The 72,089-nt window shown below is 37.5% G+C and overlaps 3 protein-coding genes and 2 pseudogenes across 4 annotated transcripts; 2 read left to right on the forward strand and 3 right to left on the reverse strand.

Moving 5' to 3' along the window:
• Positions 1-8,572: 8,572 nt before the first annotated feature.
• Positions 8,573-20,051, forward strand: LOC143623019 (kinesin-like protein KIN-7O). Its single transcript, XM_077094027.1, has 35 exons — positions 8,573-8,767; positions 9,783-9,872; positions 11,041-11,159; positions 11,320-11,433; positions 11,523-11,604; positions 11,809-11,876; positions 11,954-12,028; positions 12,127-12,272; positions 12,347-12,449; positions 12,603-12,683; positions 12,773-12,841; positions 12,936-12,995; positions 13,085-13,246; positions 13,431-13,487; positions 13,601-13,837; positions 13,902-13,967; positions 14,043-14,150; positions 14,238-14,399; positions 14,515-14,691; positions 15,043-15,114; positions 15,326-15,391; positions 15,609-15,731; positions 15,821-15,934; positions 16,492-16,578; positions 16,652-16,855; positions 16,939-17,063; positions 17,136-17,187; positions 17,990-18,196; positions 18,285-18,374; positions 18,454-18,594; positions 18,659-18,835; positions 18,901-19,065; positions 19,171-19,290; positions 19,522-19,593; positions 19,680-20,051. Exons 1-35 carry the CDS (start codon positions 8,644-8,646, stop codon positions 19,902-19,904), a joined length of 4,140 nt encoding a protein of 1,379 aa, XP_076950142.1. The 5' UTR covers positions 8,573-8,643; the 3' UTR covers positions 19,905-20,051.
• Positions 20,052-22,127: 2,076 nt separating this feature from the next.
• LOC143623898 (uncharacterized) lies at positions 22,128-25,682 on the reverse strand. The gene is made up of 6 exons (XM_077094701.1): positions 25,354-25,682; positions 23,545-23,782; positions 23,343-23,453; positions 23,103-23,185; positions 22,385-22,442; positions 22,128-22,304 (listed from the first exon to the last, which is right to left on the reverse strand). Exons 1-6 carry the CDS (start codon positions 25,639-25,641, stop codon positions 22,225-22,227), a joined length of 858 nt encoding a protein of 285 aa, XP_076950816.1. The 5' UTR covers positions 25,642-25,682; the 3' UTR covers positions 22,128-22,224.
• Positions 25,683-35,051: 9,369 nt separating this feature from the next.
• Positions 35,052-36,615, reverse strand: LOC143623026 (protein FAR1-RELATED SEQUENCE 5-like). Its single transcript, XM_077094036.1, has 4 exons — positions 36,077-36,615; positions 35,741-35,999; positions 35,411-35,562; positions 35,052-35,232 (listed from the first exon to the last, which is right to left on the reverse strand). The coding sequence occupies exons 1-4, from the start codon at positions 36,613-36,615 to the stop codon at positions 35,052-35,054; spliced, it is 1,131 nt and encodes a 376-aa protein (XP_076950151.1).
• A 3,525-nt stretch (positions 36,616-40,140) lies between these two features.
• Positions 40,141-42,135, forward strand: LOC143623908 (protein HAIKU1-like; annotated as a pseudogene). The gene is made up of 2 exons (XR_013151992.1): positions 40,141-41,668; positions 41,755-42,135. The product of XR_013151992.1 is annotated as a protein HAIKU1-like (transcript).
• Positions 41,751-43,388, reverse strand: LOC143623034 (mitochondrial carnitine/acylcarnitine carrier-like protein pseudogene; annotated as a pseudogene).
• Between the last annotated feature and the right edge of the window lie 28,701 nt (positions 43,389-72,089).

Genomic DNA, 72,089 nt, shown 5'->3' on the forward strand with positions numbered 1-72,089 from the left:
CATTACCAAACCCTTATGTAATTTATTGCTTAAGGATGCCCCGTTTGACTTTAATGATGAATGTGCTAAGGCCTTTGACATTCTGAAATTAAATTAGTTGAAGCCCCGATCTTGCAGTCACTCGATTGGAGTTTACCTTTTGAAATAATGTGTGATGCGAGTGATTATGCAGTTGGGGCTGTTTTGGGTCAACGGGTTGACAAGAAACCCGTTGCTATATACTATGCAAGTAAAACTCTCTCGGATGCTCAGTTGAATTATACCACAACCGAGAAGGAGTTACTAGCAGTAGTATATGCTCTAGATAAATTCCGGTCTTATATTTGGGGTAGTAAAGTCATTATATATTCTGACCATTCCGCTGTCAGGTACCTCATGGACAAAAAGGATGCAAAACCGAGGCTTATCAGATGGGTTTTATTGTTACAGGAATTTGATTTAGAGATCTGGGACAAGAAAGGAAGTGAAAATGTTGTTGCAGATCACTTGTCCCGGATTATTGTGGAAGATGGAAACTTGGACGGGCCCATTAACGAGTCTTTCCCGGATGAGCATATTTTGTCAATTTCTCAAAATCCTTGGTTTTCTCATATTATTAATTTTAAAGTTTCAGGTGACTTACCAGAGAATTAGCCATGAAGAAAGAAGAAACAGTTGATTTCACAGGCCAAACAGTATATTTGGGATGACCCAGACCTGTTCAAGATTTGTGTCGATCAGATGATTAGACGATGCATACCCGACGAGGATGTTAGATCGGTGTTGGAACACGCACATTCGTCTGCATGTGGTGGTCACTTCAGTGGCCAGAAAACCGCTCGAAAAGTTTTAACGAGTGGTTTCTTTTGGCCATCCTTGTTTAAGGATGCTCACGAGTTTGCGACAAGTGGTAAATGGCTATAAACTGAAGCCATATTTGGAGATGAAGGACATACACGAGCTGGATGAGGAATCGTTCACCGGTTTATGAAGATAACTGAGTTCGAAGCATTGTCGAGCTGTAGACTCTAAATTCAGTGCTTACGGGAGGCAACCCGGGGCCTGTAAGTGTCTTTCCAGTTTGTTTTATTTTTATTGAGTCTTGTACTTAGTGTCGTCTCGAGTTTTGTGCAGTAAACGCCAAGTGTGGGGAAGCTCGTTGAAGAGTCGGAAAATAGAGAAGTTTGGTAAGCATTGTTTAAGCACACGTCATTCCAGGTATGTTAAGGTATTTTGAGTTGTGCACAGGTCCAGGGTGATGTCGGGATGCCAAAAAAAAGTTTCATTTTAAAAAAAAAGAAAAAAAAATGTAACCCTACTTGCTCTAACCCATCGTGGTACGCGATGGGATTCTTATTGCATCCATCGCGTATCGCGATGGGATGTAACCCTAATTGCCCACCAATTGGGTGCCGGTACGCGCCCACCCCTATTCAACCCATAGCGTATCGCGATGGGTCTCGGAGCCCCGCATGACCTGATTGTTTATAAACTTCTCGTCTTCTTCTTCTTTCTTTCCTTCTTTCTTCTTCTTCTCTGATCTCTCTCTCCCATCTTCTCCTCTTCTTTCTTTCTTCTTCTCCGCCGAACCCAACAACCCACAGTCACACCCACCACCACCATCTCCACTTGTCTTCCTCGTCCCGCCGTCCACCATCCTCTCACAGTCACCACTCCCCACCACGCCATCATCCCCGTCTCCCTCCTTCACCATACCTACCATCACCACCACTATTGCCCTAACCCTCCATCGCCGTCCACTGTCGCTATCACCACACAACCTGCCACCACCATCCAACCACCACCGACGCTCCACTGCCACCCCACCGACCAAAGACAACCCACGACCACCACTGTCATTATTAATCGATTCACTCTCGTTCGTCGACTTTGAGGTATGTTATTAAAATATTGTTTTTTTATTTCGTTGATGGTCGATTTGCGGGATTATCGGGGTTTATTGGGGTCGTTGTGGCTGTCGGGTTATTATCGGGTCGATGTATGTTTGATTTTCGGGATATTGGGTATGCCGGTTTTGTTGGGTTTATTGGGTGTGTCGAGATGTTGGTTTTTGTTGAATGCGGATTTTATGGCGAAACGGATTGTAAAAGTTCAAAACTTAAAAATCATTATTTTATAAAAGAATTAATGACAGTGACGGATTGATATGAAATGTTTATTTTTGAACTTCACTTATTAATATTCTATTCATAAAAACCCGATTTGTCATATCTTCTTTGTTACCGACAGTTTCGTTGTTTTGTTGCACGTTTTTCGAGACAGTCTGTCAAGTGTTAGTTGCTTATTTTGTCATGTCAGTGTGTCACCTTGTGTGTTAACTAGTAGAGTCAGTTAGTTTGTTTTGTTCGGTTTTATTTATTTTTATTTTTAATATTTTATTAATATTTTCATATTATTTTATTATGTGGGACGACCGCGACCGAAATGCTATACGGTTGTTGCCACATCGCCTGTTGACATATCTAACTTGCTTGATTGATTTTGCAGATATGGCAGATGCACCAGTGTCTTCACAACGCAAGAGACAGAGGACTGACCCTCGTGTCATTCGTTACGATAGCGATGAGGTGCAGATTGTCACTAGCATCGAGCCAGCGGATATTATGGGAGATGGACGTATACCTCATCAGGTTCTCCGATTCTACTTTACATCAGATGAGTATACGAGATTTCAGCGGTTTCGGCAGATGCAGCTACTTCACCACCGTTCGTTTGACTGGACATTGTTGCGCCAGTTGCATATTGACGTCTAGGTACAGACACTATTGACACGTCCGTGGGTAGATGTGCTCGCGTGTGATTCGATTCCATATGTCGAACTCACACGTGAGTTTTACTCGACCTTTGACTTTACGCCCACAGACTTTAGTGAGCCACGCGCGGTATCATTCTCACTGGGATGGCAGCTGTACGAGATGTCCGTCCCAGATTTCGCTGTGGCTACTGGATTTTATACGGCCGAGGAGGTTCAGACGCCCGCCTTTCTACAGAGTGTCCGTGGTTACACGACACATCAGCAGGCGTCCCGTGAGCACTGGCTCACAGAGACCCAGCTCGGCCAGTATTGGGCAGAGATCGCCGACGGGGCCCACTCCAGTGCTGTTGTGGAGTCGTCTATTAGGGACCCCGTCCATCGCTATATTCACAGGATCATTGCATGTACTCTCGTTGGCCGACATTCGGGCCACGAGAAGTGCAACAACTTAGATCTATCGTGCTTATATTCTATCCTTGGCCAGCGACCGGCCAACGTAGCGATGATCCTGCTCACGTCATTCGCTCGGGGTAGCAGACTTCAGGGATCCTCGGCACGCTTACCATTAGGGCCTTATATTACGAGGATCGTCGAGCGACTTGGGGTATTTGAGCGTTATCCGGTCGGATATTTTACGGTCGAACAAGTTATGGGTGTGTTCGGACTACTGGAGGCCCGTCGGGCCGGGATCGTTGAGGAGCATGATCCACTAGCTTTAGTCCCGGTTCGACAGGGTCCACAGGCACCACCACCAGAGGGATCGGAGGCTGCAGTTTCTCTACAGAGAGGTCTTCCGACACGTCAGCAGCGTGGCCCGACTCCACATATCATGCTACCTCAGCAGCAGCATCCACTCCGAGAGGCACCGGCATCTTCCTCACGCCAGCCGCATCAGCCCGTCACATTGGCTATGATATATCAGCGGCAGTCGGAGATCCTGGAGGAGCAGAGGGCACAGCGGGGTCCGGTATGATGAGTATTTTCGTTTGTTGTTTGCTGCTTCACAGGTACCACTCTCACAGTCATTGATCGTTACAGTGGAGCAGCCAGTGGATCCGCAGGACGAGATAGCTGAGGATCCACCAGCACAGTAGCTTTTTGGTTACCCTTTTCACTTTATTTTGTTTTTATTAGTATCATGGTCTGTATTATTTTATATTATATTTTGGGGATTCATGTTTGGGTATCTGGTTGGGCGTTATGTTTATATATCTTTTGATTGCTGCTGTGTTTGATTTATTTGTATATTTTGTTGTAATAGAACTTTGTGGGTGTGGTTCACTATAAACCCTCACAAGACCCCACTCGTCCTCCCGGGCTACCGGGGGGTTTACAGGGCTTGTTGCATACGCTAAATGCAATCGTGATTCATACGAAAGTGAGTTAGGTCTTTTAACGTTTTTAACTAATTTAACAGAATTTATTATGAAACGACTTAATTTGGCTCGGTAATTGTTTTAATAAAATTAACAAATATTCATTTTCATAACTCTTAAAAGAACTATGTCTTACACTTGTGAGAAGCTTGCTTCTACACATCTCGAGATTTTGCAGGTTCGATTGTTAGTTTGGTAATTGAATGAGACGAGAGTATACGAGTGTTTATGAGAGTTCACGAGCCGGCTGGTCCTTCTCCAGTCCCGTTGATATCAGGTGATTTCAGTTTCATAATTTAATTTTATTTTTATTACTTTTAACGTTGAAAGTGTAATTGTATAATTGTTAGTAGAACCGCCACATGTGAGCCCCGAAATTTTAAAATTGCTTAATAGTCAAAAAGTCAATTTCAAACCCGTCTCTCAAATGTTCATTAATCGTTTATCATTTTTAACTTTGAGAACAATGTTAAGTGTTCTTACATTGAGGACAATGAAAACCTCAAGTGTGGGGATGGGGGAAATTTGAAAAATTTTAGCCCGATAGTACCTCGAAGAGTGTTCAGAAACCAAAGTTGTTAACTGTTAATTATTGCCATTAATGCTAAATCATAGGTTTCTGGTCATGGTTGGTTTTTCGGCTTCTCATTAGTCTTACTCACAAATGTTTTTATAACGAGAAGTTGAAAATGGGGTCGTTTAGGTGGGGATAACGAGTCATGGGGACAGGTACACATGTTTATATCGTCAACCCTGTTCCTCCGGTACGTGTGTGAGCTGACCCAAATATATATAATACACATATAATATATAGTACACACATGTCATTTGAGTGCTTTCACTGATGTTCATGGATTACGGGATCGTAGTTGGAAAATGCAAAAGTGATAGAGGCAAATTAGGTTAAGCCTCGTCTGGATGAGCGAGAGTGTGGGTATTGGGGGGTTGGGCCTCATACATTATACATATGAGCGTGGGTAATGTGAGGGGCGGGGGTTTGGGCCCCTTAGAAAACATTTCTTGGACTTATTTTTCGTTTGTTTAACCCCGACATTATGTTACGAGACGATCCAGCTTACTAGGTTTATTTGTAATTGTATTTGTATTTGTTTTTGTTTTTGTATATATTCCATTATTAAGCATCACATTATTATGCTTAAAAAAATTGAGGAATAAGCCAAAAATATGTCTGTTTATATTCAGTTATGTATTCAGTAGTTCATTGAGTTCGTCTATATATAAAAAAATTGTGAAATCAGTATGTATTTAGTTGTTTATTTAGAGATATATGTTCAGTCAGTCAGTTGTATGGTAGTTTCGTTTATTTAGATGTTTTATAATAAGCCGGGTCGAATCGTTTGAGCTACTTAAATTCCTTTCCATACCCTTACACCTGGCCCCGTTACAACCCTTTTAAGACCTCTTGATTTGCATTTGTGTCAAAGCAGCTTTATGTATGAAAACTTGCTTATGAGTGATATTGAGAGCAGAGTGATACCGGCACATATTTTGCTAGTCCATATATTAAACCGAGATGAGAGATGTTATATTACGAGTGGTATGAGCATGTGTGCCTTAACCGGAAACAAAGTACACTTGTCTGGGCGGCTCTATTGTTTTATTATAGCACTTAACCTTATTTGTGGGATGTCAATCTATAAAAAGTGTCAGTCTGGGAAACTGGGTATGACCTTAAACCTTACTAGTATTAATGGCGATAATTTACATACCTATGACGGAGGTCGATGTTTGCTTTAGAGTTTTGCTTGAGGGCAAGCAAAAGATAAGTGTGGGGATGTGATGGTCGGTTAATTTGTATATGTTTTAGTTCGTTTATTGTTTAGTTTTTACTGTTTATTCTAGAACTATCGATACTTCATACGTGTATTATTGGATTTCAGGTCACAGGCGTTAAAGTACTCAGTATGGACCTGTTGTGACACGGAATGAAGACCCGAGATGTCCAGCACGCAAAACGATGAAATAATTGAAGTTTGCTGTAACAGGGTCTCATCGCGATACGCGATGGAATTGCTGAAGGACCCATCGCGTACCGCGATGGGTGGTAATTTAATGTTTGACTTTGGTCAATCGCGATACGCGATTGACCAAGAAGACCCCGTCGCGGTACGCGACGGGTGGTGCACACGGGAAAATTAGGTTATAGTCATATTTTTCATTCTCAAGAACCCTAACTCCGTTTTTACGAACCAAAGGCGATTCCAGCAGCTCCAAGAGGCGATTTCTACCATCATAGCTTGTGCCAAGACCCTCCGCATGATTCATATCACCCGTATCGAAGATTTGATGATGTCTAGGCTCGACTAATCTCCTAGAATCGCACCCAGGATGTATAGTTTGTAACATTTTATAGTTTTTCTCATGTGTTTAAGAACACTTGTGTATTATTATTGATGATTGATATATGATTATTGATGTTTAGTATGTCAGTGTGTTCGGTCGGTTTAGGTTTACGTTGGTCTGAACGATCTGTTACCAGTTGCTAGATAATTAGTCATATAACTGTTTGGTTAGATTGAATACGATAAAACATACAATTGCCCTTAATTGAGTCACACTGGCAAGGACTATTTGATAACCAGTGCCGTGTGTAAAGTAATTGTTGATGTCTAAGGTTTTGTCTGATTGATCAGTTTTCAGTTAATCATTAATAATTAATCTGTTAGGTTGCATGAGATACTGTTGGTTGCTTACTTGAATTCCCGGGTGTGATTTGCTTTGTTAACTTCTTACAACTCGTTTATTTGTTCGTTGCTTAGTTCTCTACATTTACTAAAATTGCTTGTGTGATCAGCACTAAAAATCAGTCACTTCATAATTAGAAATCTGTTACACGAATACATTGACCACACACTCCTTGTGATACGATACCCTATTTGCTCTAACTATTTAGAATAATTAGGTTTTCGATTGACTCAAACGACGGTCATCACACACACATATAATTAATAATGTAATTAGTAATAGAAAGATAAGTGTCATAACACATTAACAACAAACAAACAATACTATTTATTGTACGAAAATGATCTATTTAATAGAAAACATACAAAGAATAAACATCTTTAATTTCAAATAAGTATTTTTAAAAGTTAATTCAACTTTCAAGAAATAACTTATGAAAAATACTTGTTAATCAGCTCTAAATGAAATACATCACTTTCAAATCTGCAAAATTCAGAACAAGAAAAACATATATAATTTCAATAAGCAAAACTAAAACATGGTTTAAGTATTAAATTTTGTTTTTTTATAAAATCAAACATTGTCGAGTGGTTTTCCACCAAAACTAGTCAGGTGTGGGGTTTTTTGAATCTATTTCAAATTGTTTCGGCGTGAAATTTCATATATGGGCCATGCCAAATCCCATCAGATAATGATAATTGTTAGACAATAGTTGTTGACTAAACATATTATAGGCCCTGTACGACTATATAACCTGCATATTTTTAAACTGGTCCTGCACATATAAAAAACACAAAATTCAAAAAAAAAAAGAAGCTAATCGGTGAAAAAAAAGACAAAAACAATTTTTGTAGGCTTGGGTTATACATACACCATGTTGGTTATTCATACACCAGGGTAGCCTATACGAGTCGTATAGGCTCTATACGGCTGGTATAGGTGCATGGTCAAGTCATTTTCAAGCAGAAGTGTCAGGTTTTATTCTTTTGTATCGTATAGCACCTATACGGCTCGTATAGGGCTATATGACTCGTATATGGTCTATTTGACCCGTATAGTTTTTTCTTTCAAATTTAAAACTAAAAAAATATTAAAACAACACCCGAGTTGGTTACAAAATAAAAATATACCAACCTACGTACAACATGAGCGTTTCGGGGTAACGACTTTCTAGATGTGGTAATGCAATCCATTTTGATTGACACATATATGAGTTATCTAAGATTTTGAAATATAATTGCTATAAAAATAGTTTCATTTGTTGGTGCAGATGTTTTGGCTCGTGTTAACTCAACTTTTGAAATATAGCCTTCATAATACAGCCTTTTGAAAATCGATACCTGGTTTATACGGGTCGTATACCACATATACGAGTCGTATAGACCAGAAAAGTAATTAAAAATCTCTGGTCAAAGTACATGCTGATGCTGTATATACGAGTCTTATAGACCCTATACGACTCGTATAGGTTAGACGAGTTACGTAGGCTATACGAGCTGGAAAATCTATACGGCTCGTATAGGGTCTATATGGCTCGTATAGACTGCAAAAAGCTGCCACACTGACACGTTCATACGCAAGTCAACAGGTTCAGGCTGTACGAGCGGTATAGTGTTATTCCCACACCATGTATGCATGGCATGAGCCTACTAAACAACCACTTAAAAATGAATTTTTTCTACCGAGAATTGTTAAAAAGTCAAAGCTTTCAAATTGCTAAAATTTTGAGGAGGCGGGAAAGCGAACGCTCCAGTCACTACTCAAAACCCTACACACACAACTTCAACTTCAATCCGATCGACGGCAATGGAGAGAATCAACGTGTCAGTGAGAGCACGGCCTCTGTCGCCGGAAGATCTCAAAACCAGCCCCTGGAGAATCCAAGGCAACTCCATATTATTCGCTAATCCACCTAACAAGTTTGATTTCGGTACCATTTCATCTCCTTCTATTGAATTTGATTTCGCGTTCATCCGTTGCGTGTTATTATTCTGTTTCCGGTATGAACTACTGATGCCTAATTAACTACTCTCTAGGTTTTTAATTGACGCTTTCTAGATGTTTTACTTGACGTTATTCGGTTTCACTATTTGATTTATGCCTATGGAATGGATGTCAAAATTTGAGCTGTACTAAGGTTGAATTTGAGTATTGAGTACGAATTGGAGCTTATAACTATGCAGTCAAAATATCAATGATATAGCGGCTTATAACTAGCAGAATATCCGTACCGATAATATTGATTGATATTGGACTGAAATATCACTGATTTTCCCGATGTTAGTTTTTTAAGTCTTAATTGTCAGTTTTTAGTGTTTAATGTTAGTGGTTTAAGTCTTAGTCAGTTTCTACTTGCTACAATTGTTAGTGTTTTGTAAGTTGCAAAAGGTTAACATGTTAATGGTAGGAGAGTATACTGAATTGTTAGTGTTAAATTGCATATATGTGTATATATATATATATCAATTCTACATGACGTTAAAATTACCGATATCCCACTGCGATAACTGCTATCTCAAATATTGGTCCTTGACCGGCATACGATATTTTTCCAGATTAACTGCATAGGCTTATAAGGACTTCTTCTAGAATTATTTATGTATTTTCTGAGCCCTATGTATGTTTATGTATTTAGTGGCAGTTACTAGTTAGATTGAATAGTTAAGTTTTGATGTATACTGTTGGATTGAGCAGAGTTAGCTTTGCATACAGCTCTATGTCAAACTGAGAACATATATTAATCCAAGTTGTTTTATATAAAATGCTGATTTTGTTGAACAAAGTAATAAGTTTTGTAAGATAAATGATATTTGCATTAAATACAAGCCAAAATTGCAATTGTTTTATACTTTTTAAGGATTAATATGCAGCTCTTTGGGAAAAGGAGTGACCTGTGAGTATCTTGTTTGATTTCTAACATTTTGCCTTTATATTATATCGGTTAGACCGGATTTTCAGGGAGGATTGTAAAACTGTGGATGTTTATGAATCAAGAACGAAGGCTATTGTTGCAGCATCTATCGGTGGTTTTAACGGTATGTTTTAAATAATCAGTAATCTAATGACGTGGTTTCTTATTCAGTATCTTTTTTTTGGTTTCAACACATTCAAGTCTGATAAGCACATATCATTTGATGTCAACAACATGCTTTATATTTGGAATAAATATGATCACATGTTGAAAACTTGGATCTGGAGGCTGATATTGCACTGTTTTAGGTTTATCTAGTGCTCCTTTCTTAACGGTTAACAAGGGACTGTAATTTAATACATGATATGAAGCTTAACACCTTTCATGTGCAAACTATAGCGGCTTTGAATTAACACCATTTTCATTTTGTTTGAATCTAAAATGTGCTCTAATTTGTTGGGTCTCCATACTATTCACAGCCGTCATATCATTTTGTAATATTCTCTTTCACTATTAATGGAAAGCATTTATTGATTGAATCTCGTATTTTGCATTTATTATATTCTGTTTGCTAATTAATGATTAGCAGTGTAGATTCCGCATGCACTATTAGTTAGATCTTTGTTATTAATTGTTAGAAAAACCCGATCCTGACATAACTTTAAGTTCAAATGGCACCCACCATGTTCAATTTCCAAAAGTAATGCAATTTTTCGTGGAGGGAGTTGAAGATAAACTTTTTATCTAACTAGCAATATGAAGACCTAATGAGTCATGTGTAAAGATTGCTTTTGATAAATCTTGGTTGATCCTTTCTTTGTATTTTCCAACCAAAAGATCTACATGCAGTACATTTACGTAATGATGATGTGATAAAGGGCAATATATGACTGTTTTAAACGTTTCTATAAACAAAAACAACACATTCAAGATTTTGTTATCTATATACTTTTTCCCCTTCAAACATCTCTATTGCAAATAGACAAATATCACACAACGCCTGAATGGAAGGGCTCTAATTTTGAAGACAGTATGTTATCACTCACTTTATAATAGGATGTGTGAAATGTAACCATGTTTGTTGGTTATTGACTTATTATAAGTCACTTAGTCACATGCATCACCTTGTTTCAATTTGTTCTTTATTGATTATCATGGGACCTAATATGAAAAATTAGCTTTGAAAACCATGATATTTCTATCTTCTTTTACTAAATTGAGCTTAGAAAAAAATACTGTCAGTTATCTTAATGTGTAATGCTTATTTATTAAATATTAATGCTTTTGTTTAGGCACTGTTTTTGCTTATGGACAAACTAACAGTGGCAAAACACATACTATGCGTGGGTCTAGTGCTGAACCTGGAGTCATCCCTCTAGCAGTGCATGATCTCTTTGACATGATACAACAGGTAGCTTTCTTTCAGTTTTATAGTATTAACTTTGTGAAACTTAAACATTCTTTTATAATATTGAAAACAAATATACAGTACAAGAAATGGTACCCACACCGAGAACTGCCGGTGATTTAGTATTCTGCTTATTGGGTTCCTTTATTTCGTTTTTTTAAAGGAAATAGATCGGGAGTTTCTTTTGAGGATGTCCTACATGGAGATCTACAACGAGGAAATAAATGATTTGTTGGCCCCTGAACACCGAAAGCTACAAATTCATGAAAGCATTGAGGTACAAGTTTAAAAATGGCCATTTTCTTTTCTTTTCTTTTTAACCGCTATCTGTTTCATAGTTTTCTCTAATTATGTTGTTATATGTAGCGTGGCATATTTGTTGCTGGCTTAAAAGAAGAAATTGTTACTAGCCCCACGCAAGTGCTTGAATTTATGGAGTTCGGAGAAGGTAATTTTTATAAAAGCTCACACTTTTATGTGACATCATACTTTATCTCATTTATAAAACAATCTTATTACTATATACTAAGTTTCTATCAGCTTTACTATTTTTGTCAAAAGTGTTTAGTCTCTTCCTCCTCTGATTAAATGGTTTTCTATTAATTTTAAAGATCTCATATTCTGCTTGGTTATTTATTTTTCTAATCTATAGCCCATCGTCATATTGGGGAGACAAATATGAATTTACACAGCAGTAGGTCTCATACCATTTTCCGCATGGTATGGTTACTATTTATCTTATCTTTTTCTTTACATGAATTTGTGCTGGTCCATGATATAAAATATGGTATGTACAGATTATTGAGAGCAGGGATAAAGTTGAAGATGAAAATGCTGAGAATTCTTGTGATGCCGTTCGTGTATCGGTTTTGGTATCCGTTATGCAACAAACAAACATTCATTTTAATTCACATCAGATATAGCACACTCTTTTGCTGATATATTTTTTTTTGTTTGCATGTTATCTAAGAACTTGGTAGACCTTGCTGGTTCAGAACGAGCTGCTAAAACTGGGGCAGAAGGTGTTAGGTTAAAAGAGGGTTCCCACATCAACAAAAGCTTAATGACACTTGGAACTGTGATTAAAAAGCTAAGTGAAGGTGCTGAGAGCCAAGGGTAGGTTTGATGTCCACATTTATAAATTTGTAACTCCTGACCCACTTTTATAAATAACTTACTGTTAATTACAGGGGTCATGTTCCTTACCGAGATAGCAAACTTACACGTATCTTGCAGCCTGCGCTGGGTGGGAATGCAAACACAGCCATCATTTGTAACATCACTCTAGCACAGGTGCACTTAAATTTTAGCATGAACTATTTAACAACATTACTGTTAGGTTTCACTAACATTTGTGAATTGAATTTTTGTATATCATCCTCAAGCTAAAGATATTTTATTTAATTATCTTTAGCATCATGGATCTCTTTTTTCATTGAATGACAGATTCATGCTGATGAGACTAAAAGCAGCCTTATGTTTGCAAGCCGAGCTTTACGCGTCACTAACTGTGTTCATGTGAACGAGGTTTGTGTTTAACAACAAATGTCATATATTTTTTGTATTGTAATTCACGCTTCTCTCAACTCTATACCATATTTCTTGTTATTTGACAGATTTTAACAGATGCCGCTTTATTAAAACGGCAAAAGAAAGAAATTGAGGAGCTTCGAGCAAAGTTACAGGTTCGCTATTCATGCCTGAAAAAAATTAATTTAAACTTGATTGCTAATTAATTATTCATTGTTAGTATAATTTTTTTTTGGTACTATCTTTTAGGGTTCTCATTCAGATCACTTAGGAGAGGAGATACTCAACTTGAGGAATACTTTGTTACAGGTTGATAGATCTTAACTAGCTGTTTGCCATATTATGAACCTGTTGTATACTTGTATGTATGTATTGTTAAATGCAATGTCGCCATGTAGAGTGAATTAGAGAGGGAGAGAATAGCTTTGGAGCTAGAGGAGGAAAAGAAAGCTCAAGCTGAAAGGGATAGGATGTTGCTTCAGCAAGAAAAAAAGATTCAGAACTTGAGTTCTATGGTTTTGTGCTCTAATAGAGATGAAGCTACCGGTCAGCTCAAAAAGGTTTGATTAAATAATTTTTTTTTCTGTTACAGATCTTTTAATGTTTTTGATGGAGTTTTTTGTTTGAGTAGTTTTGTCTTTACTTGGTGATCCCTTTTTCTTAATATTCTGCTTGAAATATACCAGCGTTTGTTTGTTGGATCACATTTTTTAACATTTTGTTTCCCAAATTTTGTCTAAAAAGGAAAAGAGGCGTGAGACCTGGTGTCCAGGGAAACTTCCAGAAAAGATCGTGAACAAGGTAATAATAATATATTCTACCACATGTTTCATTTGCATCATGTCATATTATGCACAGTTAGTTGTTTTTTTTTTCTATTCTTACTTAGTCTAAAATGTATCCATGGTCTCCAGTTACCTTGCACCATCCCAAGACAAGCTTCTGCAGTAAAACCTGTTATAAATGAACGTGAAAGAGGACCACTTTTACCTTTTGATGAGCTAGTATATGATAACACTTCGAATGCAATTAAGCAGGAGCGATATTGTAACAATGTGGGACCTGTTGACTTTGGCCTTCCAAATCCAAGATCATTGATACATGTTACAAGCAGAAAAAAAACAACTGCCAGAAAAAAGAGCTTACCTGTGGTTAGTTTTACATATCTTCCTAAATTATGTAGGAATGCATGTAATTGTTCTTTTTTCTTTGCAGGAAAGTGCTGAAATAACAGAAATGCGAGAAGAATATGAGAACTTGCTTTTACAATTTGAAACTCAGGTCATTGTAGTTTCTGCTGCTTTTTATAAAAAAAGTACATTTCGTCTCATTATTGTTGATATTTTATTGTTAAAGAGAACAAGGAGTGAAATTGAAATTGATTACTTAACAAGAAGACTTGTGGAAACTGAAAAAACAAATGAAATCGAAGCAAGTCCTGTTATCAAGCAACTTCAGGAAAAGGTTGGTTGGTTATTTTTTATTATTTCTTAGTTGGGATTTGTGTTTATGCTGATGTCTAGTGAATCTTTTCTTCTTAATCTAATGTAGATTGCAATGTTGGAGATGGAAAGGTCTTCGGAGTCTGCTATTGTATTAGAAACAGACAAAAACATGCAGAGTTTGGAGTCTGTTATTTTATTAGAAACAGACAAAAATACATCAAAAACATCTAATGATGAGATTGCTCTGTTAAGAGATGCAATGTCAAAGGTAATGGTCAAGTTTTCTTTTTTTTTTCTGTTTTTATTTACACATTACATAACTTTCATTGGAATATTTTAATTTCCTAATTTCTAATAATTGATAATGCTTGCATTTCTTTAAGGTTAAGAAAGAATTGGAGGCCTGCAGAGAAGAATGCCAGGTCATCAGTGAAAAACTAGCTTTTGCAGAGGAGAGAGTGGAAGTGGAGAAGGCGTGCAGTGTGGAAAAATCACTTGAAATAGAGCAGCTAAAGAATGATATTAAGTTGCTTGATGATCAAAAAAGAGCAACCGAAGATGTAAGTTTCAGACCGTATATATAATAGGGGGAGGTTAATGTACAAATGAAATTAACGTGCTAAACGTGAGAATCAAGTAGAGTAATTATATATACAAGTAGAGTAATTATGTAATTACTCTATAATAATTACTCTATGATGTAATTACATAACTACTCTACTTGTATTTATAATTGCTCTACTTGACTCAACAAGTAATAATTACTTGTTGAGTCAAGTAGAGCAAATATAAATACAAGTAGAGTAGTTATGTAATTACATCATAGAGTAATTATTATAGAGTAATTACATAATTACTCTACTTGTATATATAATTACTCTAGTGAACCTTTTCTTCATGTTATAATGTAGATTACAATGTTGGAGATGGAAAAGACTTCAAGCTTGCAGAATCTGGAATCTGCCAAGAATAAACAAGAAGAGGTTTGACTTCATGAATCATTGATTCAGTACTTTAGAAATTTATGTTTGTGATAAGAAGAAAATTTCATATTATTAATTTAGTTTTTAGCATAAAATATGTTACTTTTGTATTTTTAAAAGGATGCATTATTATTAGCGTGAAAACCTCACGCAAGAAGAAACAAAAATGTTCTGGACCTCTAGTTTAATCAGTTTATTTTGCATCTTGTAGCTGTACGCGGAGCTCCTGGCTGCACAAGAGGAAGCAAGTTTGACTTGTCAACAACTTACTTTAATGGTATCTATTATCACACTTAACCTAATCTCACGATAATGGTTGATATGCTAACATCATCTAAAGTGGGTATCTATCAATAAAACTATAAGAGTAAGAATGGAAGTAAATATTATAAAAGCTGAACAGAACCTCAACACCATTAGAAAGCAGCTGATAAATTCTGAATTTTAATTTTACTGTTACTCTTACCGCATGAAACTCACACAATGCCATGTAGGATGAGAAGTTGTCAGCAGACGTTCAAGAAATAACATTTGAAATTCAACATTCAAAAACTATTGTTGAGTCAATGATGGATGAACATATACAAAGCTGTTCTACAATGTCAGAACTTATCGCTGTGAGTCTTTTCAAGTTCATGATCTTTAAATTATACCCTGGTAATTGATGTTAATATCATGATGCATTACAGTTTGTTAATTTTTGCAGGGTGTTAGATCTTTCTCTGCCGTTGACTTTATTCAAATAAAAACACTACTCAGTGACTATGAAAAACTTCATTCTGGCATGAAAGCCAAAGTAGACGATCTTGAATGTGAAAAGGTATGGTTCATTCTGGCATATACATACTTTTAGTTTACATTTTTAGTTTTTTACAACAAAAAAGATGAATGCATATAACACAGTTACATATCAAGTACAAAGTCTTATGTCAATTTTTTTTTAATTCTAGATTTTGGCATACATACCCAACCAATTTAATTCATGACATAAAACACATTTTTAAAATATATTATAAAAATTGCAAATCTGCGGGGTCAACACGAGGATCTGTTTAGCTAAAAGGGTTTGACCATTTTGTGTTAGGTTTGTGTCATGTCAGAAATTCGCACCTGTAGTTGAATGTTGCTCAAAGTCTTAGATTGTATTTAATATTCATGAAACTTCCTAATTCACTATCGCCAAAGTGATCATCATTTGTAAACATACTTCGCAAAAAAGAAAATATTTAATATTTATAATAAAATTATCTGGATTTTGTACAAAAAATGTTTTTGGTCAACTCAACCCATTTTGACTGACACAAAATAATTACACATTTTGACCTGTTGTCCAACTGGCACTTTCACCTTCACATTTCTGATGTTTTGTGGTTGTAGCTTCTTATGTACAATCAATCTGAGGACCTGCGGAAACAGATAGAAGAAGCATTACTAAATCAAGAAAAATCTGCAAGGGCTTTATCAGTATGTCAACCAGCTACTTCATGCTCTCACTTCCACCTAACACCATCTGAATTTATTTATTTTTGTCTTCCAGGAACTTTCTGAACAATATGAAACAGAAAAAAATGAACATTTTTCTGACATTGAAACACTACAATATGAAATATCACACCTGTCATCTTCTGCATTAGCTAAAGAAAAGGAAAGTATGAGAAAAGACCTTGAGAAAACAAAAACAAAACTCAAAGAAACCGAGTCTAAGTTAAGAAATACTCTTCAAGAGAAAACAAAGCTAGAGGTAAATTTTTCATTATTTGAGATTCAGTGCAATGATTAACCAAAAGCTTTGACTAATTGCATATTTAAATATCTTATATATAGAGTGAAAAAGCAGCTGCAGAGAGAGAAATTAAACGGTTACACAGTCAGAAGGCTGTTCTTGAACGTGACATGACAAAACGTGAGACAATTGCTGGGAGAAGGCGTGATTCGGTTATGGATAGAAGGCGTGATTCGGTTACGGATAGAAGGCGTGATTCGGTTATGGATAGAAAGCGTGATTCGGTTATGGATAGAAGCTCAAATATCTTTGACTCGAGAAAAGTCAAAGGTCCCGCTGTTGTTGATCAGGTGATTTGAAGTTGGTTTATCATTGCATAAGATAATTTATTGATGCATGAAAATAAGGTCTGTTTAAGTGGATATACGGGATAATTCTATAAATGATGCCACTTTTAGAACATCAGCATCTCTTTTTAACATCAAAAGTAGGCTTTTAAACGAATACGAACGGAGCATGTTCTTGTTCGCTTGTACGTTTATTTTTAGTCGAACAAACGATCGAAGATGAACAATTAAACGAAAAAGGGTCTTCTTGTTCGTGTGTTTGCTTGTTAAGAAAATGAACGTGTTCGTGTTTGTTCTTGTTCATTCGTTAACAGTATAAAGAATGGTACTTGAACGTTGATGGACGAACATAACTGAAGTATTGAACATAGACGAACGGGCGTAACTGATCTAAAATCAGTTGAAAGTAATGTGAAGAACACTGTGTTGGGCCTAAAAAACTACTAAAAACTAGATTCGTAACGGGTCAAAAAAATTTAGACAAATATGTTTACAAAACCTAAATAAACATAAACTAACGAACATAAATGAAAGTAAACGAATGCACTTTCACAAAAATAAATGAACGAACGGGACATGTTTTCATGTTCGTTCAATCGTTCATATAAATAATGAACAAAATTTTATTGTTCATGTTCGTTTGTTTATAGAGTAAATAAACATAAACAAACTTTCTGCGAATGGTTTACTGAACTCGGTCCTTTTACAGGCTTAATCAAAATGCTTGCTAGCATGTAAGCTATCTGGATCTCATACTTAGTTATCAGCTTAATAATATAATTGATTTTCATTGTTCATTTTTCAGGAAGAGTGCAGAAAACTTGAAGTGCTTGCATTTGAGAGGGATATAACTATTGGTTCTCTAGAAGAACAATTAGCAATCGCTAATGACGAAAATCAGCAGGCGATGTTAAGATCTGAAACACTAAACTTTGAAGTAGAAGAATTATCTGAAAAACTAAACTTTTCAAACTCAGAATTGCAAAGATTAGAGGATCTGGTTTCAAGTCTTGTAAGTTATCCTGATTTTCATTTGCGTCTTCAATATATTTTATATCTTCAATTTTATTATCAAAACTAATTATTTTTTATCGTTTTAGAGGGCCGAATTGGAAGAAGCAAGACAATGTAATGAGAATACAAATAGTTCTATTAACAGGTTGTTGGAGGAAAAGGAAGAAATGGCTATGGTATTATTCTATTATTGGTTGGTTTTAAAGCTGAATTTCTATTCAGTTGATTTATTATAACACCTTGAGTAACATGCAGCAACTTACTGAAGCTCTTCTGGCAATTGAAGAAGAAAGGGCAATCTGGTCCACGACAGAAAAAGCTTCAATTGAAGCCGTCGAAAACAAATCAAAATCATATAAGGCTGAAATTGATCTGTTAACAGATGCACTGTCGAAGGTATTGGTCAAGTTCTTTTAATTTACATATTACAATGATTGATGGTGTATTGCATTTTTGTAAGGCTAAGAACGAATTGGAGGTCTGTAGAGAAGAATGCCAGGTCATCAGTGAAAACCTGGTTTCTGCTGAGGAGAAAGTAGAAGTGGAGAAGGCGTGCAGTGTTGAAAAATCACTTGAACTTGAGCAGTTAAAGAATGATATTAAGTTGCTTGATGATAATAGGAGAGTAACCGAAGATGTAAGTTTTTCAAACCATATATATGTATGTGTGTGTGTTTCTTACATGCAATGATAATTCTTCAGGCTTTGAAGTCAAAACTAGAAGCTCTTTCTTCGGATCATCGAAATGCATGCGAAAAAGTCGATGTACTTATGACAGATTTGAATGCACTTAAAAAGGAAAGAGAAGACCTGGCGCTCAAAGTGAAGGAGTTTGGTCAAAATTCAGTTCCTATAGATGATATCAAGGTTTCGCTTTACTTTCTTAATTCTTATTATTAATTTCCTATTGACAGTCATGCAAAAATATCACACTTAACAGTTAACACTAATTCTGTAATCTTATATTTATAGAAATTACAAAATCAGCTTCTTGAAATTACCAAAGAACGAGATCAAGTGCTGGCTCAGATTAAAGTACTGCAAAAAGATAAAGCCGAGCAGCAATCACTCATGGAAAAATATATTGAAAAGGTAAAAAGCTTAAGCTTCATTGTTGTTATCTAGAATTTCATTTGATTATTTGATGATATATTAGTATTTTGGTTCTAACACAGATTAAATTACTGCAAAATCATAAAGCCGAGCAGCAATCGCTCATGGAAAAATATAATGAAAAGGTAAAAAAACTTAAGCTTCATTGTTGTTATCTAGAATTTTATTTGCTTACTTGATATAATAATATTTTGGTTCTATTTTAATCAGCTCTTAAATGCAAAAGCTGAAGTTGAGGATCTGAAAATGAAACTATCCACTCTAGAACCCAAAAATCATAATGTAAGCTTCTTATTCTTGGTCAAACAACTCAGATATGACTTATTTTAAATATTTATTTATCATTATTATTTTTAATTTTTAAACAGGAGGATAAAGCTAAAAACAACATGCAGTCGGCAAAACTGAGAATGAGGCTGCATGGGGCACAAACAAAGCTAGATAGCATTCGGGTGAAGTGCAAAGAACAAGCACAAGAGAGAGATTACATGCATAAGCAATTTGAAGAAGCTGCAGTGAAGTTAAAAAGAGAGTTGGCGTCACGTGGAAGTGAAATTCTCAACCTCAAGAAACAGCTTAGGAATGTCTCGTAAGTTTTGTTTGTGTACATAGTTTAACATAAATTGGAAAATATATCTGTTATCATTTTTGGAGGTAGATTATGGCAGGATAATAAAGGTCTAAAAGTTTATTTGTATTCTGCATATTGTGATGCAAACATTGCTAGCATCAAATGTAGTCAAAATCAAGAAAGTGTAATGCTGTAGTTTTGCATGTTATAATCTGGTTATTTAGTTTTAGATAATTTTGATAAATTTAAATAGGCCCAAAATTAATCCGATAACTTTATTCTGTTTTGTGATGATAGTAAACCAACATAGCGGCCGGTTGGTTATCAAAGCATCGATTAAAACTTTATTTTCTGATAGCTTTCCAAACTAAAAAGGTTATTGCCACACATTAAATGTTTGAGATTGAGTTTGAAAATTGCTTATTGATTTATTGGCCATGATTTGAGGCTTTTGGAAAACTGCTTTTAAACCCTCTCAAAAAGCTAAAATACAAAAGATTTTTATGATTGCCAAATATATTTTAACTTATTGACTTTTTGAAAACAACAATAAGCCAATAAACATTTTTCGTGGGTGTTTAGGATTCCTTATTTTAACTCATTATAACTTATAACTTACAGATTATAAGTTATAAAGTGTTTGAGAAACTTAGGTTTTGTGAGTGTATAAGATCAGGGCTGGCTTAACATCTTTTGTGGCATAAAGCAGAGAAAAAAATTGAGGCCTTTAGTAATAAATATATTTTAAAAATTATTTTTGAAGTATACTAATAATGTATATGTAACATAGATACAATTTAATTTATAATTATAACAAGATTTCTATAAAAATATAATACACATAAATTGGTTAGTGGTCACGTCATTATGCATTGAACTTACTAATATTTTAAATACAAAACAATTTTAAGAAACAAAAGTCCCTATTTATAATCTTCAATAGTCATCTTCTTCAACACTTCAACAACCAACAACACCTATTAAAAAAACAGAGCAAATGCAAAAATTATTCTTACTATTTTGTAACAAAAGTTTATTTCTTCTTTCTTCATAGTCATGAATATCAAGTATCAATCAATCAATCAATCATATACCAGTGGAGTCTCACCAATAGCAAAGCTATAAGTAGGGTCTGGGGATGATGGGATGTAGGCACACCGTACCTCTATCTAGTGGGATAGAGATGTGGCTTTCAGAGAGACCCTATGAATATAAAGTATCACAGTTACATATCTATAATATATATAAACGAAGACATAAAAATCCTACGTGTCGCGATGTGGTCGCTCCCCCTTTTTTTTAGAGTCACTAGATTTGCTTGATTTTTAAATGGAGGCTTCTCATGCATTTGACCCGAATTCATAGGTATGAGTCTTACCAAACCTAGATATTCCTTAAACGGGTTATAACATCCCATTAAATTAAAAATTATTCTCATCAAATTATTTTTGTAAAAATCCTATAAAATAGGATATAATAAAAAACAATATCTTATTTATTTTAAAAAAAGATATATATTAATTAAATTAAAAAACCAATTTCATAGTAAAAAATATAAACGGGTCTTAGGTCTCATCAAAACCATATAACTTTTAAACCGGGTTATAACATCTCATTTGTTTGTGAAACAATTTATCATCAAACCATAAGTATATTATTAACTTTCATACAATAAAAAAAATAAAAATTCAAAAAATAAATGAATATTAGAACAAACAATAAAAATTGTAGGCCTCCAATGCCATTACCTCATTTGGATGACCCAAGAAACGGGCATGTATAAGTGTATAAGTTACAATATTATAACTTATACTTCATGCCTTAAATAAGTTGTAAAAAGGTAAAATAAGGAATCCAAACACCTTCAAACTCAATCCCAAACATGTTCTAAATACACAACTCTAAACAACATTGTGGTTAAATTTTATAATCAATTTAAGTAGATAACGAATCACGTTGTGAGAACCGAATAAAAGCGCATAACTGTTTACGCAATTTTCTGCTTATACTTAAAATTGATTTGGTATTGAATGGTGCTTTTTGGACCAAACTAAAACTAATAATTTATGACTTAAACATCAAATGTAAAACATAAATTACAGTTTCTTATTGACTGAAACAATGAATGCATGACAAAGCTAGCAAAAATCTTTCAGATTTTACACTCAAAATATCAAAAGTAACCAAACCTACACTGTTCTTAGGTTTTCAAAAAGTAATAGCCAAGATTTTACACTCAGAATATCAAAATGACCGAATATGGCATCCATTCTCAGATCACAAATCAAGACATCAAAGTCATCTTAAAAATCTCATCTTTTAACCTACACGTAAAAACATGCTCATACAATCCCATGTTTGCGCTCCAAAGCATTGGTGATCCTTGTAATGCAATATGCTGCGCTCAATGGATATCCAGATACTGCAAAAAAAAAGTACAGGAACAAAAAAATGGGGTCGACTGTATGCAGATTGTAACATTACATGCATATATAAACTTACTTGAAATAAAATCCTCTATGTAGTCGCATTCAATCTTGCCATGGGCCATTGCACCAACCTGAGCATAAATATGTTAAAATATTGTTTTCTAACAACCGATTTGAGCCCTTGACCAAACTCGGTTTTTTGTTGCAACCATAACATCTTTCTTTAAAATGCTAAAAGAATTAACAAGCAGGTTTGATAGGCGGTAAAATGCCAAATAAGATACTTTTCCTAAATATTATTTATTGACGTGTTCTTTTCAGAACCAATAGTATGCTGAATACGAATCCCGTAAAGGTACCTATGAGAAACATATGTTTATTTATCTCTATCTGCTCTTTCTCTGATTTTTTTCTCTCCTGAATCTTTATAATAAAAATATAAAAATGAGCACAGTATGTTCATATATGCATTTAAACAACAGACTATCAAAATCATAATTGTTAAACATTAAATTAAATTATTGAAATTTACATTCATTCTAGTCAATTTTACTAGAATAATACAAATTTACTCTCTCCTTTCATTAAATAATACATAATTTAATATAATTATGAAATTAACTCTCTCCTTTCATTAAAATTTGTCTAAAATCACGTGTTATTACAAAACGAGTTTCTTTTAGCATTCTAACGATGACTTGTTTGCAACAAAAGATTGAACACAGCAGTTCAAAGTGTCAAATATTGAATTTAAAATAAATGAATCCTATATTACTTGTAAAATTACATACCACAAACACAAGAGTTGCATCTTTGTCCACCGAAGTCACATAGTCATGCATATCAACCAACTTTTCTGAACTATGTGAAAACCCTGCTCCACAAAAAAATATCAGATATTTTTATTTTTTTTTGTAATTTAAAAGTAAAAATGTAAAATTGTAAAAAAAGGTTTTTGTGAAAGGAATATTGACAAAGTGTTTTGTGTAAACCATTTTAAAGTCTAACAAGACTGAGTCTAAATCACAAACCTATCTTGAGTGAGTTAACCGGGAGATACTGAGTTACAGGATTCTTAATCACACGCAAAAGCTTTTCCCGCTTTCCAACAGCAGAAATACTCAGTTTTTGAAGCAATTGCACTGTTAACATCAAGAAAGTCAACACGGTCAAAAGTCAAGAAAGCCAAACAAGTTATAAACATTTGTTTATATTAAAACCAGTCAAACTTACACATGATTCCAGCAAAACGTTTAAACGTCCTTGGAATACGAACGTGCGGTTTGATTTCAATAAGTACGCCTTTTTCAGTTCTCACATATAAAGCTCTTAGTTTACCAGCTTTATTCAGTGGGCTATCTAAAATATTCAATATTGCTTGATGAGAAATGTCGGGTCGGTACTCAGCAGGGTTTCGATTGTTTTTCTTTAAAAAATTGGCATGGTCCTCCGAATTCAACAATTGATAACTCTGAAGAAACACATATACAAATAGAATGCATCAATAAATGACTAGAAATAAGACAACTACAAGATAACCTCAAAAAAGTAAAAACTATAAAAATCCACCATTACAATACGGTCAGTATCAGGTTGAACCCACAAACCCGTTCAGCTAAATGGTGTGTCCGTGTCAACCAGACGGGTTCGCGGGTTGACCAATTTAACCCGTTTTTTTTTCAGTTTAGTTTTTAAATTGCTTTTATGTTTTATGTCATAAATTAATTTGATTGAGTAATTTATGCCAACTTTTTAAACTTAAAAGAGAAATTGGATATGGGATTTTATAAGTATGTAGTCATGTAACTGTTTTATATACATTTGTATTTTTTCTGCTAAAATTGTAAATTTAAAGTACTAAACAGCAATAAAAATTGAAAAAGAAATTAAATTCAAGTTAAGTTAAGTGGGTCGTGTTTCTGTCAACCAGCGGATATTCGGTTCGTGTTGGGTTGGACCCGCGGACACGACCCGTTTAACACCCTTATGTTCAATACAAAACTAATTTAAAGCAGAAAAAACCACATAAACAGTTGTACATATTATTGAACCTTAAGATAGTAAGTTTTGTAATTGCATAACCCCTCAGTTTCTTGCACTGCACCCTAATTATTCAAAAAAATTTATATTATCACTTAAATCTCCTAAGTACCTTCCAACAAAGGCCAACTAAAGAATCAACTAAAAATACTTAATCTTCTAATATTGAGAAAAAAATCAAATTCATGTTAAACATGACGTGTTCGTGTCAACCCGTGAATATTTGTGTCGTGTTCGAGTCCTTACATCTGACACGAATTTTCAAGTTCTTTTGAGTTAAACCCGCGAACACGACCAGTTTAGCATGCCTACATTCATTACAAACCTAATTTTAACTCTGAGTACACACTAAGTTATGTAACTGCATAACCATCTCTCTTTCTATCTCCCCCTATATGTAACATGCACCTATATGTATGTGCGTCTCCATGCAGTTAATGTGGTAAAAATCGAATATCAGGCAAGGACCGATATTTGAGATAATGGGATATAGGTTGTCGCGGTGGGATATCGGTAACTTTAGAATCATGCAGAATTTATATATATAGCAATTTAACATACTCTCTATACCATTAACAAATGAACATTTTGCAACTTACAAATCACTAACAACTGTAGCAAGTAGAAATTGATTAAGACTTAAAACACTAACAGTTGACAGTTAAGACTTAAAACACTAATAGCAGCAATAAGAAGAAAGACGAATGGAGACCGATAACCGATATTGACTGTGTAGTTGTGTCTATTGTAGACCATAATTTTACAACAATGTATGAATTATCAGTAAAATCTTAACTACCCTCCAACAGAGACCAAGTAAATCAACAAATAAGGAGGTGCATAATTGATTCATATATACTCAATACCATCAAGATTTATCAAAAAGAAAACAAAATGTAATCTTGCAATCCCAAATAGCAATTTTCACAACTTTCATCAACCAGCATCAATCAAATCATAATAAAGCAGCAAACTTTAAGAAAAAAGAAGAAAAAATGTAACCTTGCCAACTTTAGCGACTTCCAAAGAAGCCTTTTCAAGAATGAAGATAACAGCAGGAGAGTTCTTATGAGTCCCCTGTTGCCCACCCAAACTAACCGGAATACCCGAGAGTTCTTGTGCAGCTTCTTCTGCTTTCTCTTCATCTGATTCTCCAGGCTTCAATTTCTTCTGGGCACCCTCTTCTTCGACGAACCCTGCATTATCTTCTTCTTCTTCTGAATCTTTATCGTACCTTTCGGATTTTGATTTCTTTCTTTTGTGACCTTTAGCTGCATATGGCCTCACCATGTTTTACTGATAATGGGTATTCAAACTATTAGTGCATAATTAGAGAAACCATATATATGGGTAATCGTGAAGAACGGTAAGTGGGTTTACCTTGTGTTTAAGAGCGGCGGAGATTAGAGGATGCTGGTGGCGGCTGTGAGATTTAAGATGGATGGGTTTTGTTTTGAGCAATTGAACACGACGCCCTCAACTTTATTTCAATCGTTTATTTACCCCTGTAAATAAAAGAAATATACTGGTGTGTTTGGATACTTTATCTGAAATGTAATTATAAACTTAAATGACTTTGAAAAGGAGTTTGTATAAAAGTGTTTGGATTAACTCATGCTAATAAGTTGTTTTTTAAGCAGTGTTTGGGAATAGAACACCCTTTCAGTTAATAAGTTAGAAATTCTTAACTTTTCAAAACCCTCTTAGTTTGCCTTAGCCATAAGTTAAAAACCATAAGTCTTTATGGTTTGCCAAACACCTTTTACACATTATTAACTTTTCAAAAAGTTTATAAGTTATAAGTTGGTGGAAATAAGAAATCCCAAACACCCCCTACATAAATGTATGGGGTGACCAATAGCAAATGGCCACCGACACAAACTAGCCGTACGAATCTTTTAAGTAACTTCAAATTTCTCTATTTATGGGGAAAATTTATTTGTCTAAAGGCCAACTGGTGTAAAACCCGAACGTACTCAGTATCAAATCAAAGAACACAAAGATCCTGATTTTTCTTCATTGGATCGTCCATGCCCCCCCCCCCCCCAAAAAAAATCATTGTATATAAGGATCAAACTTTTGATCTCCATTAAAAAATCCAAGCTTTTTACCACAACACTACTTTAGAAAATGACATAATATTTAATCGTTTATTGCACCTAGAAAAGAAATATATATATATATATATATGACGGTTACCGTACATTAATCCCTTATATCGTACAAACAGTACGCCATTCAAGCGTCCGATCAAGTTTTTTAAAACACACGCCTCTTTCATCAAAAAGGGTAACATTGTCAATTAGTCTCCCTAAAATCACTCTCAATAATCAACCTATTAAGAGAGCGGTTACCGTAAACTAATCTCGACGACGAAAGCGTACTCATTCAATCAACTAAAACTATCAACTGTTCTGGCGACGAATCAACTGAAGAACACTACATTCAATCGTAGTGAAGATGGATAAAACAAAGAACCCTAACTCATCTGCTTCAACGAATGAACGAAGATCAAAGCATAAACAAGATAAACCTCATATTATCAATAAATCAGGTGTTTGTTTATTATTCCTGTAATCGATTTAGGTTTTTTAGAGAGGTTTTAACAGTTGTTTTCATAAGCGTTTGACAACAATCAGTGGATGTAATCGTTTTAGGGTTTAATTTTATGTTAAATTGTATTATTTGTTTTTAATTATTGATTATTACGTTGTCAATCAACCTCTGTTTGTAAGCATTTGAAAAGCGTTTGGGTTGATTTCACCATAATGGTATACCAAGTGTTAAATAATTACTCTTGTGCATTTGATGAGCGTTTGGTAAGCTTGTTTGTGATAACTGAACAACTGGTTCTGCATATAGTATTAGGCGTTTGATGAGCGTTTGTGATGACTGAATAACATGTTCTTTAACTTGTCTTGTGCGTTTGATGAGCGTTTGGTAAGATTTTTTGTGATAACTGAACAACATGTTCTTTAACTGGTCTTGTGCGTTTGATGAGCGTTTGGTAAGCTTGTTTGTGATAACTGAACAACTGGTTCTGCATATAGTATTAGGCGTTTGATGAGCGTTTGTGATGACTGAATAACATGTTCTTTAATTGGTCTTGTGCGTTTGATGAGCGTTTGGTAAGCTTTTTTGTGATAACTGAACAACTGCGTCTGCATATAGTATTAGGCGTTTGATGACCGTTTTGAAGCTATTTAACATCTGAGTTTTATGTGTGATCAGTTAAACGAAAGGTTAAAACAAAACAAGTTGATGCCGGAGTCAAAAAGCTTAAGACAAAACATGTTGAAGCAAACTCTGATTCGGACTTTGAAGTTCCAATCAACAAATTTTTATCAAATAAGAGGAAAGATGTGGAAGAGAGTAGTTCAGACTCAGACTTTCAAAAACCAAGGAAGAAGGTTGTTAAAGAAAAGAAGCCAGCTAAGAGGGTACAAAGGAAACCTTTTGTTGAATTTATAGACAGAAAGTTGCGGCTCAGATGTGCACCATTTAACATTGTCGATGCAGTGAGTGCAATGAGCTCTGAAAAAAAGATTGTTTGAGAGAAATGGGATTTGGTTCAATATTAAACCTGCAAATTAACCAAACTCCATCAATCTTAGGGCATTGGTTGCTGATGAACTATGATCACCGGTTTAATGAATTGAACATTAGCAGTGGTGTTATTAAGATAACAACAACAAAAGTTCATGAGGTGTTGGGTATACCAATTGGTAAGATACCCGTTTTAGACAGGAGTAGACCAAGGTTGGAGGATGATGCAACTACAGATCTGTTCAAGAACCAATTCCCGACTCCAAAAATAACTATAAAGCATGTGAGAGAGAAATTGATTGCTGATCAAGGAGTTGGTGACATGTTAAAATTAATTTTCTTGTGTTGTTCAACACATGTATAGGATTTATAAAAAAATCAACAACGGTCAACCAACAATTCATCACCGCAATCGATAAAATCTCAGATATTCCAAATATGGACTGATGCAGCTATGTAATTGAAAACCTAAAGATGACAAATGAAGAATAGAAAGGTGTCAATGAATAATACAACGGTCCAATCACCTTCCTTACGATGCTTTACACACATGAGTACCAGAAGAAATATGGTCCATTTGGGACTTCGGTCACAACACCTGCAGTCAACTACATAACAACAACTCTTGCAAGGATGGAGAAATACTTGTATAATAATGGACCTCCTTTAGATGATGATTCTGAAAACGAGGAATACGCTCCTGCATATGAGAATGATGTTGAAGCTAATGTTGAAACTGCAAACAAAAGATTACTTGAGCCTACAACTGATACTGCTGATGCTAGGGGTGTTCACGGTCGGGTTTTCGGGGTTTTAGGGTCAAACCGCAAACCAAACCGTTAGTAACGGTTTTAGTTTTTGCAAACCATAACCAAACCGTAGAAAGAACCGAACCAAACCGTTACTAACGGTTTGGTTTAACGGTTTGGGCCTTTCGGGTTTTTATACAAATTGTTCGACATATGGTATGATATATTTATAGTAAAGTTGTCAATAATTTGCAAATATCAAACATGTTTAAACACGATATGTTCACGGTCTAAGTGTAAATACAAGTTGTTCTAACACACATCAAAATAATCATGTGAACAAACTTTAATATTCCAAAATACATCAAAAAGTTAACGGTTTGACTTAATACATTTTCTAATTCATTGCAAGTCTGCAATTAATATATTATATACATTACTAGTTCTAATTTAACAAATATATTCATATAATTTAAGATATTTTAAGAAATTAAACATAATTAAATTATACAATACGGTCTGGTTTTATACGGTTGGTTTTCTATATAAACTGTAAACCAAACCATTCGCTGCGGTTTGAAATTTTTAAAACCAACCGACCGGTTTGGGCAGTTTCACGGTTTCGAACCGAACCGTGAACACCCCTAGCTGATGCTGGTAAAGATGATGTTGCAGCTGCTTGTGAAATTGCAGCTGCTGGTGAAATTGCAGCTTCTGGTGAGTTAGTAGCTGCTAGTGAGATTGCAGCCACCGGTGACAAGATAATTCCTGAAACTGCTGCTGATAATACAGTTGATATTCCTTCTCCTGATAAACATGCAGAAACAGTTGGTGAGGCACCTGCTGGTGACAACACGATACATCAGCCTGATAAAGATGGTGACAACAAAAAACATGGTAACAAAAAACTTGTTATTTTCATCTAAAAACTCTCTAATGTGTATTTCTTTTAATGATACATTAACATATATCTGGGACAGATGGGGGAAGTGAAACAGAATCAGATAATGCCGATCACAATGCCGAAGGCGAATTTGATGATGATGATGATACGTATTCACATTTGATGTTACAAATACCATTGGGAACACACACAAGAGCTGGTCGACTTTTATATGACCCCACTTCAGCTGTCTGGAATATCTGCTTACCTACCACCAAAAGAAGCCAAGGAAGAAAATGTGAGACATCCATCAAATCAGAATATCTTAATTTAGTTAAAAACTATATTTTCATTTTACAGCATTGGAATAAGAAAATGGATAAGAAAATGGAGAAAATTGAAATACTTTGCAAAGAAATCAATAAATTGGCCCGTAAAGGGAAGGAAAAACATCTATCAAATCCACATATCTTTGCTAGGTGTTGTGATTGGGAAGACATGTTCAATCATAATGTGGTTACCAAAACACAAGAAAGTGAAACCATGAAAAATAACACACTCCTTAATTTAGGTGAGAAAAACAATCTAATTCTTTATCAATATATATATATATATATATATATATATATATATATATATATATATATATATTTGAAAGTTCCCACTTCTTATACAGCTGCCGCAATTGAGTCAGTTCATTCAGATGCAGTAGTTGGTTCAGACACTGTGGTTGGTGAAGAAGGAAGTGGTACAATTCCTGAAGTTTATAATCTATCAGAAGAAAAGATAAAATACGGAGAAACTGTTGATGGTGCAGGGGTTGGTGATGCAAGGTGTGGTGATGCAGTGGTAAATACAGAGGTTGAGGAGCCCAGAAAAGGTAATAAATTAAAAACTTCTTTTATACAACTTAAAAGAATATTATTTATAAAAGTTTATATAACAGCTGTCATTGGTAATGAATCTCAAGTAAACAAAGATGAAGAAATTATAGTAACAGAGCTAGAAGGGAATAATAAACTTGATTCAGTTGTCTCTACAGTACTCGCATGGGCAAAAGAAGTTATTAATATGCTTAAATAATAAACTTAAACGCTTGTCAAACGCTCTATTAATATGTTTATATTTCATATGAAAGATACACAAGTTGGATCGAAAGACGACAAGATGGAACACACTGTTGCAAAAAGTCCAAAAGAAGCTGAAATTCCAAAAGAAGCTGAAGGTATTAAACGCTTCTTAAACGTTTATCTATAGTTTTTTACCAGTTTCATACATAAACGCTTTCTACACGCTCACACTTATTGCTTCACGGTTATCTCACTTGGAGCTGATGTGGTGCATCCAAAAGAAGCTGCAATTCCAAAAGAAGCTGAAGGTATTAAACGCTTCTTAAACGCTTATCTATATTTTTTTTTACCAGTTTCATACATAAAAGCTTTCTACACGCTCACACTTATGCTTCACAGTTATCTCACTTGGAGCTGATGTGATGCATGTTCATACAAATGCCCAAGAGTCTAGTGCCCTTGCATCATAGATGATATAAGGAGGTGAAACCAAAGATGGTGTTGATCCCATAAACACTGATGCAACTCTCGAAGATATCATAGGTAAGACAGAAAAAAATGCATTTGCTTTATAAAAACAAAAATTTAGTAAGCTGCTTCAGTGACTTGAACTTGTTGTTTTCCAGTTACTAGAGTTGAAGAGAAAAACCAAGTGAAAATTTCAAAAGCTGAAACTTGAAAAATTTGATACCCAAAATTTTTATCAACTTGAAAAATGATACCCAAAATTACATCTCCTGTATCATTAATACAAGAAAATAAAGACAAAGAGTTGGTGAGAGAAGAAAGAAAGAGAAAGTTACCTCCTGCATTGAAATTACCATATGCTTTAAGAAAGGTTGAACTAAACACATCAGTCATAGATGATGAAAAAACAATTGCGGGGTATATATTTTTTTGCCTGGACGACATATGGGAAGAGGTTTTCAAGACTACATACATAGATTCATTTAAGGTTATTTTTTGAGAGTTTTTGTCCTGGTTTATATATAACAACAAACTCAATGGATGCATTCTGTGAACTCTTGAACTTTGAAGAAAAGAAAAAATCTGCAGAATCACCATTCAGGTTCTTTGGTACAAGCACACTGCTGGTATGCTTTAATTCTACATGTTATCTTAAAAACGCTTGTTAAACTCTTTAACATGTATTTTGTATCTACGCTTATCAAACGCTTATTTGAATTCTTATGCAGACAACTAACCATTATAATGAGAAATTTGGTCACACAAACGAACAAAGACTCGATGCGTTTACGGACAACATTGAGAAAGAGATGATGAGGTGTGATGTCAAAACAATGAAGGAAGTTGCTATTTTCTTCGTGCCAATACTACATAAAGATCACTTCTATGTGGTTGTTTTCAACCTTTAAACCGGAGTGATAGAGTTGCTTGACAACAATGGACATCAAGAAGTACCGACTAATAAAAAGTTTAAAAATCCAGAAGACAAACAAAAAGAAATCAAAAGACTTTTTGAAGAAAGATACAACAAGAATCCCCAAATCCTGGTAAACGCTCAACAAACTCTCAACAAAAATCTATTATAAAATTTGTGAAATACTTAACTGCTTTTAATGTATTTTTAGAGAACCGTATTCTACATGTATCTTAAGAAAATCAATCACCCCATTGCTGAACAAATCAAAAAGGCTCCAATCACAAGATTAAGGATGTCATGGAGAACAACCGAAAACGGGGTAGATCGTGGGATTTTTTCTATGAGACACATGGAGAAGTATGATGGGAAGAAACCGTGGACGTGCGGATTTTACAAGGAATTTCCTAAACAAGTGAATCGGCTAAAAAAGTTGAGGACAAAGTATTTGGCCAAAATCCTTCTGTCGGATATAAACAAGAAAAGAGATAATCTAATCGAGAAGGCGCAATAATTTAGTGAAAATAACGACAAAGAAATGCCCGAGGAGGAGATTGTTGAAGAACTCAAAAGAAGGCAACAACTAATTTGAACTTGTTGTCTATTTTAGTCAATGGCCTTATGCTAGAAAAAATCAACTAACAAAAACATTGGAATATTATTATTACCACACAAAATACTACGGAGTACATGATTAAAAAAAACATTACAAAACGCTCATCAAACTCTCAAACATCACCCACTTGCCTCCTACTCTAATAGTGACTTGAGAAAATCCAACTTCAATTTAATTGAACAGTTTAGCTCAAGAATTGCCTTTGATAATTCTTTGAACTGTTCTAACTCATTCTTCCCTATGTCAACCATAAACAAAACCGCAAGATCTCGGATAGCACTAGCAGGCATTTTGACAAGAACATTCGTAATAACATCCCTGTAATCCATGTTATTATTAAGCATCACAAACTCATATGTTAGCTTGTCACGGCAAGCTTTGTCGGCGGCTACCTGCTCAACAATTTTCATCTTCAACGCTTCCTTGAAAGATGATGAAGATGATGAGGCACCCATTATAACTGATTTTGAGATGGGTGGATATAACTGTGACAAAATATAGCATATATATAGGAAAAATATCACGGACCAAATAGTACAAAAAAAAGGACAACAAACAACTGTAGGTTCACGAACCAAAATAGTGTAAAAAAATAATAATAAAAAGACAAAACGCTTGAACAACGTTCATAAGTGCATGCTCACGGACGCAACATACGAACATTGTAAGTTCATTACTATATGCTCACGTATAATGAGCGATGTTATGAGACGCTCATTATACGCTCTTGTACGCTTTCACACGCTAAGCCATCGAATCTCGTTAAAAAGAAACTAATTTCTAATCTAGTTTTGTCAAAAACTTAAAATTACATTTTTTACAACTCATCTGCCAAAATTTAAGTCCAAAGAAAAAAGATTTTTGTAATGATAACCTACATCAAACCACTTAAATTAAATTACACTATGTCAACAACCAAACAAGATTAAAAAATATATATATCACGCTTGTATCACGCTTAAAAAAATAATAAATGCAGTTTGTGTGATGATCATAGCCTACATCAAATTAAATGACATTGAACAAATAAACTCTATCTCAACTACCCACAATTAGTAGACATCCAAATTATGTCTATATATTTCACATCCATTGTTGTTAATCATATCACACACAAAAACTCAAAAAAACACACAAAAAATGTTTTCAAGTGATAAAGCCGTGAAAAGCATGGTGAATGCCAAGCTTGATCTTGAGAAAGAAAAAGACGAGAAGTTTCTCAACGCCCTTCAACACTCACAGGCCTACGTGCTTCAAGAGATATCAAAAACTCTTGATGCATACAGTGAACTCATGGAGCTACCAGATAATGAGTTCAAGGCACAGACTGCTGAGTTCCTCAAGCAGCAGACTACATGCTACGACTCCGTGTATGGTACTTTGGTTGACACGGTTTCAAATTTGTCAGCCAACATGGAGTTCAAGGAAGATGGGCGTGAGAAGATCAAGAGACAGGGAGCGGTGGGGGTTGATGGGGTTTGGGTTGATGGGGGCTGATGGGGGCTGACGGGGTCTGATGGGGTGTAACCCCATGTATTAAATTAATAAATAAATAAAATTTTTATCTTTTGTTATACGTTTTTCATACTCTTGTCATACGCTTGTTATACGTTTGTGAAACGCTTGTGTAAAAAAAGGTACTACATAACACATAATCTAAAATACAAAAAACTAATTCTTTCTATTTAAAACAATCAACTACGAATTCATTGTTGCGGTTGCTGCTGCAATGCTTTACAAGTTTTGGTGTTGTGGCCAGGTAGGTGACAAATTTGACACTCCCTATAACCCTTCCCAGAGTGACTAATGGCTATCTCTTTCTTTGATTTAATTCTTTTGTGCGAGCCACGACCCTTGTTTCTTATTCTAGTAGGTACACGAACAGTAACTTCTGATGGCTGTTCAAAACCTAAAACAGCAGCAAATCTATCCCTTTTAGATGGACGTACCCTTTCATACCGAGTCAAGTATGCTTTTTCAATCATCAAATTCATCTCATCTCTAACTTTAATTAATTCATCAATATCTGCAACATAACTATTGATAAGGTATTCACCGGCATACTATATTTCTCTTGAAATTTCTTTTATCTTCCTGTTATGATCATTACCAAACTCTGACATTGGAACTGTTCTGATATTCACCGCAGCCTCTTTCCTCCATCAATCATTTATATATCTTTTAGGGAATTTCTTGACTTGATACATATTGATGACGTAGAAAATATGCCGACACAACAAACCATATTGTTCGAATCTTTTGTAGGAGCATGTTGCAATAGACTCTTCACCAAACTCACCACACTTCTTAAACACAACCTAAAAAAAGTAAAACACTTGTTATTTAACTTAAACTTAAACAACTTTAAACTAAACGCTTAATAAACGCTCATAATTACCTCCAAAAAACCTAGAACATACGCATTAAAACCCATTTTTTTACATCTCAAAAACCTTCATTCTTCTTCACAAGAACTGAATTGTAAAACACCATCAACAATTTCATTCATTTCATCTTGAAGATCATTAAATATATCTCTTGTATATATCCTAACCGCTTCCCTTTCAAGATAACTTGTGGTTTCTAACTGCGGATACGTGTACCTACTATCATGATCACATCGTCTGCCATTGTATCTGTGTATCTCCATACAAAAATCAAAATGGTTGAAAAACTCAACTAATGTTAATTGAGAATTTGTAGACTTTCCAAACAAAATGGTTTTCGCTCTCTGATCTTGATGTTGTACGCATCAATCCAGACAAAAGTTCATCTCTATAAAAAGCAGGTATCCAGTCAAATCTGATTTCATACATATCAGTAAACCATTTATTCTTGTCAAGCTCAAATTCAATCATTATAGCCTGCCATTTTTCCTCAAATTCTAAAGGACTAATTGAATCGGTCAACACAATGTTACATAGCATACTCTTAAAATCTTCGTTGTTACATAAATCAGCCCCCACCTGATACACAAAAAACATGTTAAAACGCTTGTGTAAACGCTTGTTGACACAATATATATTCATGTCACGCTCATAAAACGCTCACACATTAAACATCAAAAAGAAAAAGACTATTGTCATTAAACGCTTGTCAAACGCTCATTATTCAAACTGCCTAAAACACAATTAAGAAAGTTACCTTGTCAGCAACTTTCTTCATGATATGCCACATACATAACCTATGCCTTGTATTTGGAAACACAGCTGTAATAGCTTGCTTCATAGCAGGATCTTGATCAGTAACAACAACCTTCGACGCATGACCAAACGACTTAAGTAACATTTGCAATAACCATGTGTACGATTCAATAGTTTCAGAAGCTAGTAATCCAGCACCGAAAGTAACACTATGACAAGGGTTATCAATTGCCGTGAACGAGACAAAAACCATCTTGTACCTGTACATAGAAAATCATATAAACTACACACAAAAAAATATACATATAGACAATCCTATACATACACACAAACTTACTTGTTAGTCTTAAATGTAGTATCAAAAGATATAATATCCCCAAATGCAAGATAATTACTCTTTGAAGTCTCATCAGCCCAAAACATACGAATTAACTCACGATCATCATTGACATCATATTCAAAAGAATAATCGGATGAAAATGTTTTCTTCGCACACAATCTCTGAACAATCATCTCAGCATCATACTCTCCAATATAACAATTCAAATCTTGTTTAAAATTCTTACAATCATCTTTAGTTGCACCTACCTTTTCAAAACCACCGTACTGTGTTCTCATAAGGTTAAACGCTTTAAGAGGTACCAAGTTCATATTAGAAATATCATAAATGGCTTCCTCTTGGACACGTGTTAACTTTCTCGCAGAACAAACAAACTGCATATCAGAATCTGCAACCATTCTATGATTATGGCCTTCAACAAAATCATCTACCTCAAAAAAATAACCGTCAACAGATTTCAACTGTATATGTGCTCTACAAACCACATCTAATTTTCGGCCTTTTCCTTCTTTTGTAATATGGCTTGCTTGATTCATTACAATCACCTTTTGAATCATACATTTTAGCTGGCTTGTGACCTTCTTTACAACATGTAAAGTACTTGGTATTTAGTACACCACCATGCACGTAACATCCACCTTTACGAGCCTCAAATCCAGCTTCTTTAGCATATTCACAATAAAAATCAAATGCTTAATCAATTGACGAAAACCTCATTCCTTTAACAGGTCTGTATGAAGAAGCAACTTCAGGAATGATATCAACCCCTTGACCTTCAACCAAAACACTTGATTCATCTACAAAAAACATCAAAAAAAAATTATAATCCAGACACGCTCAAAACACGCTAAAAAATTATAATCAAACCGTTTTAACAATCCTAATAGTAACACGCGCATAAGACGCTCATATTATACAACGTTATAATCAGCTCATAATCAGATATAATAACACGCTCATGATACGTTCATATTATGAAACATCAAAAATCAAAGACAGTCCTAATATGAACACGCTCGTAACACGCTCACAAACTAGACCAATCAATTATCATGTGATTCTTAACATACAGATTTACTGCCCCCCGATTATAAACATCGTCAATACATCAACAGTTGATTAATTCAAACACAACAAAAACTTACATTCGCGATCGTCTTCCATTTCAAACCCCTAAAATCACAAAAATCGCTTGAAAAACTGATTCGTGTACTCAAGAGAGCTCAATTGATAGTTTTTGGTACAAAATTATTGCATAAAATAAGAAATTGATTTTGATTAAGCTAAATATCAGGATAGTAACCGTTTATATGCAAATTACCAAATTTAAATGAGGAATCAAAAAGACAATCGTACCATTTTCGCTTAAAAATACACGGGATCTCCTCAACCGCTTTCAACTGAATGATAAGTGTAGAACGACGCTTGCTGTTGTTGCGTACGGTTTTGTACGATAGGGATTAGCGTATTCCATCTTTTCTCTCTCTCTCTCTCTATACACACACACACATATATATATATATATAGAGAGAGAGAAGAGTTAAAATAAAAAAACATAGTTTTGTAGAAATAGTAGAAATGGTATAAAATTTAGAGTTAGGAAACTATGTAGCCTAAATCCTAGATCTTAGAAAACTATTTGACAGTTTAAAACTATCAATCTCAACCACTAGATCATAGATCCAATGGCTTAGATTTATTCTTACTTTTCCTAAGAAATTATTTCTTTTTATTATAACCCACCCATATATATAAACATGTTTGGTATTAGCCTTTTAAAACTTTCTTTTACCTTTTATTTAAAATAAACTTGCAATATAAAATATTTTATAAAAAAACTAGCTTTAAAGTACACACGATGATAAAAATAATATAAATACAAATAAAATTAAATGATAAGTACATGATGTATGTGAAAAGAATATATTTTATAATATATACTTTTATCTATATTGTCTGCAGAAGAAGTTTCACGTTTACGATCTACATATTTAAAAATATTTCTTCTGTATACTGTAAAACTTGGTGCAACACCAACTTGAAGGACCCAAATGGTTGATACGAAAAGTATAAGGGTGGTATGGAAGATCTCAAGGGACGGTTTGGTGGAGATCCAAAGTTTAGGGACCAAGTTGAATAACTTGGTGTCATAGCTCTTTTATTTATTATTAAATAAGTTAGAAGTCTAGTATGATTATGTTTCCTAGTGAGTAGAAGTATGGTATTGGGTGTTATTTAATCCTATCATTAACTTATATAATCCCATCATTAGCTTTCTTTTGTTCTAGTAGAAAGTATTGTGTTCTTGTTTCTTATTAATGAAAAGAGTCACATAAACGTTTTATGCAAGATCGTATTTGGTGTTCTTGATTCACTTGTCTAAGGTTTAACACATACTACATCTCAAGCTGTATTAATACCTTTTTTTCATCTTTATCAAATGATAATAATTTTAGGCCGCGTCTGATCTATACTCCGTATAACGCAACATACGTATAATAGTGAAATGAACCGGCGATTAGAAATTTTTTTTCACAATTTGGCGATAATGCTAGACTTTCTTCATTTTTTTTGTACGACATTGGTTAGCTGACATTCGTGTCTCTTTCAAAGGGTCATAACAATTGCTAACATATCTTTACCCAAGGTCGATCTTAAAACAATGGTGTTCTCTTGATAATAGCATACACTTGTGGGATTCGAACCTATGGCCTTCTAGGAGGAAAACCTTATGGAAAAACCCATGACCACCTGGATGAACCTGTGATGATTGATAATGCAAGATGGTTTTACATGATGTAAGGGTTAATAGCGAATTTTGAGGTGAGTAAAAATTTTGGTGTTGGTATTGAGTCGGATAATATTCCAAAGTTGGTTACTGTTTTTACATGTTAAAAAGCTTTCTTCCCATTCACATACTTAGGTTTAACAATTTAACCACGAGTGTGAACATGAACCAATTTAAAATGGAAATCCGATTATGAACTCGTTTGAATTGAAGTAGCTATCTTGAAAGACGAAACACACTCTCAATTGGTTGTAGATTTTCGCTCATCAAATAGCTATTTGGAAGCCTTCCAATATACAATTTTTCTCTATTCAATGCTCCTATTAAGCATTGGAAGAATTAGAGAAAATATGAGAAAACTTAGCTCACTCTTAGATTAATATATCTAATTGTTATTAAAAAAAATCCATAATAACTATTTGATTGACACGCTCAACTATTACTTTGAGGGCAATTCCACAATACTATGATTGAATCAAATCAAATTAATTAGGAGAACAATGAGTTATTTTTGGTTAGAGCAGGGATGCGTTAAGTATCATGCAGGTATTAATCTATATCAATCATTTTAATAACTTGGAACCGAATACCAAATCGAAAATGCTTGGTACAATTTTGATACTGAAGACAAAAATTTAGTAAAATACAAGTACTGTACCAAACCAGTCGATCCTAAACCCTCAATATTGATTGCAGTCTGGGTTCGATTCCCTAGATCGAATGAAATGAAAGTAATTGTGTCCCTGAATTATTGTCGGTGGTGATAGATTAGATTTTGGATATAAAAATAACAAACTTCAAATTGCGTTTAAAAAACATAAAACAAAAATTTATACGTGTCGAGTGCGTCACATGAGACGTATAATTCACAATAGGGCCCAAATTGTCCAGTGACAATACGCCCATCTTTTATTTTATTTTATTTTATTTTATTTTAATCGATGATCCATTGACCCCCAATTCTCCCGTATATTTAGGGATGATCCATTGACCCCCAATTCTCCCGTATATTTAGGGTTTCTTTCACACTCGTTACTTAATTTACTCTCAACACAAATAAAAGAAACATTCAAATCCCACGCCACAAGTCAAACTCAATTCAATTCACCTCTTTGCTTTCAGCCTCACTGACATCGAACCTTGTTGTTTCTGCTGCAATTGAACTCGATTCCATCCACAGGTGTGTTCAGTTTCTCGATTGCTAACTGGGTTTTCATTTGTTAGGTCTTATGTGTCGATTTGAAGTTGATTCAGTTTCTTAGGGTTTGGTAATTTGGGAAAAAAAGGTTTGATTTTTATCTGAAGAGATGGATAATAATTCGGATTACTCGAGGAATAGGAGTAGTAATGATTATTTAGGGGTGAATAAAATTGGCAAGAATATCAGGAAGAGTCCTTTGCATCAACCCAATTTCGCTAGTCCGGCTAGACAACAGCCTCAGCCTCAAGTGTATAACATCAACAAGAATGATTTTCAAAGCATTGTTCAACAGCTTACGGGTTCCCCTTCCCGACAGTCCCAGGAACCCATTCCTAGGCCGCCTCAAAACGCGTCTAAACCCCCTAGTATGCGCTTGCAAAGAAACTGCCCTTCCCCGTTGACACCGTTAAACGTTGCTAGACCCCGAATGGCCATTCAACATGCACCGCCGCCACCGGAACAGAGGCCACCTTACCGCCCGCCAAACGGGGTACTTCCGTTTAATGGCGGTGGCAATCTTGCTAGGCCGCCGTATCCTGGTCAGCACCGCCTGCAGCCACCGCCTATGGCTCCACCACCGGGTCCTGTTGATCATACAGGGTGGTCCAACACTGCAGAGTCACCGATCTATGCTTATATGCGGTACCTACAGCATTCCATCATTGATTCAGCTCAAGGACCGCCTCAGAATCATCAAGGGCAAAGTCAAATGCAAGGTCAAAGTCAACATCAGCAGCAATCGTCTGGATTGCTTCCTTACCCACCGGTGCCGCCATTACCATCTCCTCGGATGAATGGCGGCCCGCCGCCTTTTCCCTCTCATCGGATGAATGGCGGCCCGCCACCACCATCTTTACCGTCACCAAGAATAAACGGGCCGCCACCCGCCTTTGCCGTCACCAAGAATGAACGGGCCGCCACCGGCTTTACCATCACCAAGAAATTACGGGCCGCCTCTACCATCACCAACTTCTCAGTTTCTTCTGCCATCACCGACCGGTTACCTAAACTTATTATCTCCCCGATCACCATACCCGTTATTATCTCCCGGATATCAACATCCGCCACCATTAACACCAAACTTTTCATTTTCACCCATGACTCAACCAGGAATATTTGGGCCTGGGCCTCAGCCGCCACCTTCACCTGGATTAGGGTTTCCGTCACCCGGGTTTTTCTCAATACCAAGTCCAAGATGGAGGGATTGATGAATAACAGCATAAAAATGCTAACTTTGTATGGATTCAAGATTTCAAGATTGCAGCACTTTAACATAAGGTAAATTGGCTGTAAGATAGTCACTTTGAAGTTGTTTTGTTTTTCTGTTGTTGATTTCTGTTTATAGACTTTGAATGTTTCTTTAGACTATATAGTTGGTGACAGTCACGGTGATCATCCGTTTATTTCTTGAAAGTTTTACATTAGGTGGTTGACTGAAAATGTGGTTCGAGTCAACTTTGAATTTATTATGTAGGTTGTTTGCTAAGAGATTCATCTCTGTTTAGTAAAATTCATATATTTTTTTTTCAGTCTGTCGACTTGTTGCAAGATATGTTTATGGTTATCGAAATTTGTTCTTTTATGTGATGCTTAATGGTTCGTTAGGCCTGTAAATGAATTGAATGCAGGATATGTTTTTGGTTACCGAAAATTGTTTTTTTTATGCGATGCTTAATGGTTCGTTAGGCCTGTAAATGAATTGAATGTTCAATGAACTGTTTGTGGATTGTTTGGTGGGAGGTTCTTCCATGTTCGTTTATAATTAACGAACAAACATGGACAAATATTTTTAATTTCAAACTGGCCGGTGTGGGGACCAGTTCTTTGAAGAGACCTCTCATGCCTCCTGACTTCAAGACTTGCTTGGCTACATCTGTTGACTATTGGACCACTGTACTTCACTGCAGTGGTTAATGACTTAATGGCGCACTTGGACCGGCTACTGCACCGACTAGTGCACTTTGGGCCAGCAATCTGCATTTTGAATGGTTAGGGGTGTTTGTATGTGTGTTTTGAAAATCAGATAATCAATTTAATTTCAAATTAGTTGTAGAAAGTAGGCTTGAGTGTGATTATGTTGTAAGAAGTAAAATCATATAGTAAGTGGAGTCTGTCAAATTCTTATTATTAAAGTAATTAAAATAATAAATATCCAAAAAGATATTTTTCACTGATTTTAGTGAAGGAGACAAGTCACATGACATGAAACTTTAGTTGGGTTAAAAGAAGAAAGGGTAAGTAAGTAATATTCTTTTACTTATTGATAGTATGCTTAGCAACTAGTCAAGTTGTTTAATATACAAAATCTAGAGCTTCGCTTGTTTTGAGTTCAATGTCTAAAGCTCAAGATTGACTCGTGGGTAGCTTTTAAAGCTCAAACTTGGCTTGTTTTTGGCTTTATACATGTCTTTTTATTTTATTAATATGATTTAATTATAACTTTTAATCACAAAATACATTATTTAGTTATTTTTATCCTAATTTTATATATAATAAAGGTATATATATATAGGGCCATATATATAAAACTTAAAATTATATAAATGATAGGTTCATTTACGCCAGCGAGCTAGCTCGAGTCCAAACAGTGAAGCTTGAGCTTGTCTATTCAACAATATATTTTTGAGCTTGGCTCTTATTAAACAACTTATTTTCAGGCTTGGGGCTTGTGTAAGCTCGACTGAGTTTGAGCTTTTAGCGAGCTGATCTTAAATATAACCTGATGCGCCCGTTTATCCTAATTAGATAATTAATTAAACATTCTGAGTTTCTGACCTTGAGGTCAAACTTATACGGTCAATTTCATGAGAAGACGTATATTTAAACAAACACAAACCACCATGATGTGATCCACCTCTAGCATTCATATACAAAGCTGCAATATTTTTGAGTTGTGAAAAAGTTAAATTTGTGAGAAAAACCACTGACCTGCAGTTAATCAATTCAGCTGGGGCAGCCAAAACCGCAACAGCAACCCCAGCCTCGGCTCCAGCAACCACCTGCTGGCTCATGGTGCACCTGGTTTAGATCTCAAAGTGCTTACATTTGACTCTTTTAACTGTAAACAGGACAGCATTCAATGCTGCCACAGTGGTAAATTAGTGGCCCTCATTCTTTTATATAGACCCCTTGGACCTTCTGCTGCTAATGTTTGTTTAACTGCATCTATCACCCTAGAATATCTAGGGAGCTGAACGGGTGGCAGGATTGGTTGACTTTGGAGTTTGACTTAAATAGCGTCGAAAGGGTGGGTGTCCAACTATTAACTGTGCAGCCCCCCCTATTCTTCCTGCAGTTAAGTCCTTTGCTACTTCTGTCATCCACAAGTTCATACAAAAATAAAGATGAGAAACATATGTTATATACTTTAATACTTATACAACTATTAATCTTTAGTTTCATTAAAAAAATATTAAAATACCATATTTCCTGAGATATATCATCTCTGCAAAATATCAGATGAACCCAATAGAGAAGAGTTATTACAGAGACGTAAAGAACCCAATCTGAAATTATTATAAGATGTCAACTTTTATTGATTAAAGAAATAATATAAAAACAATTTTTCACACGCAGCACTTTGTTAGTTTTTTGATAATTTTTTTAAACTATTATTTTCTTAATGAGTTTCGGCCCATAATTCTAGTTGGGATGGATCGTTAGCAAAGTTATATCTAAGGTGTTGGCTAACCGGTTAAATAAGGTGTTAAAAGTCGGTTTCATTACATCGGACACTCAATCGGCCTTTCTAATAGGCAATTCCATTCTTGACGGACCGATAGTTAACGAGATTATGACACGGACTAATAGTAAGGAGGTTAAATCCTTTTTCCTTGAAGATCGACTTTGAAAGGCAAAGGACAAATGTGAACTGGGGTTTCGTTTATTCCATATTAGATCAGATGGGGGTTTATGGTGTAAATGGTTCGCGGGATCCTGTTGTCGGCAAGGTCTTTGGTTGTAGTATATGGCTCTCCCATGTTCGAAATGAGACAAGGAAACTTCTTGTTTCTGATTGTGATGGAGGCCCTTCATGTTCAATCAATAAGGCGTGCGAGTCGCGTTGGGATCTTGAGTGGGATCCAAACTCTGAATGAGGGTCCAATCGTCTCCCACCTTTTATACGTGGACGGACGATGCAATGATTTCGGGGGAACGGTGTATTTTGAATTTAAAAAAACGTTGCGAGAATTTTTAAGATGCTTTCATACGTGTTCGGGGCTTAAAATTAATCTGAATAAGTTGTATATATTCGGGTGTGGTGTCAACAGGGAGGAGACAGTTAGTATGGCTCGGTTTCTCGGGCGCAAACCAGGTTTTGTCCCATTCTCTTATATCGGTAATTGGTGGGTGCCAATATGAATAATTTAAATAATTGGGAGACATCGTTAACGTCTTTTTTTTTAAATAAAATTATTATTTATATATAACACAAACCGAGCTACATCTGGATAATGGGTAAGTGAGCAACAAGTTGCGCCGCTATCCCTTTTTGAATCGCAAAGCCTATTCTACTAAATATAAATCCTTGGTTCCTCGGGCTCTGCGAGTCACTTTGGACCACCTTTTGCACCCACTCCAAGAAGCGAACCGCCTTGGGAGCTAGGGATCCAAAAGTGTCGAAGGCAAATGGAATGAACACGTGCTGATTCTCCAAACACGCTGCCTCATGCTTAGCAACCTTCCTAGATTCCGCTCTCAAAACCGTCTGTCTCGGTACGAAGCCACTGTCTCTCAGCCCCACCAACGGGGACACCCCAGTGAGGTTAATACACGCATGCTTACCCCCTGCCCAGCCAAACACAAGAACATCCGCAGGACGCAGGGTAGATCTTCCCTCTCGCGGATCAGTTAAAAAGTTAACAGGTGCCTCTTTCTTGGCTGAGATCCCGGCACGCCTAAGCACATCCCATAAGACATCTCTAACCCAGTCATGACGATATTTGAATCCCGGCAATTCCTTACAGTGGAGGGCATGCTCACCAAATCTATCCAAACAAGCTTTTTTACAAATGGGGCATGATTCATCTGGAGGGAAAAGAGGAATCATAAGCCGGTATTTAAGGATGGCTCTGTATCCGTTGCCCAAGACCTTCAATGGGCACAACAGTCAAAAAATCCTGGGTATGGGCCCCATTGAGACAAGCTAAAACTGCCTTTTGTCTTGGGGTCATATCGAATCGCTCCTCCAAATCATGTACGTGTTTACCATAAAGAGCACTCGCCAAGGTTTGTTGAGGTTTCTTGGGGGCGGTCTCCTTATCAGTAAAACCGCCTAGATCAAGGTCCGGGAGAGTTGTTCCAATATTACCAAGTGCAAAAGAGTAGTCAGGATCTACCCCCATAACACCAACGTTTCGCAGGATGTGGTCCTGCAATTTCCACGACTGGGACCTGGAAGCCACAAAGGCATATGCAGAGACATCCTCAGCCGAGAAAATTCCTAAGCCTCCACAACGCATAGGGAAGGAAGCCAACCTCCACTGGAGGTCCCCAAAATGCGGTCCTCCACACACAACAATATCTTCAATTGCCCCCCGCAGGCCCGCATCAAAGATGGACACAGCCTCTTTGACATGTTCAGGTTGACAGGTCCGGAGCCCAAACACTAACTTAGAAACCCCCATGCACGAGCGCAACAAAAGGAGCTCACTTTGGGGGTCCCTCAAGTCCGGCAGGCGTTTCATAAGTTCAACCGCCCTCAAAGCTCTTTTAGTTGCCAAAGACCGAATAAACCCTACATCCTGACTAACCGCTCCCCCTAGGAGTTTAACTCCCGTCACATGCCTGATAATCTTGCCAGGAAATAAACCCGACACTTTCTTCGAATCATCACATGATGGCCAAAAAATCTCCGTTTTTCGAATATTAAGCCTAAGCCCTAGAGACGCCCCCTCTGAGCGAATAATGCCCAACGCTCTAGCAACCTCCTCAGCCTTGCCAATGTTAGTGCCATCATCTAAATACCAAGCATGGAAGGGCAAGGAACATGTCCCCTGAACCCTAAGGATGAGCGGATGAAGAACCAACGCAAAAAGAAGAGGGCCAAGGGGGGTCCCCTTGCTGCACCCCAGTAAAAGCCCCAATATGAGTATCCCCCACATATAAACGGGCGGGTCGGGTATATAAAAACTGGACCCATGGGAAGATGGATGGACATATGCAGCTAACTTCCCCGAGAAGGGTCGTCTGATCCACCTCGTTGAAGGCGTTAGAAAAATCAACAGTGAGCATAGCCAGGGACCCGTTAGAATGAAACGCGCTCAAAAATATGTTAGCACTATGCAATACCGCTTCTGCCCCATTAGGGATCCCAATCCCAAATTGGAAATCCCCTAGATAAGCAGCCACCTTTTTCCCTATTTTACGCACAACAACTTTCGACACCAATCTTCTCCAAATGGCCCCCACTGCGACGGGTCTAATTCCGTTGTCAGGCTTCAACAGGGGGGTCAACGGTGCCGAAGCAATAAACTCCGCTAGAACTTTAGGACAAAGCCCTCCAAGCCACAAGTTGACAACATCAGTGATGGCCTTTAAGAGCCCGGAGGCGGTTGGAGACCCCTGGCCACAGAAAGTGTCTAAAATATGTTGGGCCCGCAAACCATCCCTCCCACAAGAAGTACCTTTCGGAAAGGTTTTAATACATTCCAGCACACAATCACCGTCCACCTGCAAGGCTGGTTCCGATGGCACGACGGAGGGCATGTTCGGGGGGGGGGGGGGGGTCCACCACAGGATGTTTATCTATCAATGCTCTCAAAGTATCCTCCCCAGCAGGCGCGACCCCGGATGAACACAAGACTTTGATCGCCGCTGTGTAATGGCCATCTGCTACCTTCCGGAGGCACTTCTTGATATTGCACTTCCTCTTCTTTATGTTGGCAATCCCACATCACAGGAAGTTCAAGGAGCGGTAGCACCAACTCTGCTAAACCTGCCCCATCTTTCCAAACGGCCAAAGCCCGCATAATGGAGCTACATTGAAGCGATTTCCTGTTACCGGACCTTCGTTCCTGTCTAGTAGCCGGTTTGACAACACGTAACGTGCTGCGAGGCAACAACAAAAGTTTAACCCAAGCCTCAATAGACCCCGGGGCATCCACCACTTTACGGAGCCCCCCTGACAAAGCCTGGGCAAAAGCCATGTGACACGCGGGCGGGATACTCTTGACAGTAACAATAGGAATGGCGAGGATGCGCTCAAGGAGAGCGACATCTACCACAAACGCCTCAGACAGACTACTCCCAAGTTCCACCTGCGAATCGCGGGGTTGAGGAAAGCCCAGGATTGAGGCTTGGGTTAACGTTTTTGGAAAAAAAAGATGTCCTTATGGAAAGCCCACTCGTTGTCAATTGGGGGTCGTATCACTTTAAATAAGTTGGTAAGATCATTGGATTTGGAAGAGGGATCCTTTGGGTGAGGTCTAGGTTAAATCGGTTAAGAGGATCCTTGTGCATAGCAGGGACACGAGCAACCATTTTGTTATGAGCTGGAGTAAGTGGGTTCCGGCTAAGCGCAATATACATGCTTGGAGGGTTGAGATGAATAGGATCCCTACGCAGGTGGAGTTGAGCATAAGAAATATGACTTCACAAAGTTTTTTTAAGCTTTGTCACTCATAAGAAGAATTCGTTCATCATATCTTTACGGGTTGTTTGTGGTGTCAGATTTGGTTAGCTCATGGTGTAAAGTTCCTCATATTTTTTCCTTTTCGGTTAGAGATTTGTTGGAGCTTCATAAAAACGTGGGCTTAGACGCTTGGATGAAGATTGTTTTTCACGGAATCGTGATTATAGTTTGCTGGAGATTATAGAAAGCCAATGAGAAACTTTTTGAAGGTAAAGAAGTCACGATAGGAGATATTATTGGAGACATAAAGTCCTAAGGTTTTTTGTAGTTTAAAAAGAAGTCGAATTATAAATCTTTAGAGTGGGCAGAGTGGTGCAAATTCAAGGTGATGTAAGCGTATGTTGGTGGAGTCCTTCTTTGTTTGGTTAAGGTGGGAGGGGGTTGGGTTTCGTTTTGGTTGTTTGTTTCAAAAAAGTTTACAGTATGAAAAAAAGGAGCATACCCAAACAATCAATCAATCATACCCAGTTAAGTCCCACCAACAGCAAAGCTATAAGTAGGATCTGGGGAGGGTGGGATGTAGGCACACCGTACCTCTATCCAAAGGGATAAAGAGGTGGCTTCCAGAGAGACCCTTTGCTCTAAAGTACATATGTATAAAGCAATACAAAGAAAATCCAAGTTCAACAGTAATATAAAAATACTAATAATACTAATAATAGTAATAGTAATAATAATAATAGTAATAATAATAATAATACTATATATATGCAAAGAAAATACCATTATGGTGTATGACCAAAATAAGGAAAATAGAAGCCCTAAGGTATTCTTTTCTCCCTAAAAATCCTTAACTTTAATTATACTTCTCCAAGAATTCCTATCCTTAACCATGTCCTCGGAGAGGTTTAGGTCTATCAAATCATGCCTAATCCTCTCGTCTCAAGTCAATTTAGGTCGTCCTCTACCCCTCCTCCCTCTATAGTAATGCTTTCTACGGATCTAACAGGATTCGTCATATGTTTTCTCTTCACATGTCCAAACCATCTCAATCTCCACACTCTTATCTTGTCTGCTATATTCGCTACCCCTAATCTCTCCCGAAACACAACGTTTGTTATTCGGTCTAACCTTGTGTGCCCACACATCCAACGTAGCATTCTCATTTCTGCTACCTCCATCTTATGCATTTGTGCCTTCTTGATGGCCTAGAAATCTGTTTTATATAGCATTGCAGGTCTAACTGCAATCCTATAATATTTCCCTTTTAGTTTAGTTGGGAAACTTTTGTCGCATAATATACTTGTGGCTGCTTTCTATTTACACCATCCTACCTGAACTCGATGGGTCACATCACTGTCTAATTCCCCATCACTCTGAACAAATGATCCCTAAATACTTGAACTTCTTTACCTGCAGGACCACCTGCCCTTCAATGTTGATATGTGCGTCCTCATTGTCATTTACCCAACCAAAATCACAGTGGAGGTACTCCCTCTTAGAGTGACTAATCCTTAAACATTTTGTCTCTAAGGTTGTTCGCCACTCCTCAAGCCTCATGTTTAGATCTTGTTTTCTCTCAGCAAGTAACACAATGTCGTCTGCGAACATCATGCACCACAGGAGCGTCCCCTGAATCGACTTTGACAACTCATCCAAGACTACTGCAAAAAGAAATGGACTCAACGCTGACCCCTGGTGAAGACCTACCTCTACAGGGAAGAAATCGGTATCCCCCACTGGCGCACGAACACTTGTTGCATTCTTGGTATTCATATCCATAATTATCTCTATGTATTTCCTGGGTACTCCTCTACCCTCCAAGCACTCCCAAAGCACCTGTCGTGGCACACTGTCGTAGGCTTTTTCTAGGTCAATAAACACCATATGCAGGTCACGCTTCTTCTCCCTATACTTTTCCATCAATCTTCTTATAAGGTGTATTGCCTCTGTGGTAGAACGACCCGACATGAAGCCAAATTGGTTCGCCGTAACCTGAGTTTCTCGTCTAAGTCTAACCTCAATCACTCTTTCCCATAGCTTCATAGTATGGCTTAGTAGTTTGATTCCTCGGTAGTTACCACAACATTGGGCTTCTCCTTTGTTCTTATGGATAGGAACTACAACGCTGCTCCTCCACTAGTCTGGCATCTTACCAGATTTGAGGATACTATTGAACAGAGTAGTTAACCACATAACTCCTTCCTCGCACAGGCACTTCCACACCTTGATAGGTATGTTGTCTGGGCCAACCGCCTTAGCCCTTCCCATCCTCCTAAGTGCAGTCTGCACCTCTTCTCGTGTGATTCGTCGGCAGTAGCAGTTATTCGGTTGTTGTCGTTGGAAGGTTGTGTTGTCATGTTCTTCTTGGTAAGCTCTCCCATTGTTAAAAAGATTGTGGAAGTAGGTTTGCCATCTTAGCTTGGTTTCCTGCTCCTTGACAAGTACTTGCCCATCTGTATCCTTTATGAACTTCACAGGCCCTAGATCTTGCCTTCTACGCTCCTTGGCTTTGGCAATCTTAAACATAGAATGTTCCCCCTCTTTTGTTTCTAAACGTTCATACACCCGTTTATAAGCCTCGTTCTTTGCTTCCGCCACTGCCTTCTTCGCCTATCTCTTGACCGTTTTGTAGATCTCCCTCAATTCCACTCGCTCCTCCTCATTCGTGCACCTCATAAGCTCCCTAAAACATTGTTGTTTATCCCTTATCTTGCTTTGTACGGCCTCATTCCACCACCATGACTCCTTATGCCCACCTGCCTTTCCTGTTGTGACCCCGAGAGTCTCCTTTGCTACTTGAATGATCTTTGTCGCCATAACTTCCCATATAAGAGTTGAGTCCCCATTTAGTCGATCCTGCGTCTGCCGTATGAGTTTATCCTTAAACAGAAGGATATTTTCGTCCTTCAAATTTCCCCATCGAATTCTAGGTGTACCTTTCTTCTCTCGAACAGTCAGCTTATTTCTGAAGCCTAATTTGTCACCAGCAGTCGATGTTGAGCCACAATCGTCTCCCCAGGTATGACTTTGAAGTCCTTCCACCAACGTCGGTCTCCTTGCCTCATCAAAAGGTAGTCAATTTGCGTGTCGCGTCCGCCACTGCTAAAAGTGATCAAATGAGAATCTTTTTTCCTAAAATAAGAATTTATAATACCTAGTTCATGAGCCACCACAAACTCTAGGAGATCTGTTCCGGTCTCATTCCTATCACCAAAACCAAAACCCCCATGCACGGCTTGAAAACCATCGTTAGCCTTACCAATGTGTCCATTAAAATCACCTCATATACAGATTCTCTCACCCCTAGGTATGCCCCCTACCACTGCGTCTAGGAAATCCCAAAATTCTCTCTTTTCCTGATCCCCTAAGCCTACATGAGGCGCGTAGGCGCATACTACTGCTACTATTTCCTCCCCTAGTACTAATCTCAACACCATGATCTTGTCATTATGTCTTATCACCTCCACCACACTAGTGTGTAGTTCCTTAGCCACTAGAAACCCAACTCCATTCCTAGCTCCATCAGACCCCGCCACAACTTATACTCATTACACTCAGCTCCTCTATGCCCTTTACACTTAGTCTCCTGGAGGCATGCTATCTGAACCATACGTCTTCTAAGCACATCTACCAATTCTAGCAACTTACCATTTAATGTTCCTACATTCCAAGAAGCCAAACGCAATGTATACTCCCTATCTTTACCCTTTCCTACATCCCTCGTTTCAGGACATGGTTTCAAGTAATAGTCATGGTTCCTTCAAATGATTAGAAATTAGAAGACCGAAATAAGCCAAGAGAGAAGAGAGACTGAATCCATAAAGTTACAATGAGAAGTTGAAAAGTTAAGGAGATGTCAAATCACAAGTATTAAGCTGTTGACAAATTAGCATCCCGCATCAAAATATTAAATGCATCTAACCACCCTTTGAATATTTAATCACATAAATCCTCATACAAATCAATAATTCAAATATGTTAAATGCTCTAAAAGCAATCTCATTCCGTTCCCTATAAACATTGTTTTAGATATCGGTTTCTACCGGCCGATTGAATTGGTAATACCAGATTTTACATATCAGGCCGGTATTTTTGAGCGGTTTGCTAAAAAATCAAATTGACGGTTTTTTCTAAATACTAGTTTAAACCAATAAACCGGTTTTAAGCCTAAGAGATATTTGATATTTTTCGTATGTATTTTTTAAAAATTACTTTTAACCTAGAAAATAACATTGAAATGAGTAACTTTAGATTATATTTTGAAAATATAGTACTTTTGTATCATTTTTTTTATTATGGGATTAATTTTTGGATTGTATTTTATTATTGTTGTAAATTATTGATGGATGACACATTTGTCAAACATATGGCCACATGAACACTCCAATTTAAATTCAATAGTTGAGTGTGTCGGTAGATTTACTTTTTTGTGTAGTATAAATAATACTACGATGAAAATGAAAGATCACACCTTTTGACATTGAACTTGTTTAAGTTCTTATCTTTACCCCACTTAAAATCTCTACAACATTTCAGTTTATAGACATTGTGGTAATAATAGTTAAATCATAACACGTTATCGACACGAGCCGCTTATATCCTAATCAAGAAAGATAATAGGCACAAAGGTATCCACATAAGCATCATAAACACTTCTCTAATTAAGTACATTGGAATTATATATTATATGCATATACATATACTAAGTAATAGCAATAATGTGTATAAACATTGTTATTAAAATTTGATAACTATTCTAACTTTTATTCATGTATGCACACTAATATTTTATTTAGAAGTTTGATTTATTTACACTAACAATTCTATTCTTATTATTGTGCATACTAATTATATATTTTATGAAATAAACTTTATCTAATATCTTATTTATTATCTTACTTTAAAATAAATAATATTACACACACACGCACACACAAACGGAAATATAACCGTTGTAAAACTGTTATAAATTTTCAACTATAAATAACCAATTATCAATCTAAAATCTTTCACAAATACAAAAATTTTCTTCTCAAGAATGCTCAAGATAATATTTGGAAAGATGATTCATCCAGTTTTAATGTTAACTACCATAATGCTGATAATTTTATTGTTCATGACTTGTAATCTCCCACCTAAAGAGTTTAATCTTTTCTTTTTTCTTTATCTATTTATATCTCTACCTTTGTATTTTGTTTCAATTTTAATAAATATGTAATCCTAATATTTATCTTATTTGTGTTTAGTAATTAAATGGCAAACATCGCAAAACTTGAATTTCCGGCTCTTAATATCACTGGAGATAATTATATGTCGTGGACGACACATGTTAAACGACATCTCAAATCAATGGGTGTTTTGAACACGATAACAGAGGGAAATAATTGCGAGGATCAAGACAAGGCAAAAGCCGATGTCTTCCTCCACAAACACATTGATGAGATGTTACAATTTGAGTATTCAAATTGTGAGGATCCATACATTTTGTGGGAAGATTTAAAAAGCAAATTTTATCATCAATGGGAAGTTCTACTTCCCACTGCTAGAGATGAATGGAACAATCTCAGGTTCCAAGATTTCAAAAAAGTAAATGAGTACACATATGCTTTGTTCAGATTATGCTCAACGCTCCGATTTTGTGGGCAAACTGTTACTGAGGGAGATATGTCGGAGAAAACTTTCTTTAAATTTCATGCATCAAATATAAACTTGCAAACACATTATCGATTGCAGAATTTTAAAAGATACTCTGATCTAAATGCATTACTCCTTGTAACAGAGAAAAATAATGAATTATTGATGAAAAATCATCAATCTCGTCCCACAGGTTCATTAGCAATACCAGAAGCAAATGTTGCTCACAAAAATTCTCATAAAAATTCTGGTCATAAATGGGAACAAGGTCGTGGACGAGGCCGTGGTCATTTTGAGAAAAAAGCATGTTAATGGTCGTAACCATTCATTTAAATGGAACACTAATTCTTACGGTCGTGGTCATGGCCAGAGAGCCATTAATTACCATGTCCCACAAAATAACAATTCCAACCAACACGGTAAATGGAATGAAGCTGGTAGGTCCGAAAACAATGACACTTCATGTTTTAGATGTGGAAGTACAAACCACTGGTCAAAGGCTTGTCGCACAGCTCCACATCTGTGTGAACTATACCAAGCATCTCTCAAGGAAAAGAGAAATAAGTGAACCATGTTGATAACTTTGATGATATCAATGCTGAGCTGAGCATTGCAAACTTTGATGTGGAACTCTGAAACAAATGTTGCTTGATGGCAATAATTATATGCAATAATTAAGTGTGTTTCTCATTATCTTTAATTATGTAGTTCCCTTCATGTATTGTTTGTTTTTCAATTAAATAAAGTTCTTATTAAAGCATCATAATGTCTTCGTTATACACTTATTATTTTTCTTAATATTTTCAAGATTTAAAATGAAAATCACTGGAGCACAAGATCAAACAAATGAAGATGATATATGTATAGCAGATAGTGGAGCCACGCATACTATACTTAGATCTAAAAAATATTTTCATAAACTGAAACCGAAAAAAGGGATCATCAATACAATATCAGGTCCTACAAACTTGATAGAAGGTGTGGGAAAAGCTAATTTAACACTACCAAATGGTACAAAGCTCAAAATAGAAAATGCTCTATTTTCCCCAAAATCAACAAGAAATTTGTTGAGTTTAAAAAACATATATCATAATGAGTAATGAAAAATATTTGCATATCATAATCAAAGATCAGATATTGGAAAAACTGCCAATGCTTCATTCTGGTTTACATTATACATATATAAATGTGCCTCAAGCACATATGGCAGCCAAAGAAAATTGTTGTGATTCTGGTATCATAAACTTATGGCATGACAGATTAGGCCATCCAGGATCCACAATGATAAAAAGGATCATTGAAAATACACATGGGCATCCACTGAAAGATCAAAAGATCCACAAAATAGATAAAATGTCTCAGTGTACATCTTGTTTTCTTGGCAAATTAATTACATGGCCTTCGCCATTAAAAGTCGATAAAAAACACCAATGTTTCTTGAAAGAATTTAAGGTGACATATGTGGACCAAATCCACCATGCGGACCATTTAGATACTTCATGGTCTTAAGAGACGCATCCAGCAGATGGTCTAATATCTCTTTATTATCGACTCGTAATGTTGCTTTTGCAAAATTTCTTGCTCAAATTATCAAATTACGTGCACATTTTCCTGATTATACTATTAAAAGAGTAAGGCTTGATAATGCGGGAGAATTTACATCACATGCTTTGGACGATTATTGCATGTCTGTGGGGATTGTTGTAGAACACCCTGTTGCTCATGTATATACACAAAATGGCTTAGCCGAGTCGTTGATCAAATGCCTACAGCTAATAGCTAGACCATTAATAATGAGGACAAAACTCCCTGTTTCTATTTGCCGTCATGCAATTATGCATGCTGGATCATTAATTCGTGTGAGACCAAGTGCAAATCATAAATACTCTCCCACACAACTTGTTTCCAGAAATGAGCCAAACATCTCTTACCTTAGAATTTTTGGGTGTGCTGTGTATGTTCCTATTTCACCACCACAACGCACAAAAATGGGTCCTCAAAGAAGGTTGGGAATATATGTTGGATATGAAACGTCTTTTATCATAAGATACCTTGAACCTTTAAAAGGTGATGTATTTTACAACACGTTTTGCTGATTGCCATTTTAACGAGACAATATTCTTGGGCATTAGGGGGAGAAATGAAAAAGCAAGAAAGAGATATATCATGGTGTGTGCCATCATTATTACACCTAGACACAAGATCAAAACAAAGTGAGACAGAGGTTCAAAAAATAATACATCTACAAGAAATTGCAAATCAGTTCCTGATCCATTTACTGATATAAATAGAGTCACTAAATCTCATATACCAGCTGTTAATGCTCCAGCTCGAGTTGAGATTCCAAGCAAGCATAACCATAATAATACACCTCATGAATCCCAAAAACGTTTAAAACGTGGAAGGCCAATCGGTTCAAAGGATAAAAATCCTCATAAAAGAAAGGGCTCTAAAAAGGATACCAGCCCTAAGGAAGGAATGATTGACAAATGATATACATCTATTTATACGTCTCGAATCCCTTGTAAAGTTATGTTTATTTAATGTCTTGAGTTCGTTTTAGTTCGTGTTTAGTTCATCTTTTATTTAATTAGGTTTCAATTCAAGTTTATTATGTGTTTACATGTTTTATATCGTTTGGTGTCTTGAACGTTAAACTTAATTCTTTCTATCTTTTCATGCTCATTATGCTCATTTTGCTCATCATTGGTTACACGATTACTTAACTTACGAGTTTTGATTTGTTTGGATGTAGATGGTGGCTTGAAAGTTAAGGGAAAGAAGGTCTAGAAGATTCTTATTGTTACTTGGAGTTCAAGGAATAAATTACACAATATTTGACAAAGATCTAGCATGAAATAAACGAAAATTCGGGATCCCACTCCAGAAACAAGCCGCGCCGCGCGGAGGTGGAGCCAAAGGGGGTGGCGCGGCACCTAGAGCCTCCTGGTTAGCCGTTTTTGCAAAGTCCAAGCCCAGCTTGCGTTATATATAAAGATAATTATAAACTCAACCGATTCTAAGCTTTGGCAGCCGATTTTGGAGAGAAAAACCAAGAGTTTGAAGGTTCTTTGAAGGTTGATTACATTGGAGATCAAGGAGATTTCATTCAATCGATCAAGAAAGGAGTCTTAAGGGTTTTATCGCTCTACTTTCTTCGTTCTTGTTATTTATCATGAATATCTTTTGTTTTGTTTGTTTGGTATTGTTTTTAATAATGATTCTAGGATAAACTTCATGTCTACCTAGGTTTGATGAACATGTTTGATGCATGATTCTTGCTTTGGACTAATGTTTTGATTATGGTTTCGTTATTTTAATAGTAAAAGACTTGATTTTGTTTTCATGATGCATATTGAAGAAAAACAGATCTACTGCCCACTAATGGGTCCTAGATCCAATCAGACCATAAAGTAGAATACGGTTACAGCCGATACGATATGAATACAACCTCTAAAGTCCGGTGACGTGAATCCTGCAAAACAGAACACCGTGAGCTCGTTACGAGAAGGACAAGGTGGGGGGTCTTCCCGTAACCACCCTCCGGCGTGAGAATAAGTACCGTTCTGATGAAGAGATAAAGTACTTAAGTAAATTGAGAGAGTACCGTGATGGTGAATGAATACCTCATGATGATTGAGAGGGTATTTATAGCCGGGGGGTTCCAGGAAGTGATTGGGCCAGCTGTCCCTTTAGAAGATACCTCATAACCGTCTGGACGCGTGTACCTATATGATAGGGTTAGCTTATATGCTGCATGTGCATGTATAACAACCTGGACACATGTAGCTCTATTATTGGTTGATGAGGTAACATTGGCCATGTGCACGGTTATAACGGCCTTGTCACGTGTCACTAGCTAATTGGCTGAAGGGTCACGTATTGCCCAAGAAAGCATCTTGGCAGGTCTTCTAGAAGCTAATTGGTTATTGACAGCTGTCTCGGAGCATTACCTCGTAGTTATTTACGCGGAAGGATGTTCCTTCATGCGGATGAATTTTGAGGGTGCTGTGATGCTTCCGCATATGTTATGGGGGTGTTTCTTCCTCAGATGATTATGCGGATGGTTTATATGCCCCGCGGGTGCCTTATGAAGGACTTCTGATTGACCCGCGGGTATTTCTTACGGGTATTTGGGTCCTTTTGGTACCCTACCTCTATAAGTCCCCTCAGTCCAGTGTTTCTTCCGTGTGAAGTATTTTATGCGGGTGAAATTCTGGACTTAATCGTGGATTTGGGGGTTTATAATATTGCAAGTTGGTGAGAAATATCTTTTGTTGGTATGGATAATCATGAAAAAGGACAAGTTGATCACTCGCAGGCGCGTGTGCAGGTGACAAGACGTTTTTGACGGCTGTTACTGTACCCGACTGTACAACTGTTTCCCTTTTTCGAATTTCCCGCGTGACGTGGCGATCTGCGATTAGGTAGTGTATTTCTCTCTCCACTGTTCATATCCCATTGCATTAATTGCGATGGGTATAAAAGGAAGAGAACACTTCCTATTGAAGCTTTATCGCCTTTGTTTTTTCCATCTTTGTTCTCCTTCTGATTTAGAGCTTTGGAATTTCTCCATAACCATTATATCGAAATCACCTGCAATGTCGAATGTTCAAACCGAAGTTGATGCGATAGAGATCTCATGGGAGTATGCTGAGTATGAAAGATTACTGGAGACGTATGGCATTCCACCGGAGTGGGAACCGGAATTTCCTTCACCGGGTTCTATAACTAGTTTATCTCCACCTGGTAAAATGGCTGTTTATGCCGACTATTTCACCTGTGGGAATTTTCGTCTTCCCTTGACGAAATTCTTTATGAATTTGTTAACCGCCTACGGAATTCATTTGTCTCAACTGCATCCACGTGCTGTGATGCGAATTCGACATTAAGAATTCATATGTATAGCACGTGACCTAGTGCCGCATGTTGATCGATTTTCGGTTTTCTACCGTCTTGCCATCCGCGATGGTTGGTGTTCCATCCAAGGGTTCTCCGACCGAAGTATTGGATACGAGGTCGAGAAGGTGCCCTCCGACTGGCGCTGTAAATTCTTTTGGATCTCTGAGGACGTGGTGCCCGTTGCCATGGTCAGACGTCCGGTTAATTCTCGCCTTTCGGATGTTGTTACAGCTGCCCATGAAAGGCGTGATTGGTTCCGTACTCTAATGGCAGAACCAACACCGATGCAAACGCTGCCAGAGGAAGCCTTAGTGTGGGCAGGCATGAGCCGTTTATGGGCCTCAGTGTGTATGGAGCCCATTTTTGTTGACTTGTATGAACGTAAGCTACCCCTGCTATTTTTCTTCTTTTTTGAAGTATTTTATGATTAAGCTTCTTATCCTTTCAGGTTGAGGTTCTATGTTCAACGTCCTTTTTGAGGATAGAGGTTGTGTCCGACACAGCATCCGGGACGCCGGGGACATACCTATTCTCGAGAAAACTAAATCTCGTTTCCTTTTTCCAAAGAAGGTGCGGGCTGAGCCTGTTGTTTCGGACGCCACCTTCGAGACAGGTGCGTATGTTCTAAACCCTCATCCACTTATTGCTATTACTTCTGACGGGACGATCGCCACTTTATTATCGAGTGATGATGGCGGCGATGGTTCTGACTTTTCTATCTCCCAAAAGGGGAGGGAATCGGATGACGATACACCTGAATGTTCTTCTGTCTCCCATTTATTTGATGAATTATAGAAGAAGAGGGCTTTTTTGGCTTTTCAAGCATGTCAAGCGGGCACCAAGACTGTAGATGCTGAGGCAGGGCCTTCCAAAAAGAAACGAAAAACCCATCGTCCTAAGAAGCCACAGTACTGTCTTGCTGATCGCATTGACACGGTAGAAGGTACGTATTGCTTTTTAAAATATTTTGCCATTTTGGAATGTTTAGCTGAACGTAACTTTTGTGCAGATCCATTGATCTTACCGGAAAATGTGTCCGAGAGGTTGCCTACTCCAACCCCTCAAATGGAAAAGCAACCTTCTCCCCTTCCGAAAAAGGAGGTAGAAGATCGAACTTCTACTCCGCCAAGTACTACTAACGTGGAAGATCAATCGACCTCTCCTCCAATTGATACTACTATAGAAGGGTGGGTGTCGCCTCCTCCAGTTGACACTTCAGCGGAAGATCTCAACAACCAGTCTGGGAATGATAATCGTTTTGACTATCTTTTCCAGGCTGGGGGTGGTACATGTTTTCAGGGGGATGACCCGCCTGTGGATGCAGGGGGTTTTAGGAGTAATGAGACTCGTCCGCGCCCTCCTCCTCAACAATCATCACCTTTCCCAGCTCGCCTAGAGCCCTCAGGTTCCCGCTATTATGGGGATGCGAACTTGGGTGACAGGCATGATATGTTTGTCCCTCCCTGGGGTATTACCAACGGATCCCGGTTTACTGACCCCGGGATTTGTATGAGTTTCATGAAACATTGTGCGCCCCCTGCTGAAATGTCGTATCAACGTGACCTTTCCCGCCACGACCTTCATACAAATGTAACCTATCATTTGGCCAATGCCTTAGCTGGTAGCCAAGAGGTTTTATGTGAGTGGCACACTCTAGGCGGGAAGGTGGGGGAGGCTCTCCGAGCTGCTGAAGCTGCAAAGAAGGAGGCTGAGGAGCACCGTGTCGCGGCTCAAACTGCTAAATGGAAGCAGGTCGACGCGGAGAATGCCCTCAAGAGAGAGCAAGATCGTAACGTTGCAGCTGCTCGCCGATGGAAGGAAGCTTGCGAGAAGCAAAATTCCCTTCTTGAGGCTGCTCGGAGCCAAAGCTCAACAAGAAAGGGATGATTTGGTCCGGGCGCAATGAGCAAATTCAGCCCTGGAAGATCAAGTGTCTCTCCAGGGCACTCGAATTCAGGAACTTGAGGATGAGCTGAAGGTGCAGAGAGAGAAAAATGATCTTAAAGACAAAAGTGCCTTTGAGGTTCAAACGGCTTATGACTCTCTCCTGCAGGCTCATGAGAAAATGGTAGCGGAATCCCAGGCGTTTCAAGCGCGAGCCGAGCGGGCGGAACAGGACCGTCAGTGGTTCCTCACCCGAGGGGTTGATGCTGTAAGTTTTTCCTTTTTGAATGTTCATTGCTTATTTCTTATTTTTGACATTGAAGACTTTGTATTTTTGTTCTAACAGGTCGTCCGCCATATCAAGGGAAGTAAGGAGCTTACTGACAGCTTTGCTAACGTAATGACTGCTTCTTCTCTTGGACGTGTGATTGGATTTCATGAAGGAATGAACTATGCTCAAAGTAACCGCTCATTCAGAGATCATCCTTTTCATGGCCTTGATGTCAAACAGGAGCGGAGAATACGGGTTGAGGAACACGATGATCTGCGCTTCCCGATCCAGGACTTGCTTCCGGAATTTGCTTCTGCTAATGATGGTGTGCGACAATTAAAAGTCTACTTGGATGAGGAGTCTGAGGATGACTCTTCGGAAGACACGTATTTGAAGGTTCCGGAAGGCACAACCACCTCGAACCCTTAAAATAAGTTTAGATGTTGTGACTTGTAATTTTTTTTCCTATATTTTGTAGTATTTCCCTTTGAACATTTAATGAGAAAAAGTTTTTTGTCATTTGTGAATACCCAACTCTTCTTCTTTTTTTTTAGAGAAAATATCTGTAGAAGATATTTTTGAATTTTGAAAGTCAGATAACTTGTATGACGTGGCGGGGAGAGAAACTTTTGGAAGCAACTGACAAGACGTGTATGACGTTTTTGACAGTCTGTCTACAGTTTCTTGAGTTTCCCGCCTAACGTGTCAATCATCGACTGGTCCGCGGTCTCTCTCTCCTCTGGTACACCATCAATCGCATTAATTGCGATGTGTATAAATATACCGCCTGAGGCTTTATACAACTCTCACTCTTTTTCTTTCAAACCTTCAAAGCATAAACGTTTTTCTGAGATTTCTTTCTTCTTCATATTCAATGGCCGGAGAAAAGAAGGTACTCCTACTATTCACGATGTCGTTGTACATCTTAAGGATAAAGATTTAAGAGACGTCGTGAACGTGTATGGTCTGGCCCCGGAATGGGAACCAGAACATCCAGCAGAAGGTTCTGTTGCTACCAGTCCACCACCGAAGAAGATAGCTTTATACGTGGATCACTTTACAACTGGGAATTTCCGAATTCCGGTGACGAACTTTGTCCAGTCAGTTTTGACAACCTATGGGATTCATATTTCCCAGGTTCATCCTTTTGGGATTTTACGAATTCGACACTTCAAATTTTGCTGTCAAGTTCGAGATTTCGAACCGACTGTCGGCATGTTTGCCGTATTCTACAAGATGACTTTCCGCGACGGATGGTATAGCTTTTCTTCTACCGGGAAGAATGTCGTAGGAATGGAGTGGAACCGCAGCCTTCATGGCTGGAAGCCTAAATTTTTCTGGATCCGGGAAGAAGTTATTCCGTTCCCGATGACCCATCGGAAGGCGGAAGACGCCATGCTGGTGGTTCCGGCTTCCGCTTATGAGGGGCTTTCCTGGTTTAATGCTTTAACTACTACTCCAACTCCCATGCGTCCGATCCATGAAGGGGCGATGGTGAGCGCGAAGATGAGCCGTCTATGGCCTTTTCCCTTGCTGGAACCGTACTACGAATAGACTGTCAAGTGTAAGTTTTAGGGAGAATTCCTTCTCCTGTTTTTAATATTTTTCTGATTTCTGACTGTAATCATTATTCGTGTAGGTGAGGGTTCCGCCTTCAGCACCTTATTGGATCATGAGGGGGGAATGATGGTGTGCCACCCTATCGACGAAAGAGATGCTTCTTTCCTTGAGCGCTCCCGCCCGAATTTTGTTTTTCCCACCGCTCTTCCGCCTGGAAACCATAGTCTCCGAGGCGATGTATGCCAAAGGTGAGGCATACGTTAAAGATTGCATCCAAAAAGGTGAGGGCATTCTAAAACCCCGACCTGTGACTGCTGTTACTTCCAGCGGGGTGATCGTACTCTTTTCTTCCAGCGAAGAGTCATCACTTTGTGAAGGAAGTTTTCCAGTTGATGTTAATAAAGCTGTGGATTCAACTGCAGGTCTTACCCGAAAGAGAGCTACCACTAGCCAAGCAGCTGGTCAAGATGATGTTGACGCTGCTGCGGTGGAGGGCCGTCCTCATCCTGATGACATTACCGCTGAAGGTGAACGTCCCGCTGCTGATGCGGACACGTCTAAGGTGGCTGGCAAGCCCAAGGTTAATCTTGCCAAGGCCGCCCCTAAGAAGAAGTCCAAGAAGGTGAAGCCTTCCGCTTTGGGGACTCGTTTGGACGAACTTGATGCAAACGATCCTTCGTTAGGTAAGCGAGCCTCTTATTTTGCTAAATGCTATTAATTAGAATGTTTCTAACCCTTTGTTGATGTTTTTCAGTGAACTTGGATAACCTTTCTGAAGGTGTTTCTGGTCTGAAAAGTTCTACTCCTCTTCCGCCACCACCGCATAATAGTGCTAAGGATCCGATTAAGGTGGCGGATGACTCTCCTCTGAAGAATAAGGAGGTTGACAATACTGAACATGTCAGTATGTCGCCTTCTTATAATGTTCATCACTTTAGGGATCAAGGAGGCGTGAGCATGTTCCCTCATGCCGCTCAGAGCTCTCCAGCTCCTCAGTAGGAAGATCCGACTCCGCACCAACCACGCTGGTCATTACGTCGGGATTCAACATTCCGTGACGTGGACCTATGTTTTGAATATTTACGGGAGAGTCTTCCTCCCGGTGAAAGGGAGCGACGTCGCCGTAGTATTCGCCAAGAATTGCTGAACTCCAATTCTTATTACTTGGCGAATACTATATCCACAAATCAGGAAATAACCAGGGATTGGTTGGCGATGAATGAGCAATGGGATGAGCTGGCGGCCTCTGCAACTGAGGCCAAGGAGGAAGGCCTGAAAGCTATAAATGAGGCTCGAGAGGCCCGCCAGGCTCTAGAGGAGGAGAAGGTTGCTCGGTCCGCTGCCGAGGATGCCAAGGCTGCTCTCCAGAAACAACTAGATGATCAAGCCAAATTGATGGATGAGCGAGCCAAACTGGTATAGGCTCTTCAGGCTGAATCGGCGGCTAAGGATAATCGCTTGGCTGACCTTAATGCCAAGAACCGAGAGCAGGCCTTAGAGTGTGCCGGCCACAAGATGGATCTCGTTCGGGCCAAGGCGGACCGAAAATGGCTATTGTCGGAAGCTATCCCCAAAGTATGTACCTTTTTTTATATTATAAATAATCTAACGGTTTTTAGGGTTATTTATACGCGATTGTTCCACAGGTCATCGCCGATGTTCGGGCGAGTGATGAGCTTGGGAACTGTGTTGCTGTTCTCCTTAAGGCATCCAAGCAAGCTGGTCGGAAACTGGGTTTTGAAGAGGGTTACCAGTTTGGTTCGACGCCCAGACTCCCTGAGGAGTATATTTTGGCTGGTCAGGATACTAATGCCGTCCTCAAACAGAAGTCAAAGGATTTTGATTCTTTGAAATTTTCTTTGACGGAGCAGATATCCGAGCTTGCGGATAAGGAGGACGCCATAGATCAACTAAAAGAGCTATTAGATCTTGATGGTGAAGAAGAAGAGGAGGCTGATAACACTGCGAGGGATGAAATTGTCGCTTCGTAGATGTATATATATTTTTACTTGTAACTTTTTCTTCGTTTTTGTAATCTCTTTTGATCTATAATAGGAAGTCTTGTTTTCTTCCGGCGCAATTTGTCTTATGTGTTATAATATAAGTGTCTGTCCGGAACTTCGTTTTTGTCAATAAAAGATTACATCTTACCAAGAAAACATAGAACTGACTTGACATTTTCATACATTGGGCATAGGCCTTCTTATAATAAAAGAAATTGCAAAACTTTCTAGTCTATGAGGGCACGCAGGCCAAAGTAAAGAGTAAATCAAACTGCTACATATAACATTTCTTTAATTGTGCTGCGTTCCAAGTTCGAGGTATTTCCGCCCCATCCAACTTTTCCAACTTATAGGCACCTTTGGATATTACTTGTTTGATTCTATAAGGTCCTTCCCAAGTTGGGGCTAGTTTGCCCGGAGACTCCTGACCGGAAGCCTCGTTATTGCGGTAGACAAAGTCTCCCGCATCGAATTCGCATGTCTGGACCCGCGAGTTATAATATTTCTGAAGCTGTCGCTTGTAATTTTGCTCGCGGATCAATGCTAATTCTCTTCTTTCTTCCAGTAAATCAAGATTCATCCTGAGTTCGTGATCATTATCATCAATCAATAGGACCCTTGCGGATGGAATCCCGATTTCTGCGGGGATCATGGCTTCAGTGCCGTAGGTTAAGCTAAAGGGTGTCTCCAAATTGCTGGAGTTCTTTTGAGTGCGGAAGGCCCAGAGTGTAACACCCCGTAACCGCAGCGGAAACGTAAACGGGATGCAACAGACACCTCTGATATCAACCACATTGTTTATAAAGAAAACTGAATGCATTAATATACTTCAAATTACATTATCTTGTATTCCATTACCGTCTAGGTGATACACACATCATACAATACGATACATAATTCTATTTATTATAATGTATCCTAACATCCCGCACGCAAGTCTTACACACATCAAGCACTTAGCACATAAGCAATCACTTCATCTTAGTTGTACCTGAAAAGCATGTGAGAAAACGGGTCAACTACGAATAGTTGGTGAGTTTCACAATTTGAGTAAACCATGATAAATCCATATCAAAATATAATATTATCTGGGGACACTGTTAACCCAGTACCGTACTCATTCCGGGGACAATGTTAACCCAGAAACACTTCTAGGAACCCCTGGGGACACTGTTAACCCAGTACTGTACTCACTCTGGGGACAATGTTAACCCAGAAACACTTCTAGGAACCCCTGGGGACACTGTTAACCCAGTACTGTACTCACTCCGGGGGCAATGTTAACCCGGAAACACTTCTAAAGACATCTGGGGACACTATTAACCCAGTCCTGTACCCATTCCGTACGATTCCCGTACAATCAAATATTTATAAATACACGCAAATCCATGCGTTCAGTATGTATTTAAACATTTCAATAGTAATATGATTTCCGCCCCGGGAAGATATTTGAAAACAATTCAGAAAAAGGGGCTCGTGAAACTCACCTTAGCACATGCAAGCAGGTAACAACAATCATTATCAGTTAACACGCCCAATCTGTAATATGATCCCTACGATCGTTACTATACACTCATTATTAATATAACTTTAACCAAGTTAACCGGTACATCTGGGGACACTGTTAACCCAGCACTGTACCCGTTCTGGGGGCAATGTTAACCCAGATCCACTTCTCCGGACTCAGATTGTGATATCGTTTAGAGTTCTATGGTCACAACTACTATTAGTCGTTTTTCTCGTTTTGCGTGCCTAGCACGGTTATCCGTTTTTACGTTCCAAAAATGAGTTTGGTCACACACGACCCGAAAATAGTTGTTGACTGATAATTTAGTTAAAGTTGTGAAATTAGAGCTCGGTTTAGATGCCCCGTTTGGCCGCGGGACCCGTTTCCGTCTTTAGCGCACCGGAAACTGTTAAATCGTTTAAAATTACCCAAATCATCCGAATTATTTTCGGATGATTCATTTTTACTTGTTTAACTCAATTATATGAAAATAGTTCATTTTTAGGGTTTTTATACACCAGTCAGTTCGTTTAGACGAACTTTACCGGTTTACGCGTTTTAAACTTTAAAAGTTTGATAATTAGCACAAATAATTATCCGTTTAACCTCGGATCTTGTAATTTTGCACAAATAACATTTTGACAGTGGGGAAATTTATAGAAATATTTCCAGAATTAATTTTTATATTTAAAATTTATTTATCTATTTTTAAACACCATTTAAACACTAAATATGTCGTAAATACCAAACGATTTTAGAAAAATCCCAAATTTTTCCTGGATGTCCCCTGCCATGCAAATAGTCCCCTGTAATTTTTCCAGAACCAAAATCTTCTTTTACATGCCATTTTCACTAAAACCGAGCTAGAAAACCCTAGAACTCGTATAACCGAAAAGCCTACTTAGACTTCTCCAACTGATCTCAAATTTTGTGTGTGACTTACACATGATATAAAAAGCTTATCTGAAATTTTACAGAAATTTTCATGATATTTAACTATTTTTCACCGTTTTTGGCCAAAACCGAGCATTAAATTCACCAAATATTCATCCTATACCTAAAAATTACCAAAATTTCACAGAAATCTTATTTTCATGTGTAGAACATCCTTGTAAAATTTCATAACCCAACTCTAAACGATCAACAATCTGTTCTAAAACTCCAAAACCGAACATAATCGAATATACCTTTCGTTTTCCGCCACTACAAGCTACAAACTCGTCTTTCCGCCTTATCTACCACTAAACACAGAACCTACAACCAACATACCACAATTCCAAGAAAGTTACACTCACGATCAAGCCTCTTACACTATAGTTTCGGTTATGATTCAAAAACAAAGATTTAAACCGTAAAAATTCGTTCTTGGTTCGCTCAACCCCTTTCTTGGACCAATATCCCTTGTATAACCCGTATACATCACTTGATCATGCAAGAATCGGTTTTCATCCTTGAAACCTCATTTTCTTGCAATTAAACTCAAGAAACGAAGATGGAAACGTGATTAACTCGATTCTTTACCTTGTTTTCTTGCTCCAAAATCTCGGTTTTGGATCATGATCTTGAGAGGAAGAGATGAAGGAGATGGAATGGTAGTGTAAAAAAAGAAAAAAAAATAAAGAAGAAGGAAAGAAAGCCGATCGGAATATTGAGGGGGTGGGGTGGGACCCACCTCTTCATTTTAGGCCACATGTTTGGATTTCGGATATCCGGATAATGTTTTGGATAATCTGGTTCAGTTCGTTTTTTGGTTAAATGTTTAATTCGGCTTAAAACGAGGCCAAAACGGTCGTTTTTCGGCATAAAAATGAAATTTATATAAAACCGATTTAAAAACTTCAAAAACCTAAACCATGACTTTCATTAACTTAAAACATCATATCATTAATTATCGCGCATCTTTTTCGGCTTGATCGATCATCTCTTGCTCGGTTTGGTATTAAAGGTTTCGTTTAACGTACCGACGTACTATTAAATCGAAATCCTTTTTCTGTGCTTTAATCCACTTATCCCGAAGCTTTAATACTTCGTAACATCACTAAATATCATATATCTCGTCTATAATTGAACCCTCGATTCGTTCGGGTTTCAATAACTATTGATCGATTGACCGCATATTCAATACGGTGAATTATATATTCACGTACAATCAATACAATGAACCATGTATTCTCGTATGATTACTATGGTAATTCATGTACCCGACGTTAAATATAACGTAACTATTGTCTACCGGTTAGGGTATACCGGGTTTCGTCGGAATCGTTACATTCTCCCCCCGTTAAGAAATTTCGTCCTCGAAATTTTACACGCCCACTATCCCCTTCCGAGAGAAGGGTGGGGGGTTTTTCCTTCAGAATTCACCCTCGCGTTACCAGGTATAATCTGGTCCTCGCTGTGAATTCCACTTAATCTTAATCAATAAAGCTTGGTGTGTCCAAACTGTTTAGTTTTCCCGTCTACTATCTCTACGGAATTATTTATGATATCAAGCATGTCTCCTATGAGTACCTCCATTCCTAGTACTTTCGTTGCCTCGTCGCTTAAGTACTTTTCAATCCGTATACATGGCAAAACATCATGTATAGTACTTAGCCCCTGGAGTACTTTAATCGATAAACTAAATGACCAATCATGGAGATAATCTCATGAGGTTCAATATATTAAGGAGCTATTTTCGGTTTTGCCAAACCTTATATCACCTCTCGAAGGTGATGTCTTAAAAATGCCTTGTCACCTCTTTCCGGTGACAATGGTTTCCTTTGAATGTTGGCATAAATCCTTTGCCAATCTCGCGCTGCATTCAACTTATCTTGAATATTATAAATCCGATTGGTTGTTTCTCGAATCAATTCAAATCTTATGGCTTGATTGACGCCCATTTTCAATTTAACAATTTGGTGATAATTACTTCACCCATAGAAAGCTTCAAGCTCTCGATGCTTCCTTCCCCGCCTTCCAATAATGGAAGTAGGATGACTATTTCGATCTGAGATCATTGAAAATGGTACTCCACGACGAGATACCTTTTCACCATCAGGGATTTGGGTGAGAATTCGTGGCGGTAATCGTCATGGATTGGGATGAAATGCGAGGATTGGTTAATCGATCCGCGATTACCCAAATTTACATCATGCCTTTGATATATCTTGGGAATTTGCGTCCCGAAATCCATTGCAATTTATTCCCACTATCATTGGCGAATTTTTCTGTCGTTGCGGCGTTCCCCAGGGCTTTCGGTGTGCAGCCTTATCTCTTGCATAACTTAATATTCACCAACACACGTAACCATATCTTTCTCCAAACTCGGCCATTAATAAAATCCTTTCAGATATTCGTATCATCAATAGTCTAATCCGATCCCGGGTGTATGGAATATTTTGATCTATGCGCTTTGTCCATGATTAATTCACGAAGGTCATGGAGGGTCGGGATCCAAACCCGATTTTTGAAGTAGAGAATTTAGTCCACGCGCTGTTCGAAATTCTTCTCATTGCCGTAAAGTCCCTCCTTTTCCAATTGTTCCTCTTTTAACGCCTCACTTTGAGCGACTCGAATCAGGTCCGAAAGGTTCGACTGGACTATCATCCCCAGCGCTCGCACTCGCAATGGCTTAATCCGATCTTTCCTACTCAAGGCATCGGCTACGACGTTAGCCTTGCCGGGGTGATAACGGATGTCACAGTCATAATCGCTTAACAACTCGACCCATCTTCGATGAATATGAGACTGCGGTCTCTTATCATCTATAAAATTTGTACATTTGCGTCGTACAAAGGATTATGAGTTGGGTAATGCTAAAATTTCTTTAATAACCCGCTGATAGTCTCTGGCTAGTCCTAAAAATTGGCGCGTTTCCTTTGGCGCCTTGGGTGACTGCCAATTTTAATGGTTTCTATCTTATTTGAATCTATGTGAAATCCTTGTTGCTTTACAACATGACCAAGGGATTATGCTTTCTTTATTTAAATTCACATTTCGAAAACTTCGCGTATAGCTCCTCTTGCTTTAACACTTCCACAATTTTCCTTAACCGTCGTTCGTGCTCTTCTTTACGTTGCGAATATATCAAAATATCATCAATGAATGCTATGAAAAATTTGTCAAAATAAAGTTTACCGACTCGGTTCATGAGTTCCCTGAACACTGCCGGCGTATTTGTTAGCCCGAACGGCATAAATAAGAATTCATAATGGCCGTAACGAGTCCGAAACGCTGTTGTTGCAACGTCCTCATCTTGGATTTTCTTCATTTGGTGATAACTATATCTAAGATCAATTTTCTAAAAATAAATTGCCCCTTGCAGTTGGTTAAACAGATCATCCACTTCGAAGAAGTGAATACCTATTCTTGATCGTCACTTTATGCAATTCTCTCTAATCAATACATATCCTAACACTTCCGTCCTTCATTTCCCAAATATCACTGGTGCACCCCATGGTGACTAACTAGGTCGTATGAAACCTTATCCAATAATTCTTGCATTTCAGTTGGTGCAAGTCGGTAAGGTGCTTTAGCAACAGGGCCAGCTTGAGGCATTAAATCGATTCTGAATTCGACTTGTCGGGTTGGCGGTAATCCAGGAAGTTCTTCTGGGAAAACTTCTGGATATTTAAGTATCACCGAAACATCTTCTATATGTTTTCTTTTAAATACTTTGGCAATCACGTTTGTTGAATACACCACGTCTTCTTGTCGTAAATATTATAACATCTCAAGATGAGATTAGAGTGGTAACATAATACCGTACACTTTTCTCTGTATCTAATCGCCTTATCGTCCGAAAGAGAGCTTCTAATCATCTTCTTTTCATATTTGATTGCAGCTTCATGTTGAGTTAGCCAATCCATGTTAACTATTACGTCAAAACTTCTTAACTTTACTGGTCGTAGGTCAATAAGGAAAGGTTAATCGTTCAGAATAATAGGACAATTCCGAACAATTTAGTTAACCATTAGGGGTTTACCGTTAGCGATTCTACAGTATAGGGTTCTATAGTTTCACTAATCGGTATCTTTTCAAATGATAGGAGGTTAACAGGAACTAACTTCTATCGACGACCGTAAAAACATCACTGAAGCCTATTGATTTAAAACTACAACATACTTAATACCACCTTTGGATCATGACGTGCTTTATTTGAATTACTCACAAAAGCACGGCTCCTTGCTTGATCAGAGGTTGATGCTTGTCATGAGGTTCATCTTCCACGACACCTTGGTTCAACTTTGGGCAATTTCTCTTGAAACGTTCTGTACTGCCACATTCATAGCAAGTACAACTGTTTGGCATAATTTGATTTCTTTGGATGGATTGTTATTGAAGTTGTAGGGTTCGGAGTGGTTGTACATGAATGGGTTGGGGTTGCCGGTTCACATGGCTTCAATTGGTTCTACAAATGGGGCATTACGTCCATTTTTACCACACCTGTGGCCTACTATCACTCGACATTCTTCTTCCTGCCGATAACCATATTTTCCACAGTTAGGGAAGGAACCTTCATGTGGTTCATGTTTTCACACCAGAACTAGTCTTAGTATAATTCTGGGTTGTAGGACATACCTACTTATTCAAAGCCTATCTTGCACTTTACCTTTATCATTTCTCTTTTTTTAACACTCGACGTCTCACCTAACGTCCTTCCAGTCCGCTTCCCATGGAGTTAAATATATCAATGCTGGCTTGTGACACAACCCTTCCAAAGGTTGTATATTTTACAGGGTTGACTATACTCCTTATCGATGGAGTTAGTCCCCAATATAGCGTTCACTTCGCTTAGTTTCAGAAGTAATTAGCCATGTTACCAGACATGACAATTCCTTCAAACTATTAGCGTGTTCTAAGTGATCAGCACACAACATTTCTATCTTTCATAGCTCAGTTCCCAATCTCTGAACTTAATTACTCGAATAAAAGTGCTCTAGCACAAGAATTTTAAATCCTGACCATATCATCTGAGCAATAATTTTCTAACTATAATTTTGTACCATCGTGTTCCATCACGATACAACATAATCTACCAACATATCTGTAGCATATTTCACTACACAATGTTCTAGACTCTTACCAATATCCTTAACCATTTCGATCTTTTCTCTCCACTCGCTAATCTATTCCTCCCTTTACCATCAGTAAACTATTAATAATCCCCTTAACACAAACAACAAACATATCCTTCATACCGGATCTAATTCATTACGACTACTATTCATGTTTAGTTTATAACTAATACTTGTAGTCATAATAGTATTCGGTGGGACATTAACACTCTTAGTAATAACACTAAGAATTGAAATATTCATAATCATGTGATTGCTCGATCTATAAGTCTGCGATCACATTTGCATCAACACTAGCACTGATCTGTGATACGACATTCGGTATCATCATCTGCTATCTTTGAGCAATCAACTGAATCATATCAATCTCCATCATTGGAGTTACTCTTTTATGTCATTCTGCCGTACTCATCCCGTACGCAGTAATCAATACTAGTCTCACCGTATAACTCGTTACCAGTTCAATCATAACAGCAGGTACACATACACACCAAATATTATCATACATATTACACATACCAGTATCTAGTATATATGTCCCACAAGTATAATAACATACGGACTTAACCTGATGTCGGTTAACGTTTAAATATGTATCATAACCCTTGTCACCAACTGACATATA

Source organism: Bidens hawaiensis, unplaced genomic scaffold, assembly GCF_021521415.1.
Source record: "Bidens hawaiensis isolate Kalapana, Puna unplaced genomic scaffold, B.hawaiensis_p1.1 tig00000369_1, whole genome shotgun sequence".
Taxonomy (NCBI): Eukaryota; Viridiplantae; Streptophyta; class Magnoliopsida; order Asterales; family Asteraceae; genus Bidens; species Bidens hawaiensis.

Excerpts from the sequence above, each read along its gene's own strand:
- LOC143623019 (XM_077094027.1), top strand. The coding sequence starts at position 8,644 with ATGGAGAGAATCAACGTGTCAGTGAGAGCACGGCCTCTGTCGCCGGAA. Across the intron at positions 9,873-11,040 it reads ATCTATCGGTGGTTTTAACG|GCACTGTTTTTGCTTATGGA; the intron begins GTATGTTTTAAA and ends GCTTTTGTTTAG. Across the intron at positions 12,996-13,084 it reads TGAGGAATACTTTGTTACAG|AGTGAATTAGAGAGGGAGAG; the intron begins GTTGATAGATCT and ends GTCGCCATGTAG.
- LOC143623898 (XM_077094701.1), bottom strand. The coding sequence starts at position 25,641 with ATGGTGAGGCCATATGCAGCTAAAGGTCACAAAAGAAAGAAATCAAAA. Across the intron at positions 23,783-25,353 it reads AAGTCGCTAAAGTTGGCAAG|AGTTATCAATTGTTGAATTC; the intron begins GTTACATTTTTT and ends GTGTTTCTTCAG. Across the intron at positions 22,443-23,102 it reads ATGCAACTCTTGTGTTTGTG|GTTGGTGCAATGGCCCATGG; the intron begins GTATGTAATTTT and ends ATTTATGCTCAG.
- LOC143623026 (XM_077094036.1), bottom strand. The coding sequence starts at position 36,615 with ATGAATCAAGCAAGCCATATTACAAAAGAAGGAAAAGGCCGAAAATTA. Across the intron at positions 36,000-36,076 it reads ACTACATTTAAGACTAACAA|GTACAAGATGGTTTTTGTCT; the intron begins GTAAGTTTGTGT and ends TTCTATGTACAG. Across the intron at positions 35,563-35,740 it reads TGAAGAAAGTTGCTGACAAG|GTGGGGGCTGATTTATGTAA; the intron begins GTAACTTTCTTA and ends TTTGTGTATCAG.